Here is a 60,948-nt window from a genome sequence, read left to right as displayed (position 1 = left end):
TGGCACCTGCAGCCCCGGCGCGGCATGGAACGCGGCGACGGCGCCTGCAGCCCCGGCATCCATTTTTGCCGCAGATTGGGGCCGGCGGCGCCCAATCTGCAGGCGGCGGTGCTAGTTCGAGGAGGGGGTGATGGGAGAACAATGTTAATTTGTTTTGTTTCGCGAATCGGCACGTGTGTAATTAGCGGGCATGGTGGGTAATTACCCACAGCTCCATGAGAAGTTATCAAACTTGAGATTTTGAAGCACCCCTGGAGGTGCTTCACAAAAATCTTAGAGTTGCTTTCTAGATCTACCTTTTTATGAAGTTAGGAATGTTGGAGCTGGAGGTATTTGGTAAGGTCTTGTTTGGATCCTTAGAATTGAATTTTATTCTAATAATTATAATTTAGACACAAATTAATTAAGCTAATATAATTGTATTTGGAATATATTTGTATATTATTGTTGGCCATACGAGACAGATACTTACGTGCTCACTTCTACTACATGGAAGTGAGTTGAAGAGCGTGCTATAAGAATTGAATTCCATTCTAATAATCATAATCTATAGAATTAATTTTCATCTTCCACCCTATGAATTTAAGATAGGCTTATATGAAAGTTGTGGAATACCATATTTCAAAATAAATTAACCTATTAAGTAAATTCCAATTTCTTCAAAATGAAGGGATCCAAACGAGACCTAAGATGATTTCGGAGCCGAACTTAAAAAACTAGAGCGGAGCAATCCAAACACGCGCGACTTTTTTGGTTTTTAGCCCTTTTTGCGAAAGATTCTCACAAATACGCCCTGGCGGAACCAATTCCAAAAATGAACCCTTAGCTTGGCGCCATCCACGCTGGCGCCAAGCTTACACGTATCGGCGCCAGCCATCTGGCGCCAAGGGCCATGCGTAGCTGCTGGTGTGGATGGCGATGTGGTGGGGGTCAATTTACCCATGCCTCCTAGCGTTTCGAACGAAACAAGTATAATTATTCCAAGGAGTGTGCAACAAACTACGCTCTAGTTCAACTGGTTAGGACGTGGGCAAAAAAGATTCAACACAGGGGTTCAAACTCAGGTCTTTGGGATAAGAAGCCCACGTCCTAACCAGTTGAACTAGAGCGTAGTTTGTTGCACACTCCTCGGAATAATTATACTTATTTCGTTCGAAACGCCACGAGGATGGGATAAATTGCTCGGCGCCAAGGACTGCGGCGCCAAGCTTGGCGCCAAGATCCATGGCGCCAAGCCCGCCACGTCGTCATCCACACCAGCAGCTGCGTATGGATCTTGGCGCCAGCTATCCTGGCGCCGAGATGTGTAAGCTTAGCGCCAGTGTGAATGACGCCAAGCTACGGATCCATTTTTGGAATTGATTTCGCAGAGGCGTATTTGTTAGAATATTTCGAAAAAGGGTTAAAAAAAAAAAGTCGGCCAAACACGCCTGGAGTACGCGTCCACCTGCACGAATCGCGACGCAGATCCCCACCAAACCTTCCAGAAAAAACCCTCCTCCGCGAGCTGTCAAGTAGATAGTACCGGCGCCGCTCAACCCCCGCTCCAATTCCATATACACCATCTTGAGCGTCACACACACACGGACACACGGGCGCACACAAAGCTCGCACGAGGGAGAGAGGGAGAGAGAGGAATCGGAGCATACGGCCATGGCTCTCCGCACCCTGGCATCGAAGAAGACCCTGTCCCTCGCCCTCGGCGGCGCCCGGCCTCTGGCGGCGGCGGGGTCCGCGAGGGGGGTGACGACGGTCACCCTCCCCGACCTCTCCTACGACTTCGGTGCGCTGGAGCCGGCCATCTCCGGGGAGATCATGCGCCTGCACCACCAGAAGCACCACGCCACCTACGTCGCCAACTACAACAAGGCGCTCGAGCAGCTCGACGCCGCCGTCGTCAAGGGCGACGCATCCGCCGTCGTCCAGCTCCAGGGCGCCATCAAGTTCAACGGCGGCGGTGAGTGACGGCCCCCCCCTGCTTCTTCTCTAGGGTACGGGGCTTGTATTATTTCGGGGGGGGGGGGGATGATGATGCGGGGCGAAGTTTAGGGGGTTGGATGGGGGTTTAGTTCGCTGCTGTTGCCGATCTCGGGTGATCTGAGTGCGGGGGATGTGGGTGTTGATCTCCCGGATTGGGATTCGGATACGGCTGGCGGATTTTAGGATTATACTGTTCCTGAGGTTTTTAGTGGGTGGGTTTTTCTCATGGACCACGAATGCAGATTTAGGTGGACCATGGATGGCCTGATTGTGTCGAATTTGGATGCATTTTGGAGTGTGTTCTAGATTAGTGCTGTGGCAAAATTTATAAGATTAGTTCGTGGTACCAGTACCAGTACCAGTAGTGTTCTCATGGTTCTATTAGTTATGTTGACTTGGTGTCGTTTAGGTTGTTCTACTTCTAGTACCGATGATGCAAGTAGCATTTGCTATGTTGTGGTTGATTAGAAAACTGGTAAGGTTCTCTCTGATGTGCAGGAATCGGTGTGTTTTGGTTGGCTATTGAAACTTTTTGAGGCATATTTGTGGATGTTTAGACCTGTATCCTGGCACTTCTATATTATGAATTAACTTAGTTCGTTTTCTACACATACCCTTATTTTCCTGGGGCTACGAGCTATATTGTACTTATTTGTGAACATGTGAAACTTGTTCGTTTTGTTTGGTGAACTGCTGCCTATTTAACCTTGCTTATTGGTAAGATTAATTTAAGCACATCTTGTTCTGCTAGATTAAGGACTTGTTAAGCCCCTTGCTATTTGTTGCGATGAAGCTTATTGGCCTATTTAACTTGTTCATAAGCATGGCATGTTAATCTCTTGATTGAATTCACATGTAGCCTTCTGGTAAAGGTCAGCATTCAGATTGTTAACGAATTGTTCCTCTGGTCTAGAATTTTCATTAAGATGATTATCATGTTGCAGGTCATGTGAACCATTCAATCTTCTGGAAGAACCTCAAGCCTATTAGCGTTAGTATCTTGTTAATATAATTTGTTGTTCCCTCAAGGGGAAACCATGCATTTTTTTTCTCGTGTTGTTTCATGGGAAACTGTGGTTGATGTTTTACAGGAAGGTGGTGGTGAGCCACCGCATGGGAAACTTGGCTGGGCCATTGATGAGGATTTTGGTTCATTTGAGGCACTTGTAAAGAAGATGAATGCAGAAGGTGCTGCTTTACAAGGATCTGGATGGGTGGTATGTACAATTTGCTTTGTTCTATCCAGAATACTTGATGTCCTGATACTGTCAGAAGGTATGTTGTGTTGGTGACAAAATCATTACTTGTGCAGTGGCTAGCTTTGGATAAAGAGGCAAAAAAGCTTTCAGTTGAAACTACTGCTAATCAGGTGAAATATATAATCTACGTCTATTTATTGTTCATATGTGACGGCACAACTATGTCATGTTCTCAGTCTTAAATTAATTATACTGCAACCCTCTTTTCTGAAAAGCACTGACGTTAGTTGTGTTGTCGGCTGGTCCTAGGACCTATGTGTACCATAGGCAAGCCTACAACCCTACAGGCCCTACACATACCATCCTATGTGGCCATTGTTGTTGGGAGTGTGATCAGACCTTTCATATGTATTCATGACTAAGAGATGAAGATATCACCAATATGGTAAAATATGTTCACTAGAAAGAATTGAAAAATATAATAAAATAAGATATAACAAGTCTAATGAAAAATGACATTGGGTTCCTTGTGATATTATAATAAATCCGTGGTTGGGTGCAAATGGGTTCAAAGCCATACAGCCTTATACCTCCCACCTTTTGGTCATTGGAAATTAATCCTGTTAATTAGTGCATCTGTAGTTAAGCTGCACTGTTAAAATAATACCTGGTTTAATAGTGAACCAGAGCAGTCAAATGCGTAAAGTGCAAGTGAGTGCCTGAGCAACACTAGGTGCATGTATTAATAGGAATGTTTCCCCCAATATATATTGTTAGAACTCAATCCATAAGGTAAAAATCTTAAGGTTCCATAAATGATTCTTGCTTACATATTAATGTGTAAATTGCCTCCTACCTAACATGTTATGGATCAGTTGCATGCATTTCTATTTAGAAAATAGCTTTCTAGTTGGAGATAGATGGGGAAGGATAAAGCTTTCATAACCTGCATTAGGATTGGGATAAAGCTGTTTAATCTGTAGCTACTTATTATGTATAGACTCGTGCAGGCTGAAAAGTACTATGAACACAATACATGCATGCGTATGGGGCACCATGAGTCAACAAAGGCACAGGTTGTGCCTTAAAGTATGAAAAAAAAATTGTGACAGGAGTTAGAACTGGGAAAGGCGATACCTTGCACTTAAGCCCAAAAGGGGCACGCCTGAGCAAGTGCGCTGCTCCTGGAGTAGCTTGAGGTGGTTATGCTGTGCTGTGCCTTGCCTGAGCACCTTGGCTTGTGTTTTTAACTACCTTGTAGTGAACTACATATGTTTTTTTATGAGCTTAAAATATGGGTGGTTAGCTAAAATGGTTAATTTCCATACTCTCTCTACAATCTTTCATGAATGTTCTTCTGTGTTCCACAAATTTTGGACCTCTTTGCCACTAATTGGAACCACATTCTCTCAATTGCCATTTGAAAAGTCACATTTCGCTCCTTTGCCACTCTTCTATTAGAGCAGTTATCTTGTGTTGTCTGGTCTGTCAAAAGGCCTTATGCCCTGTAGGTCCATGTTTAAGAGGATGTGTGGACTGTTGAAAGACCTTATGCACTGCAGGTCCATGCAAGCTTTGCTGTAAGATATAGCTGTTACTCCATTAGAGAATATTGTTGCAGCAAGTAGTGAAAATATTTTTGTTATCAAGTTTCTAAGAATGAGCCAAGAGTGTTAATTCTCATAGTTTTGTGCTGAATTGGACTAAGTGAAATTGTGAACCCTGAAGAGTAATATTGTCCTATGTTTAGCAATGCATGCATTCTCTCTCATGAGCTGTTTTTTGTACCTTAAGTTTATGGTTTGGTATGCTTAACTGACCTTTAACATCTTTGCAGGACCCTCTGGTGACCAAAGGGGCAAGCTTGGTTCCTTTGTTGGGGATTGATGTTTGGGAGCATGCGTACTACCTCCAGGTAATCTCATGTTTCTTGAACCCATGGTTCAGTTTTCCAGTTGATTAATTCCAGCCCTGTTCAAAATGGTTTGCCTGAAACTGGTGGCAAACCAGCTGCCAAGAAATTGGGATGAGCATGAGCCATTTTGAGGACCCGTAATTAAATTTGTTGTTGATGGTCTGAATATTCATCACTAACAGTACAATTATTTTGCTCCATATACTGAGAGTATGAATTCACACCGTTGCTCGAGTCAAAAAAGATTGCACTTGGATTACTTGATAGCAACCTGCTCACTTTGGTGTTCTTATCGAAGATAGTTCTTGCATTTTGCTATCTTATGCATTTAATAACCCCTAATTTGAGCAGTGCGTCAACGTATTTCAGAAAGATCAGTTATCATCCTCATTGGTGTTTGCATAAAACATAGTTCTTGCATCTTGCCATCCTATTTGTCAATAACCGATAACCCTAATATAAGCAGCTTAGAATCATATGATTATATGATTCATGGGGTTATGTGTCAGTATATGGAAAAGATTAGTTGAATTCTTGGATAACAGGGCGTGTGTAGGTGGTGAACTTTATTAAAGTATTGAAGATTGCGTGTTATGTTATAGTCTTGGCTGAAAAACAACAAGGTACTCTTCATTTTCTCCTTTCCAATTTTTGGAAAGCCATGGACTCCTCTTTTAACAATGAATGGAGATTGACCTTTTGTTTGCATTCTGGATAGAGCTGTGATTCAAATTTATTTATCTCCCACTATCAATGTTAGTTTCCTTGCGAGTGAATCTTGAGGTCTTCCTGTCGTGCTAAGTGATCTCCACTTTTCTTGGTTGCAGTACAAGAATGTTAGGCCGGATTACCTGAGCAACATCTGGAAGGTGATGAACTGGAAATACGCTGGAGAGGTGTACGACAACACGCTTGCTTGATTTGTCTTGACTGGCTTTACCCATCTGCGCTGGCTATCAGCTGCTCGAGTCATGTGAAATAAAAATAAAAATGGACCTGTCTAGCTGCTGGACCTTGTGTACATTTCGGTGAGATAGACTGATGCAATAGCTGTTGATTTTGTTTGTCCTGCTTGCCTGCTCCGCTCCATTGCCGGCACCACAGCATACTGCCCAAGATAGCCCTTCTTCCTCACCCTTGTGTCTAGTAATAATGCCAAATAATTATTCTGAGCTGAGAATGTTGCTTTGAGTTATTGCCATGCCTTTCCATTGTTTGGGCTTTGCACTTTGTTGGAGCCAAAACTTAGTCACGGGCGTCATCGACCTGAAACTACTGTTCCAACTGACCCGAAACTATAATGACCTTTAAAGCGGGTTTATGAAGACATCTTTGGCTGCCAATCCTGATTTGAAGCAGCAGCAGTAATCTTTACACGAGCTCATTGCTAATGCTTTATGCTGCATCACATGCCCTTAGGGATGGATTGGATTCGGATCGAATACGTATGGAATTGAATTTGGACAGCACTAATTCGAATGCTCTTAGGGATGGATTGGATTCGGATCGACTAATTCGAATGCCCTTAGGGATGGATTGGATTCGGATTGAATACGTATGGAATCGAATTTGGATAGTACTAATTCGAACTAACTCGAATGGTACGAGTATGAATCATATTGGATACAAATACAAAACGAATACTTCGGATAGTGTCTATCAATTTGCTATCCATGGTTTTATAGTAGATTAAAAAAATCATGATACAGTGTGGAGTAAATTATGAGCTTATTGAAAACGATATATTTATTAATAAATATTTAAATAATTAAGTATACATCAAATGAATATCATTAAATAAATAATTCCATAAATATATAAATTATTTAATAAGAAAATAAGTACATTAATACATATAATATAATTTATTCATTCAATAAAATAGGATAATGTATTGGAAATTATTATGATTAGCCACATTAAAATTAATTAAACATTATCATTATTCACCATATATCACTAGTAATATTAGACTAACATAATTAGCCATTTGTCAAATAGATAACTTTTTATCATTAGTAATTAGTCATAGAAATAAGTTTTAGATGATTTCATAGGGTACTTTACCCTTCGCGGATATAGATAGTATCATATATTCCACATTTTTTTCAAATATTGATCTTTAATCAAATAGAGAAAAAATATTGAAATCAAATTCGGATACATCCATTTGACATTCATATTAAAATTAAATAGGAATACGGATGTCCATATTAATTTTACGCGAATATGAATACGGATAATTCGGATTTCCAGACATTCATATCTATCCCTTCATCAGATCCATCCGTTTGCTTCTTTTAAGCACATTCAAGTAATAGATGATGTGATTATTTTTTTCTAGAATATGGATAATAAATTGAAAAGTGAGAAGAACAGTAAGTTATGAATAACACATGCTATGTCAATTTTGAATAGTTAGAATTAGAAATGGCCAAGCCACATTTGATCAATGTTCTACGCACAAATTTCTCGCTCGTAATTTGCACAACGATGGATGATATTAGGCTAGTAGCTCGGGCAGGCTAATTTCCGGCTTCCGACCGATCAATCCACTCCCATGTGCATCCCGTATCCCCTCCTCCATTCTCAATTAAAAAATATTTACAAAAGTTTTCACACAAATTTATGCGATAAAAAATCATAGAAACATTTGCATGCAAAAGTTTGCGAACAAATTTTGGTGAAACAAAACTGGAGGAAAAAGTTTTGGAAAACAAACATTTAGGGAAAAAGTTTTGAAAAAATATTTAGAAAACTTTTAGGAAAGGCTAAAAAGAAAATAAAAAATTATGAACAAAGTCTTGGGAAAAATATTCGAGAAAAATCTAGAAGAAAAATTTTAGGCAAAAATCTTTGAAAAAAAAATCCAACCTAATGCCGGCAGCGGCATGCGAGCTTGCCTCGACGCTCCTAGTGGGGGAGCTCGCCACAGCGTCCTGCACGCTGCCGTCCCTGGTAGGAGAGCACGCCCGGACCTAGCGCCGCCGCTCCCCGCGGAGAGCTCGCCCCCCCCGGGAACCGCGTGCCGCCGCCGCTCCTGGCGCGGGTGGGTGTATGGTGGTGGTGGTGGTGTGTGTGTTGGGGGGGGGGGGGGGGCTGGCTCAGGAGCCGTCGTTCCTCGCGGGGGAGTTATCCCGCCAGCTTGCCTGCCGTGAGCTCGCCTGCCCCGCACACTCCCGCCCGCGTCGAGCAACCGCGACGCGCACCTCGCCCGCCGGAGTCGGAGCCTGGGTGCTCCGTCCCCTCCACCGTATTTGAGAAGAGGAAGATGTGAGAATAGGAGAGGAAAGAGAATGAAAGAGAAGAAAATGGAGGAGGCAGGCTGTCATGGGCCCACGCACATGGAGGGACGTGTGTCTCGGTATAAAAAATCGACGGTTGCGGGCGTGCTTACAACCATCCGCAAAATTAGCATTGGGCTAGTCGCCCTTTGTCTGCAGCCAACTCGAGCAACAACTAAACTATGACTAAAATGCACAGGATTGTGGAGACCCTCTAGGATGAGCTTGATAAGTAAACGGAATATCTTTTTATTGCTCACTAGCTACTCCCTCCGTTCCAAATTGCAAGTTATTTCAACTTTTTTGGAAAGTCAAAGCATCTCAAGTTTGACCAAATTTATATAAAGTAGTAACATTCATGATACCACTAAATATATTTTCATATTATATCTATTCGGTACTATAAATTTTTATGATCCTCTCTTAAATATAAAATGGTTTGATTTTAGAAAAATTGAAATGATTTACAATTTGGAAAAATCGTAAGGAGCCATGAAACCATGACATCAACAAAAAGCTACTATCCCCTTTCTTAAAGATATGGCGTTTAGGACAAGATTAGCACACGCCATGTGTTAAGAATGGAGCGAGTACATTTTACATACTCATCGGTAGTTTCCCCTAGCCTGCATCTTTCTAATTATTCTAACAAGGTTTTACATCATCTTTTTTTTGCGAGTAAAGAGAGAGCTTCATTGATTGCTGCCAAGAGTTTTACAGTCATGAGCAACTAAGTGCTCGATACAAGTGGGGGAACGATGACACCACACTGCAGTGTGATTTAATCGCTTTGCAACCTGCGCAAGCTCATGTGCGACTACATTCTGCTCTCTCCTTACATGACTCAAAACAAAACCGCGAAGACTTTCTGCTAGACGCTTGGCCTCAAGGATCGTGAATAAGCATGGTGGTCTCACCTTACTCGCTTCCTTGATGTACTGAATGACCGCAGCGCAGTCCGACTCTAGGATCACAGGCTCACTTGCCCATTCCACTGCTAGCGCCACCCCTTCTTTGCATGCCAATGCCTCCACCTCCTCTGCGCTCACTGCAGCAAAGATGACTCGCCATGCAGATAACAGAACTTTCCCGTTGCTATTTCGAATCACTACTCCAATACCCGCATGTTCGCTTTGTTCTGAATAGGCGCCGACGACATTGATCTTTATCCAACCCGGGTCAGGAGCCTTCCATTTGTGCTTCAGCTTCTCTATCCCCATGTCTGCTTTTGCTGTAGTATCCTGAAATATAGTCTTCTTGCCTTTGCCATATTGTCGAACCGAGCACAATTCTCCCCAGTACCCATCAAGAAACTTTACTGAACTGGCAATGAATACCTGTCTGTTCGCATGCACAACCTCGTTTCGATTGAACCACGCTCTCCATAGAACCAAGAGCAATCGGCCAGCTTGCTCTGCATCAGAAAGGCTCACCGTATTCAACAGCCATTCTGGGCCTGAATAAGCAAGAACTTCTTCACTCGGCAATGCCCATACTGCACGCATCACTTCTCTCAAACTAGTTGCCATGCCACACCGCATTACTGCATGATATTCATCTTCTTTTTCTATGCCACAGATTTCACATACACATGTCTTCTCAAGGCCACGAGCAAACTTATTTGCCTTAGTTGCTAGCCCCTTGTGCACCAGACGCCATGCAAAAACCTTCACCTTTTGTGGCACGGGCAGAGCCCAAAACTTCTTCCATACTGATCTTTCACCATCAGGGCAATAGCTTGAGCTCAAGCCGATATCTCGTATCTCCACCCCTAATTTATATGCACTCCGTATCGTGAAACAACCAGATTTCTCGTAGTGCCAAGCAATGGTGTCTTCTCGTGGTTCCCATGGTAATCTAATCTTCATGATTTCCTCCACATCGTGTGCATGGAAAAAATGTTCTAGAGTCTCCTTGTTCCATTCTTTTGCTTCATCATCTATCAATCGGGCCACCCATTTCAGCCTACACGGTCTGCGTCTACCAGTAGGCTTCATGTATAATCCTCTAGGAATCCAGGCATGTCGCCAAATCTTCACCTTTTTTCTATCTCCAACACGCCAGATTGCCCCCTTCTTCATGAGCTCTATGCCAAACATAATTGATCTCCAGACTGGAGACACTTGAGTTGGGAAAGCCGTGTCTAGTAGATCACCATTAGGGAAATACACTGCCTTCATTAGTTAGGCACAAAGGCTATTAGGGAATTCCAATAAGCGCCACGCTTGCCTAGCTAGTAGGGCTTGGTTAAACAGATGGAAATCCCTAAAACCAAGACCCCTCTCGCTTTACTCCTAGTAAACTTTTCCCATGCAATCCAGTGTCTTGCGCACTCCATCCAAAGCATCTCACCCATAGTTCCTCACCCCACGAGCAAGTTCTTCACAAAAACCTTTAGTTAATTGGAACACTATGTTGGAATGGCTTGAGCAACTGCCTTGATGAGTACCTCCTTCCCTGCTGAAGAAAGGAATCGTTCTGACCAGGTTGCCAAACGCTTGCCAAAACGTTCCCTCAAATGCTGAAATCGTTTCTTCTTCTGTCTTCTGTCCGGTGTAGGGAGGCCCAAGTACTTCGGCTCGGAATCCACCCTTTCCACTTGTAGTATATTTTTGATTTGCTCTTGACTTTCCGGATCAAGACAATCCCGCACCAGCAACGAGCACTTTTCTGTACTAAACTTCTGCCCTGTACCTTTCTCGAATCGACTCAGTACTCCTTTAATACGTTCAGCCTGCTCCATATTGGCCTTGAAAAAAAGCAGGGCATCATCCGCAAACAAAAGGTGTGATATGCCAGGAGCTCTGCTGGTAACATGCAGCTCCTGAATATCTCCTTCCTGCACTTCTTTCCTCAAGGAGATAGATAGCGCATCAGCAACAAAGAGGAATAAATACGGCGATAGTGGATCGCCTTGGCGAAGACCGCGAGAGGGCTGGAAGGGTTCCTATTGGATCCCATTGAAGCGGATAGAATAACGTACGGTGGTTAGGCAACTCATCACTCACTGTACCCAAGTACGATGGAAACCTAGCTTCAGTAGTGCTTTTTCTAAGAAGCTCCAGTCCACACGGGTCATATGCCTTCGACAAATTCAACTTGTACGCACAGAAATTGTTCCTCTCCGAGGTACTGTGTTGAATAGCATGGATGCACTCGAATAATATAATGGCATTGTCAGTAATCAGCCTGCCTGGTATGAAGGCACTTTGTTGTGGGGAGATCAAATCATGCAAGAGGGGTCTTAATCTGTTGACCAGGCATTTTGATACAACTTTATATACCACATTGCACAAGCTGATCGATCTAAAATCTGATAACTTTTCCAGGTATGCTACTTTTGGGATAAGAACTATTGAAGTGTCATTTACCCCCTCTGGCATGATTCCTGTTCTGAAAAACTCTCGTACTGCGCTAATTACATCTTCCTTCATGATTCCCCAATTGCGCTGAAAAAATCTTGCCCGAAAACCATCAGGTACAGGTGCCTTTAGGGGACCAATCTGGAATAGAGCATCACCAATTTCCTCCTCTGAAAATTCTTTACACAGCAGGTCATTCATATCATCAGAAATTTTTTGATCGAAAAGCTGTACTAATTCATCAGGAACGACCTCATTGTCTCGGGAGTAAAGTTGTGCAAACAAATCATTGGCCATACCTGCCATCTCCCTTTGATCCGAACACCAATCTCCTGATTCCAGCTTGAGCCTTTTAATTCTGTTCTTGCTCTCCACCGTGCTTTTTGATGGAAGAACTTTGTGTTGCAATCACCGTCCCGTAACCATGAGATCCTTGACCTATGAAGCCACATCATCTCTTCTCATTCATCCTATTAATCGTGTGCTTGACTTGGCATTACTCTCCTCATTATTAATTAGCTGCAACTCGCCGAGCTTTTTCCTTAGTTCCTCGAGTTCTTTTCTTATAGAGCCAAATGTTTCCTTGCTCCAGTTATGCAGGGCCTGCATGACCTCACGCAGGGATTTCGATATAGAACCCAGATCAGATTTTTGACCTGCTTTCTTCCATGCCGTCACTAGTTCCTCTCCTAAAGTTTCCTCCCTCTCGCACATAATTTCGTACCGCAATATCTTCTGCCCCTGCATTCTTTCATCTCGTTCCATTCGGAGAAGTATTGGGCAATGGTCTGAGCAGGGAGAGAGCAGGTGTTCCACAGTTGCGTCCTCAAATAAATCGTGCCAAAGGTCTGTAGCAACAGCGCGGTCCAAGCGAACCTTAACATTTCGTTGCCGAGATTGCTTGTTGTCATACGTCCATGGTAAGCCCTGGAATCCAATATCATGTAGGCCGCAAATTTCCAACACTTCCCTGAACGCTTACATCTGCCTTTCTCCTCTTGGTGTTTCGGAAAAATGCTCATACTGCCAAAGTGCCTAAGGTTCTACATCATCTGTGTCATCAAAGAATAAAGAAAAGAGAAAAGGAAAACAGTAATGTGAACTACGGATGCCTACCACAAACATTTGCAAACAATGAAACAACAGGACACCCAGAGCTGAGCATGCTTGTGTAGCTCGAGACGACGGACGGGTTATGGTGTTGCTTGTGAGCAAAAAAAACTGCCTTTCAACTACTGCCACAGTGAAAGGTTCCCCTCTGAATCTGGAAGAAGTGCTCATCTCACAGCTGCATTTGTGCAACCAACGAGCAAAGGAACTTTCTACTTGGTGAATCACAAAGAATACAGTTGGCATTCATCGCATGTTTCGGATCTCACGTGCCACATCCATGCAAGAAGCAATTGGACAGTTGGTCTTGATTACATTTGTACCAATATGAGATTGACAAGCTGAAAAACCTTCCTGTTTCACACATATTGAAATATAATTAGATTTACAAATGACATTTAAAAAACGAATAGCTAAAATAAGATGAATAGAACATTCTTGAGCTAGGATCATATTATTAACATCCATAACTTGACCTGATGTAATACGGACGGAAAACAAGTGCGGTTATGCAATTATGCCTTGATCATTAACTGTGGTGCTCGTTCCCTCAAATTAATAATTGTGATCTATTAACTTGAGCCAAACATTAATACATAAGCATGTGACAATGACATACCTTTCGCAATGAATTGATGAGGGTACCGAGTGGTGGAGAGTTAACTTTTGCCCGTCTCGAAATCTGAATATAATTGAAAAATTAGCTTTGGTCTAAATTTCACAAATCCACCAATATTTGAGCTAATAGTCACAGACCTACAACATGCCCATTTCACATATCCACCACTATTTGTTCTACGAAATTCTCACAAACTACAACCGTGCGATCATTCCCTTTTCATGGTCGGCCAGGCTCACATGTAAGTGACATGTTCATGACCACCTGGGCCTACATGTCAAATTTGATGAACTGTGATTGACATGCGTGTCCGATTAAAAAAGGAAAAGTCATGAGAAGACATTCCAAGATACTGGTAGCTCCATGAAATGGGCACAAAATGCGGTAGGTTCGTGACTATTAGCCCAACATATTGGTAGGTTTGTGATATTTACTCTTAGCTTTGCTGGAAGACTTCCATGAAGTCAACAATTGCACATAACACTGCAAGACATACCTCATCAAGTCTTATATATCCTGGAGGCAGCTGTGGGTCACTCTCCTCAATCATTGTGCTGAGAAGTTTTTCCAAAGTGACACCATTCTCACTTGTATATGCCCATCCCCATTCATTAGCCAAGCTTAGCATTTCAGCAAGGAAAGAGGCATCATGGAGGGGACCTGTCCATAGAGGGCCTACAACAGATATTGAATCTGCATCCTGTAAAAAAGGACAGTTATATACTAGCATAGTTCTTTGTCAAGTATTCAATTCACAAGCTAGCATGCAGAGGCTTTTGCATGGCATAGGCATACAATTCTCAACTTAGCCTCAATGATGACACATTCATTAGCAAAACAAAATCAGGATTAGCTAAAAATGATATAGTTACTTAGATTGTACGTAGCCAAAGTTTGTTAATCCTGACAAAAGGGGAAACAAAAATTCCTGACATCAACAATCAGTAATTAAACAATAATTTAGTACCCCCAAAATGATCTATTGTACCTACTGTTCTGTATGTACAGCCACATGAAATCTGCCCCAGCTCATCAAATCCAAAAGTCTGAGACTGGCCACAACTCTTGCAATGACAAATGAAGCCATAATTACTGCCAAAACAGAAAGGACATCAGAACTTAACATTCCATAATTTGTACTAATCAGTTCTATGATTGTTGGAAAGAAAAGCGCAACACGTTACCTGATGCCATCATCTTTTCCATTGCATAGTTTTACCATCACTCGATAAATAGGGCCGTGATATGCAAAATAGGAGAATACTGGTGTTATGTGAAATCCAAGAAGAGCTGCTTCCCTTGCAGCACCACCTATAACCATTCGCAAACCGACCTCATTCGGATATGGCATTGGACAAACATATGCTCCATATGAAGACAGAGAGCTAAACAAAATAAAACGTTACATTAATGACACAAAAGATTTGTTGTGACTTAAACAGAACAGTACAGAGAAAATTCGATCAAATGCTTAAACAGAAATGTTGACATCAAAGTATTTACAGGGTGATGCAGACCCAGTATCCTTGACAGAAGGAAGCAACTATTGCCACAATAAAGATGGCTCTGTGTACTCTAATACTAATTAGATACGTATTCAAGCTGAGAAGCAACCAATCAATCTCAGCAATTTAACCTCCATGTTAGCCTAAGTAAGCACGAATTCATCGTACTCATGCTGGAAAATAGGTAAACACACACCTACATTAATACATATCACCCGCATATGAGATTAGAACCATACAATGAGCTGCAATAAGCAATTCATTCCAAAACATCCCCTATTTCCTCTTTTACAAATATCGATGAACTTAATCACCTATTACAAAAGCAAGTAAAGCCACCAAGTAACTGACCCAACAAACATACAAGTTATCACTCCACGAATTGACATTTCTAGGAAGGAAATCCTGAGCCATAGAATTCTAAAGATTTTAGATGATACTAAAATAAGAAGGGGATAAGAACTCACCTTCTCGAACCATACCCTCTCGCAGACCGCCAATCCGTGGACGTCAGGTAGAGAAGGCCCCCAATCTTGAGCGCCAAGAGCGCCGCCCTTACGTACGCGGCGTCGCCGCCGAACGAGTCCACGTCGATGACGTCGAAGTACTCGCGCCGGAGGTACCGCTCCGCCAGCAGCCGGGTGGCGTCGTTGTGCGACACGACCCACCTCCTGCGCCCCGCCTCCGCCGGCGGCGAACCCCGCTCGAAGCGGGAGAGGTTGGCGACAATGACGGGGCGGAGCGCCTCGGAGGCGTCGTTGGCCCAGACGAAGTCGGCGCCGGCCTGCGCGAGGTAGCGGAGCGCGCGGACGCCACAGCCGCACATCGCGTCGAGGCAGAGGAATGGGGCGGAGGGGTCGAGGCGGCCGTGGCGGCGGTGGAGGGTGGCCGCGAGGACGGCGAGGTCGCGGCCCGCGGCGCTGTCGCTGCGGTAGAAGGCGGAGCCGGGGTCGAAGGAGACGCCGCGCTCGGTGTGCGTGCAGGCGGGCGGCGCTGGGCGGCGGCGGGTGGCTTGAAGGGGAGGGGAGAGAGAATGGGGCAAGGAGATGGCGGCGGCGGCGGCGGCCATGGTGGTGGCCTGGCGGGAAGAGTGAGAGTGCGGCTAGCGCTTAGGATGGATTGGGTTCGGGTTCAGTTCAGCCAGTGTTTACGCTGCCGGACTGGAATTTTTACCTCATGCCAGTCCACAAGTTGAGTCCAGTACTCCAGGTCTCCAGTCCTGCGGGTCAGGTTTGCTTCAACACATGTAATCACTTCGAAATTTTGGGCAAAATTTTTGTAGAAGTCACATATTTTACTTGACTTATCCATACATCATGCTCTTGGCTGGTATGTTAAAATGAGTTTATTGCATCCATCCAGCTTGAAATAATGGGTGGGTTGATCCGTGACATGGAGGCTACTTGAAAGGAATCGGGACTTTAAAGAAGAGGGTGAATTGAAAACTTAAAACTTAAATGAATTCCACTACAAAGCATTAAAATATAAAAATATAAATTAGGTCGTGCTATTTAGATGTGCAACTATGGTTGATTTAGTGAAATAGTTTTGAAACTTAGAGTCGATCCGAACAAGATACTACACTAGAAAGAAAGAAAGAAAGTAAATGCATTGTAAGTATGAAGCGTGGAAACGTAAAGTAGTGGGTTAAGAAGGATGCAAACTCGGCTCGACAATTTATCCTGTGGTATTGGTAGGCAAATGCCATCCTTAGTCCACGTTGAAACTCGACCAAGGATATGCTCCCAGTACAAGTCTTTCCCGATCAAGGTCTTGACTTGCCACAAAGGCTCTCACCAAGCTGGATGAGAAGCTTGCTACAAAGGTAAGGCTCACCGCTCCTTCTCTTCCAATCACCTGACGTTGTCTCCACTACAGCGCTTCTCCATGAAGGAAGGGATCTCCTCGTCCTTCGCACACGATCGTCGTCGCCGCTCCACACCAAGTCGGAGGGTCCCCAAGGTGCTGGCGCACCTAGCTTACAATGGTGGTTCAATCCTTGAACCAATCACAAGGTAGCATCACCTTGCACACGCTTGCTCTAAGCCTATCCTAGCACTAATCACTCTCTAAGCTTGTGCTAAGACTTGAATTATCACTTTTGCACTTTTCATGGCATGGATGCGTTCTTGATGGGTCTTGGTCTTCAATGGTTGTATGGACACATCAACAACTCTAAATGTGTGAGTAAAGGGGTATAAATAGCCCATGGACCTCAAAGAGCCGTTGCTCCAACGGCTAGAAAAACAGTGACCATCGAATGATGATAGTAACTTTGGGTAGGCATCGGATCATCCGGTGCCCCTGCTGACGCATATAGCCATTGGACCCCTCTGTCCAAAATTACTCTGATGCTTCATCCGATGCCTATCGGATCATCCTGTGCTAAAAAGGATTTCCTCGAAAACCTTCTGGATGATTTTAAAGTAAATATGCTTAGTCTGATGGCCACCTCTTCGTAGGAGTTATCATCCTATGCTTCATTCTTCCATGCCTTCCCTTCACTGATTCATCCGATGCTATCAAAAAGTAGGCCATCGGATCATCCGGTGATCTTGTTCATGTACAACCACTAATATAGTCATTAGATGATCCGATGTCTTTGGCCGACATTCATTGAATCATCCGGTGCTCTAGGTTTTGCTTGTGCGTGTTGTACCAATTGCTCCGACGCTTGCTTCGATGGACCATCGGATCATCCGGTCCTTCATGTTTTTCTGAGTTGAATACCGCCATTTGAACACCATGAATACCGTCACTTGGATGTTCTAGAATTATTTGGACTTTCTCTGTTATTTGGACAGTTGAATACTTTAAAATAATCCTAGATACCACGGTTTGAACACTTGCAGTGTGGATCTAGGACCCAGGCTGGGGGGGTTGCAGCCCGGGTCCGGTCCACGTGATGTCCTGCCTAAAAAATATGATCTTGATTGGAGAAAAAGAGGTTCAGGAGGGAAGATTAGACTGTTTTGGACACAAAGTAGCAATTCAGCCTGGGGCGCAACCCCATTCTAGATCCGTCCTAAACACTTGAATACCATGATTTGGATCTTGTGAATATCATGATTTGGATTTTGACATGGTTTGGTTTGCATTTCTTAGGACCTATAAAACCTACAAGGCACATGCATGGTTGATAAACCATTAGTCCTAATAACTATATTGTCACTCAATCAATAAAATCATAAACTATAGCATGGAGCCATGTTTCTTATACTGCTAAATAGCCTATATTGTCACTCAATCAATAAAATCATAAACTATAGCATGGAGCCATGTTTCTTACACTGCTAAATAGCCTGATGGAATAGCCTTCAAACCACCTGATTGTTGAGAACTTAATTCAAATAATCAAGATGAAGGTTGCCCCTTCTCCTGAAATGTGGAATGAAAACCACAGCCTCTTCTTCTTAGCCCAATTGCTACAGGCATTGAAGAGTCGAGCCGGACCTGAAAAAGATGCATACAAGTTATAAGAAAAAAAGAAACAAGATATATCTGGAGTCCATCTATATTGACTCTCGAGAGAGCTCAAATGTGATGGTATTGAGATTAAATTTGGTAAGCTGGTTATCCACTTACAGAAAATCAAATTTTGTTAGTTGCTTTGAAGATCGTTGACAAGAGCAAGATAACTGATACGATCCTGTTAGCTTAATTTATTGGAGTTTGAGCCATGAGCAAATTTGGTAGAAAATCAGTTTGGATGGCAAAAAATAAGTAAGGGACTCTTGGAAATGACTACGATTGAAGATATTATCACAAAACCTCAAGTCAAATAATCATTTTCATAGAACTATGCTTCAATTTACATTCTCATGACTATCTTTCAAAAGAACATTGCAAAAGCTACACTTCTATTATGATGCAAAACCACAAATTTCTTGTTGTCAACACTCAGGAACCTAGTGAAAATACAGTTTGGTTTTAATTATTGGTTCTTCTACATTACTTACTACCTCACTGTTACTAATTGGACATTAATCTTTACGAGACATGCTGAAAAAGGAGCTAAGAGAAATCCTTGGAATTAAAAAAAACATCTGACCATTGATTTTATAAACCCAATCATTGTTAGTCCAGACCTGAATTTTACCGCTGGCCAGACCATAAGATAAGTCTAGTTTTGCCTGTCTAAGTTAATAAATATTATATCACACATATGACAAAATTATCGATAAACATGCCCTTGGTAGGTTAAATATCACACATATGACTAAAGTGGTGAATAAAAGCATGTCCTTGGTTTCAAGTTGAAAGAATTAGAGGATCACAACAAATAAAAAGAGTTATGGCAAACGACAAGGAAAGAAGATATTATCCATTCACTTAGGTTATTATCGGGAATAGAATCCCAGTACCCATAGGAAGGAAGAAGACGGACTCCTACTAGGATTCCTTTGTAATCCTACTAGAGCTCATACCATGTGGACTCCTACCTTGTAACCGACTAGTAATCCCGCCCCCTGGAGTATATAAAGGAGGGCAGGGGTTCTTAGATCGGTAGGCGAAGACCTCATAGAACCACAATAGAGGACCAAATCCTCAACACGAAACAACACCCAAGCGCAGGGTGCAATATACAACACCCCAAACAGGATGTAGGGTATTACGCTACTTTGACGGTCCGAACCTGTATAAATCTATATCTTGTGTTCCCGCTTTTACCTTCGAGTTACACGTCCGACGATTCCCCACCAACCAATCTACTATCTCGGGATACCCCTCGGTAGGTTGTCGGGTATAAAACACCGACAATTATATAATCTCATATCTCAAAAACCACATGATTCAATCTGCATGAAGTTTGGCAGGCATAGTTCTGAAAATTTCTCAAACAACTCTGTTACAACTTCTTCCTTGAAAAAAGAAGCCAAACTGCTGTAAAATGACAGAGTACCAGCTCACCGGAAGCTGGAAACGAAGCAACATTATTGAACTGAGACGCACAAGTGGCTTCCCTCCAACTAGCTTCTTCTTTATGCTGGCTTTTGCCCAAGCAAGCTATGCCATATGGACCATAATACATCCTTTTACGTTAACACCAGCATATAAGCAGTGCTAAAGGGCCCACAATCCCACATTACCTTTTGAGTTAGCACATACACAAGTCGTACAAATCGAATTAAGCTTTAACATACAGCTTGTAGCTAGTTTACTAACAATAAGTAAAATCATATACACTCTGACAGCACATGCATTTATTTACAAATTCACAGGCATATACAGCCCAGATGCACATAATTTACAGCTTAATTTCCGAGACTACCGGTCCTGAGACATCACATAACCTTAATCCTCAACAATGTCTTCAGCAATCTCTAGCCAAATTCCCCTGAACACCTCCATGATAACTCCATGGTACTCCCTGGAATTCAGGGACAAATAGCACTCGAGAAGTTCCTCCATGTCCTCCGGCGTCTGCACCTTGTTCTCAGCGATCATCTCCACCATGCTCTCTCTGAAATCCCTGGGCGGGTCCGTCGATGCCTTCACGACGGCGAAGCTCCTCCTCGCAACACTTCTCCGATGACCACTAGCACTCGTAGTGCTGACCCTACCACCACTGATAGCATGTACCCTTCTGCTCCTCAGCCTCGGTGAGCTCGGGCACGTACTGCTTATTGATCCGGTAGGCGCTGGCCTGGTGCGAATTGGACGTAGCTGCAAGTCTTGAAACTCGTTGGCTTCGACAACGATGGCGCTTGCAGTCGATGTTGGTGAGCGATGGTGGTGATGATGATGGCCTCTGGGGAATTGGATATCCGATGCCTTTGGATTAAGATGAAGAGTGGAGGGGCGAAGCTTCTCAAGTGACATTTGCTTTGTGTTCATGTAGTGGTAGGATCTGTGTGGCGATAATGGAAGAGGCTTTGGAGTGGTGGTTCCATGGTAGTAGTGGCTTGATCTCTTGGAGTTTCTTGTTGTTTCGATGTTTCTTTGGCTTGGTGGCCTCGGCCTCTTCATGTCCCTCAGCTTGTAGAACCATGAATTTGGCATGAGATGGGATAGTTTGAACCTATGGTGGTTGCTCATCTCTCTCTCTAGTAAGGTGTGGTGTGCAGCATGGGGCAATGCCTGAGAGGGGAAGGCTGTCTATATATCTTGTAATGGTGGCAATATAATAGGAGGTACGTGGTTGTGAGCTGAAGAATCTGAGATGATAAAAATGTGCACAATTGCAAACACGCTTGCAAGTTGGCACAATAGGAAAGGAACCACAGTTCATATGTATAACATAGTACCATTTGGGTAGCAAGTCTTTTCAAAAATTAATTCGAAGCTGTCAGTACCTTTGCAAACGGTTTCGGGCGTCGTACTGGTTTCATCATTATGATTTTGTAGTTGCAATGATGTGCAAACTTCTACCGCGATTATGAAGCTGAAATAGTACACTTTGGAGAAACAGCAGAAGACTTTAGCAGCTTGAAAGTTGCTGAGGGAAATCAAGTGTGGGCCAAATGGTCCTAGTTGATTGCATGCTACACATGAAAGGAAAGCGAGATATACTTGTTTATGGGGTGGGCAACTTATGAAATGGTATAAACTAGGTCGAAAACTGCACTTTGTGTTATTAAATGTAGCTCTAATACTCATTACCCTGACTTTTTAGAGCACGGTCACATTAGCCTTTGCCGCAGGAGCAACTTTACAGCAAAGCACATGAATATTCTCTCACTTTTTCTAAAATGAACCACTGTTGCGTTGTGAGAACTTCCTTTGCTGTAGGATGTATCCTTGTTTCTCTTTACGATTTAAATAAGGGAAACATTAGATTGTGCCATTGTGTCAAATATGGTATCCATATTTATTGTTGCTTCTGTAATATTTAGAGTTTTAGACTCATGTCATCATGTGTAAAATTTATTTCATTTATACCACTGATGCACCTTTTCATCTGGCATTAATCAAAAGAAGTTTTGACTCAATAATTGTTACGGCAGCAGCAAATGGAATAAGTTTATACAATGATAGTATGAGTATATATGAATATTACAAAGACAATGTCAAATACCAAAACCGTAATTGGCACAGTAGCACAAACCTAATTTTTCATTTTTGCATTGCAACATATTAGTACCAGATGTGTGGGCACCAACGAAGTATGGTAGAATCAGCCATATAAGGATACTATTAAGATAAAAGGGTACATGTTAGATTACGATATATGTTCTACACTCGAATATCTTTCTATAGAAAGGGGTAAACTCCTGAGACTGAGGACGACTCCAGGTTGGAAAAGCCTCGAACCCAGCAACAAATCAAGTTAGAGACCAATTCCCCTTGACTATATAATCAATAGATTGGGGTTAGCCCAAGAGAACGAACAAAGACATAAGAGAGGCAATGCAACCAGCAACTAGAAGCCCAGGGTTCATAGTGCTACCATGCCACAAGACCCCGCTAAGTAGTCCTAGCCTAGACATACCACATTATAATCATATTTGTAAAACAATATAGCTCCAGCAGGACATTGAGCTATTACCCAATCGGAACCTGAACCTGTATAGATTGTTTGTCCACTCTTATTGATGATTTTCAATTGTCATTTATTCATCACAATTGATGAAAGAGAAATCGGGATCCATAACATGGAAAATCCATCTTCCAGCTTGGAACAGTTTTTCCTATAGCTGCAAACATTTTCCTTCTTTTGTATGAAACATTTTCCTAGAATATTTCTATGTTTATTTGTAATAATTTTTCTAGTTCTAGAACATTTTCCCCTTTTACTTGAAATAATTTATGTATATAGGGAAGTCTCCTAATCTATATACTTAGCCTGTAATCAATATTTGGAGAGAATTTAAACTAACATTGCATGCACCACACCTGAAAACCATTTTTATAGTAGTGGCGAGAACAATGCTTGATTCGTGGGTTTTGAGAAATACAAGGTCTTGACAAGACTATATTTTATAAGGCTCAGGATGGCACTTTTTTTAAAAAAGAAAATAAGAGATGGCGCCATAAGTAGTACCAGGCTACTTACCAACTACACATGTCCAAATGGGCTGGACCGAACGGGTGGTACGAGACCCAGCACGATTTGGCTTGGCACGGTTAAGAACGGATCCGGGCTAGCATGGCCCTAGGCTTGGGTAGCTACCGGGGCATGCAAGCCAGCACGAGCACGACCCGTTTAATTGGATGGTCCGATTGGCCCACTACATCTTCCCTCACCCATTAAAAATAGCCTTGTGCATGATTGTGTGAACATGTTATACTTTTATATATATATATATATATATATATATATATATATATATATATATATGCGAAAACCATCAAATTCTAAATATGTAGACATGTTATATGTATTTGTACATCACTCGTCATCTGTTGAAGGGTCTTTTGTTTGGCGGGCTGACAAGCAACCAGGCCTACCTGGCTTGTCGGGTTGTTGGGCTGACACGGCCCGTATAAGTCCTAGTATAAGTCCTATGGGGGCTAGGGCTGGTCCTATGAGATGGCATAGCGCAGGACGGACCTGTGCCAGGCCGGGCCGGGCTTGGCTGCCCGTTTGGCCATGTATATTACTAACCTTAACAAAGTACCTAGCCAAAAAAAAACTTATTGTAAAGGTAAGGTGGTGTGCTAGTAGATCCCTAAACTATTCATGCATTCTTTTTATGTGGGTCCATGAACATTCAAAGTGATCATCAAGACTCTTCAACTTGTCAAGTGGTTCATTTCAAATATGAATCCAGGTTCATGGTGGATCTAGACTTTAAAAGTTAATGGATTCATATAAGAATGCGGGAATAGTTTAATGACTTATGATGTATTTCACTCTAACAAAAAAAATTCTCAAATTAAATGTTCAAATCATTACCATTTTTTATTCTAAATAAAGTTTAGCTAGTATTTATGTAGTTCTCCAAACATATAAGTTCACCGATAACTTTGGAGCACATTTTCACTCTCCTCTAATTTCCTATCTTGACTCTACTTAAATGCATCCTAAACGATAAAGTGGTCGTACCACTAAAATGAGTTCAGAACTGAATGGGCCAAATGGGCCACCTGGTAGTATCTTCAGTTCCCTGTTAGATCAATCAAGCTGGCCTACGGCCCACCCACTCCAATGCTGGTTGTTCGTGTTCCGGGATTGATGGGTCAACTCAGCGCAAGAATGAGGTTGTTCTTCTTGTTCGGTTCATCACTTCTGTCCAGAAACTTGCCTGCATCAATCTGCACGCGTGCCTGGCAGCCTTGGTCCCCGACTCCCTGTCGGTCTGTCTCCGCGTGACGCATGCCTGCGCAGCAGCCTCCTCTGCTCTCCTAGAATACTGTTACCGCGTCCGTGGTTTCAAAGTTTGAACAGAATCCGCCGCCCGCTCCCTCTCCTCTCACACAGTAACTGCAGAGAGACTGTGTCCCCGACAGGTGGGCTTGGCGGGCAACAGGCTCACATGTCAGCCACCGGACTCCCTCTGCTGTTACTGCGGAGGAGTCTCGTCCCTCAAACACACTCACACCTGCCCGGCGCCCTCACCTGCCAGTCTCGTTCACACTCAGTCAGCAGTCAGCACCCCACCTGCCCGGCGCCCTCACCTCTCTATTCTTTCACTTGCAAGTTGCCACCTTGATCCACACACACTCAGAACGCTCGCTCCCTCCACCGCACTCCTCTCCAATCCCTATATATTCAGACATTCTCCTCCGGCCGCCGTCCACCGTCACTACCGAGCTAGTAGCCAGACAGCAATGGCAGCCTCCTCTTCCTCCTTCCAAAGAGGCGGCGGCGAGCTACGAGGAAGGTGGGGGAGTCCCGAGCGCACGGTGGTGTGGACCGAGCCCAAGCATCACACGCCCAAGCCAACGACCAGGAAGGTGGCCGTGGTGTACTACCTCTGCCACCTCGACGGCCACCTCGACCACCCACACTTCCTGGAGATAGAGCTCCCGCTCTCCTCCTCCCACCGCGCCGCCGCCGCCGGCGGCCTCTACCTCCGGGACTTCACGGCCCGCCTCGACGCGCTCCGCGGCAGCGGCATGCCCGCCATGTACGCCTGGTCCGCCAAGCGGAGCTACAGGAACGGGTACGTGTGGCAGGACCTCGCCGAGGACGACCTCGTCCACCCCGCCCACGGCGCCGACGAGTACGTCCTCAAGGGCTCCCCGCTCCTCCTCTTCCCCCAGCCGCCGCCCGCGCTCCGCGACGCCTCCTCCTCCTCCTCCAACCGCCGCCGCAAGAACTGGAGCTCCTTCGACCTCGGCGAGTACAGTAACAACAAGCTGGCGGCCCTGAGCACCGGCGCCGCCCAGCAACAATCCGCGGCCACGCAAACCGACCACCGCCATGGGCCGGACCTGCAGGAGTCCACCGAGCTGGCCATCGACGAGGTCTCGCCGCCGCCGTCCTCCGGCAGCCCGGACGACAGCTGCGGCAGGGAGGTCGGCGTGATCGCCGGCGGGCGGATGCGCGCGTCGGCGGTGCTGATGCAGCTCTTCTCCTGCGGGTCCGTGGGCGCCGCGAAGCGGGGGCACGCGCGTGGGCGCTCCGACCTGCCGACGACGAGCGCCGGCGGCAGTAGCAGGCAGGCGGCGGAGAAGGAGGCGGACGCATGCACGACGCCGGCGAGAGCGGAATGCTCTTCGGGCGGCGTCGGAACTGGCGCCGGCTTGGGTGATATTATGGAGCGGGACTACTTCAGCGGCAGCCTCGTCGAGAGCAGCAGCAGCAAGACCCGCAGCGGCGGCGATGCCGCTCTTCTCCTCAAGAGGTCATCCTCCTGCAACGCTGACAGGGGCGCCGCGAAGCTGAAGCTGCCAGTGGCGGCGAGGGAGCAGGTGGTCCGCGCCGGGTGCCTCGCCTCCCGAGGAAGAGGAAGCCGCGCGCCCACCAAGAAAAATCAAACTAAATCCACGGCGGCCGAGAGCAGGGACGACGGAGGCGAATGCACCAAGGGCGCGACGACGGACCCGCCGGCGGCGGCGGCGGACGGGGCGGGGAGCAGCTAGCTGGCGAGCTCTAGTGCCCATGAAGCCAAGTTGATTTGCGGGCGTCGGCACGGGCACGGCACGGCGTCGCGCGCTCCGATCGAGACGTGGATGGACCTCGTGGACGACGAGTCAACTCGTCGGAGTCAGCTGAGATCTGCCACTACTATTTGGCATTTGCATTGGCGATGCTTGCAACGGCACGCACTTGTACTAATATACTGTAAACAAGTCTTAGCGTGCCTGATTCCCTTGCTTATTTCTAGTTAATTAATTATTAGTTCGTCTTTTGCAGTAGAGCCTTTCTGGCACTCTGTTTTCTTCTACTCTTCTACCCATCTCCTCTGCTACGTTGAGGAGCGCGTACATGCTGATCATTCCATGTGCTCATTCTCCTCGGGCGCGTGACCTGCGTGCGCATCCGTTGCGTAGCGTAGGTTAGGCGTGTGTGAAACGAAGAGAGAAGCCAATGTCGGTTTGACTTTGGCTGCTCCACGTCCACCCGTTGTCTTGCAGGCAGTGGCACCATGCGACAGCAGACACACGTGGATGGGGCCCAATCGAGTTGACGGTTTGACCCCTTCCCCCGCCCTCATGCTGGACGACTGTCATGGATTTTTTTTTTCCTAACAGACTGCTTTCACACTGTCACACCGCTCGGTCTCTCAAACCATCCGAAATATTTTTTAAAAAAAGATCTTGGTGGCTGAGGATTAATTTTAAACTTGGAGATAGAATCTCCGAAAAAAAATTAAATACTACTCTCTCCATTCCAAAATACTATTCAGGTTAGTTTTCTGAATACAAATTTTTACTATGTATTTAGACATAGTATATATCTAGATCCATATCAAAAGTCATATACCTAAAAAGTTAAAATAAATAGTAATTTGGGATACCGGGAATATCAATCATGATAGATGGAAACCAACCGGTCTTTGCAACATGATATCAATAGTTATTTATCAAATTCGAAATCAAAGAGTATGGTTGTTCCAAGCCAATCTTATCCGGAGCTTTTTTTCGTTTGCAAAGGACAAGAAAATAACTCCTCATAAAACCAGAGGAATAGAATCCCTATATTGATTCTTCCATCCCCACTGTTAGCAAAAGCATTCGGGCAACTTTAGACACTACGAAAGATGCAGGAAGTTATCTTGTTGCAATAGTCAGATTGATGGCATTACACTTGGGAATCTCACCTTACACATCAGCCAAGGCCGACTAATCTCTTTAGAGTAGGCCCAACGCACCACGGTGCCCCAGCCTCCACGTCCACTTGGAAGTTCCATGTCACGTAGAGTGGTGCTCAGAGAGACTTGCAGAAGTACCGGTGGTTTTGTCTGACACAAGACTGAAGCTATTGCTAGAGCGCGAGTTGTGGGAATAAAGTGTACGCTTGAGAGCAGAGAGAGGAGGAAAGAGCTCCTGCATGCACCTCCTTTTTGCTCCGCAGGTCAGAGGAAAAAGCTAGACATGTATTGATAGATGGTGGTCTCAATTTAGCTCTTGCATACGTGGAACACAACTTTAATCTGAGGCTACCGACTGTGTAAGCTAGACATGTATTGATAGATGGTGGCCTCAATTTATTGGACGTGCTCTTGTGCACCTCCTTTTAAATAGATTTGGAAGTCAAAATGCCAGCATAACACATAAGGCTTTCTTCTGGCATCTGTTCAAAGACATATTATATTGAGTACAAGAGGAAAAATACGAAGGTCCTCAAGTACGAATGTGTATTAAATGTAGTTTTAGCCCTTTTTGATGGACTGGAAAGCTTTGTATTATAATCAGGAGTTCCTTCGTGGAAATGAGTATTCTCATGAGTTGGGCTATTAGGCCATCGAGAAATATAATTACCTCATTTTTTGTGGAATTCAGCTCAGTCTTGCAAGTTGAAAAGTAGTTTTCAAGAAGGATTATTTTTACCCAGGTTATACATCAAGCAAAGAAGAAATAATTCCCCCAAACTGAATAATGTCTAGAGAAACCTTGTATAATTCTTTATTTCCTTTGTTTCCTTTTTTTGTCTCCTGATGTTTTTAGAGTGGACAATTTTTTTTTGCTTTTTAAATATATTATCAACCCCTCCTGTTGCATAAAAAACGGTATGATTGTCTGGTCTGAATAAAACTCCGATCGAGCTATTTATTAAGTTACTCAAAGATTAAATCCAAGGGTATCTTAAGTGACAATCCTACATTGCCTTCTTAAATTTACAAGACCTATTTTATAATTATATTATAAATTCCATACATGGTAAACTCTATGTAATATAATTTGCTTAGCAAAAACATTCTGTATTGTAGAATGAAACGTTGTGTGAGTCCTTCATGACTACATAAAAATTATATAGAAAAATATCAAGAAAAAAAATCTAGCTTCCTTATACCTTTCCAAACCTGATATATCTTTCGAAGCAAAAGGTCATTTTTACTTTGTCTGCCTCACCACACTGGCCAGCATTTCAGATTAATTTGAGGTCGAATCTATGTCATTTTATCTTTTTTGTATCTCTTGGTTTAATTTTCATTCACGTTTTCACTGAGTAAATTGGCAATGCTTCCAGCCGTGAAATCAACCCCATCTGTTTGTGTAACTCAAACTTGTGCATAGTGCTAACTCTGTTTCAAATACTTCAAAAATAAAAAGACTCTGCTTCAAATATTTCAAAAATAAGGAGGACAAACAAAAGAATAGAGTTACAAAAAAACTTTAGGCCTATACTATATATATATATACGCCAGTACAGATGTGCTAGCAATCTGTTGTATTTTGTACATGAAAGTCACAGTATAAACTACGCGAAGCATAACAGCTCACCAACTATATCAATAATAAATGATTAAAAAAACTGTACCGATAAATTGCTTATCCGATCCTCTATCCTACCGGTAAATTCTCCATGTGGCTGGCCCTTGTGAATCCACCGGCCGCCGGTGCTTGAATTATACTCTGTTAATTCCGGGGCGCTTCATTCGTGCCGCCGCTGGGGCCGGACGGCGGCACCGGCCCCCTCGGCAGCATGGCGAGGAGGAGCGGCGCGTACTTGTCGACGACGGCCTCCTTCACCTCCCTAGCCACATCGACGGCGCCGCCGTCTTCCCCCGTCGGCTGGAGCAGCCGCGCGCTGGACGGTCGCAAGCTGACGAGCAGCAGCAGAGCAAGGCAAACGGGCACGCAGGTACTGCCCCTCTGGGTGCTGCGAGAAGACATTGTTCCCTCGGCTGTCGTCGATGGGAATCGGGAAGCTGGTGCGAGCTGAACAATAGCTGGTGTGGTCGTGAGAAGCTTGGTGTGTTTTGGAGTGCGTGAGTGATTTCGAAATGCCGGGGGTTTGGGCGGATATATATGGAGGAGCGACGGGAGGTAGGAGACGGTGAAGTGTGTGTAAGTGGTCAAGGTGGGAAGCGGGCAGGCGGCTGGAGTGGAAGGGGATCGGAATGTTCTCCAGCTTTGACTTGTTAAAAGAACAAAAAGAGCAGGTGGTGGCTGTGTTCCCAGGCTGTGGACTCTGGAGACTCTAGTGGTGTAGTCCAGCAAATGGCTTATTGGCAACCTGGAGTCTTCGAGACAGAGGCCTTTATTTTTTTCCTGCAAACACGGATGCGGCCATGTTTAGTTACCCCTAAATTCCTAACTTTGGCACTATGCAAAAAGAAGATTCCCCATCACATCAAACTTGCGGTACATGCATGGAATACTAAATGTAGATGAAATCAAAAACTAATTGTACAGTTTTGTTGTACTTTGCGAGACGAATCTTTTGAGCCTAATTAGTCAATGTTTGGACAATAATTCACAAATACAAACGAAATGCTACAGTTGCGCATTTATGATAAAATGCCAATTTTGCCACTCCCAAATTGGGAACTAAACAAGGCCGTACATGGACTCATTGCCTCACCCATAAAATTTACCAACCAAAATCACTCGTTAAAAATTATTTTTTAAATTTTTTCACCGCTTAAGCTCTCAAAAATCCCCTCTTCCCGGCAAATTCACCGTCCCGGCACCGAAGCTGACCGCTGTCCGTTCCTTTCTCCTTTTCCCCTCCGCAAGTCACGCCGCATGCCGGACGGAAGACTGCCGCACGTGCCCGCGACTAATTCCCGCAATTGCCGCCGTCTCTCTCTTTTCTCTTCTCTTTTTCTGTCTCTCTTTTTCCTCTTCTTCTTTTCCTTCTCCCTTCTTTTTTCTTTTTTCCTTCCTTCCTCTTCCTGCTGCGCGTCGCGCCTGGCTTCCTGGCCGCCCCAGCGCGCCTACCTCCTACTGCCGCCAGTGCTCCTCCCTGGCCCGCGCCTGGCTCCCACGCGCCAGCGCGCATCCCAGCGTCGCGCCCCCGTGCCTAGCTCCCACGCGCCAGCGCATGCCCATGCGCACCGCGCCCCAGCGCCCTAGCCTCATGATGCCGCTGCCTCGCCCAAGCGCCCACGTGTGCTCCTGCCGGAGCCCTGCCGACGTCGTGTCCAGCGCAACGCGCCCTCCCATTGCGCACCCCTGCACTTGCTCGCGCCGGCGCGCCGTGACACCACTTGCTCGCGCCGGCGCGCCGTGACACAGCCACGCCACCTAGCCCCGCGCGACGCCGTGCCTGGCCACGCCCTCGCCTCCCCAGCGCACGCACCATACCGCTGCCTGCCACTGCCCTGCGTCGGCGCTCCTGCCCCAACTAGCGTCGCGTGCCCGCGCTGCCGCACCGCGCCAACGCCTCACCGACAGCGCCCGGCCACGTCATCCACGCGCACCACCGGTCGCGCACGCCGCCGCGCCCCTGTTTGCCTCACCGCGTGAGCCTGGTCCCGCCACGCCGCGCATGTGCAACTCCACCTCGCCACGCCACCACCCTATGCTCCGCCCTGTGCTTCACCCTATGCCCCAGCATCCCGGCCACCATTAACTCCACCCGTTCCTGTGCGCCGCCCGTTGGTAGCCCCCTCCCCGTCGCCTCCAGCCTATAAAAGGGCCTCCCCTCCACTCTTCACCCTACCACCAAGCCTTCCTGACCAACTCCCCCTCGCTCCCGTGCTTCCAGTGCTGCTCCCACCACCTCCCGCCCGCCGTCGCGGAGCCGCCTCCACGAGCCGCCTCACCCCGAGGTAAGGAGAGGAATCGAACCCCCTCAGCCTCCTCTCCATTTTCCCCCACTTCCTGGCCACCACCGTGCCTCGGTGCCGCCTCTCCCCAACCTGACCGCCCTCTCCTATTCTTCCTCGGTTGGTTTTTGTCTCGAGGAAGAAGAAAAGGTGGTTTAGCCTTTTTACCCCTCCGCTTATTTCTTTTTGCATCCAGGCCCTCCCACCTCTCTCTTTGCCTTTTTCATTAGAAGCTCTTTCACTTCTGAAAATAATTACAAAGAGGTCCTTGACTCCTTTCAAAACAGCCCCTAAACACTGTCTCGCCAACATTTTATGCACCAATTCCCCTCCAATGAACTCCAAATTCGATCACATCATTCTCAAATATATTTCCGCTGAGTCATCTACAAAATCCCTGAAAATACTTATCCTTTTCTATTTTTAGTTCACTCCCTCTCTTCAAGCTCAACGGGTAAAACTTCATTTTCTTTTATTTATTGTGTGCTTGCTTGTGTGTGCCGTAGATCCCGGAGTGACCGAGGAGGAGCCCGAAGAGGAGCTTCAAGTCCAGTACCGCGAGCCGGAGCCCGAAGACCCATACCGCAAGCAGGAACTCCCAGCCAACTTTGAGGACGGTAAGTCCAATCTCGCCCTTTGATGCATATTTATCCTAGTTTTGCAAACACAACCTATTGGCATATTTTTAAAATTGCATATTATTTTACTGCTAAAACACGGTTGGATAGCCACCCATTGATTGTTATGATTATTCCTTGATGTCCTAATTATCTCTAAATATGATATGCTCTGTTTGGATGATAATTACTACTAGAATGCTTAGGACCTTGTTACTCAATTCAATCACGACTACAATGTATTTTTATCAAAGAATAAAGGTGTGAGTGTTTTAAATGAGAAAAATGGGTTTTCGGGAAATAAAGGAAAGAAAATGCTTAGATGAGATGGATGGGTGTTTCTTGTATGAAATGCCAAGTTGGGCTCGTACCTTCGTGGTTGAGCAGGTTGGAAGATATCCATCTTATCATGGTGAAGGACCGAGTTGATGTGTCATCTTGCCTAACCCAATTTATCATGCAACCACTCGACCGTTGTATGCGGCAATAGCTTAGCATAAATCCCACTAGCTAGTCTGTTAGTCATCAGGAGAGCTGGTGAGCAACGGGAGACCATGGAGGAGTAAAATCTTTGTGACTTAGGTCCCGGTTAAAATCTCGTTGGTAGGTCATCAACCCCTTGGTTGCTTCCGTGTTGGCTAGTCAGTCTTAGCTAAGGTGAGTAATGGCTTTGATAGGATCCGCACTGACACTAAGGTGATCGTGCTGTGGTACCCTACTTGTGGGTAAAGTGTACACCTCTGCAGAGTTAAAATCTATTCGAGTAGCCATGTCCACGGCATTGGACGAGTTACAGTTTGGTCACATAACTAGCTTTTGGGAGATGGATGGTTTTCATGGTGTGTGTTGGATTTTGGTAGTGTCCGACAGTTGTACTGTGAGCTACTGCAGACGGGGAGTCCCATAGCATTAAAACTTGGATCCTTTGTGTAGGATCAACCCCACTTGATGATTCGGTTACTAAAGAAATGCTTTGCGAAAACTCTTTTAAAAATGAACCCTTGCATGCGTTTGAAAATCTAGCTTTATTGCAAATAAACCTTAGCCTTATTCTTGTTATATCATGTGCATATTCTTGATTGTATCCGCCACCGTGGATGGGGTTGGACTTGTTGAGTACTTTTGTACTCACCCTTGTTTTGTTGCTTCAGAGGAAGATCCGGACTTCATCGCCGAGGATTTCGAGTAGGAGGTCGCTTCTGCACCCAACGTTGCCTGTGGTGTTGGCCCTTTGCAGGTTGCTTTCGCTGGCGCATAGTCTCGAGTGCTGTCTGGGGTTCATTTGGACGATAGCTTTGATCGTACCATTGTTGTTTTACTTATCATTTCGACATGGCTTTCGTGATCGCTCCCTCGGGAGTTGTACGGTTTATGAACCATCTGTTGAATAAATGTGTTATTAGCCTTCTGGGACTGATATTTATATCACATTTAGTCTCTGCTTATGTGGGGGCACTTTACCTCATCAGTGAGGCACTGACATGTAATAAAATGTAATGAGCTCAGAGTGAATAATCCCTCCCAACGAGATAAAAAATCATGGTGTAAGAACACTAGGGAGACCATCCTTTTGACAAGCAGAGTATTGGAAGATCTGGACATTTTCACCAAGGTATTTTTTTGAATGTTCACCGGAGGGGAAAGTATCTCCACCTAAATTGTATTCAAATGTGTGGCCGATGACGTATCAACGGCCTCATTTTTTTTAGGAAAAATGAGACCAAAACCATACATCGCTCGGTTAATTTGGGAAAACCAGGCTAAAACCACGACAAGCTACGTAGCACCACGTCCTAGCACAAGGACCGACTTTGTGGCATAACCACGGATAACAACAACACCTTATCGTAGCAAGGACGGACTTTGTGGTATAACCACGGATAACAACAGCACCTTATCCTAGCACGAGGACAGAATTTGTGGCATAACCATGGATGACAACATACACCCTAGCACGAGGGCAAAACGTGGCTAAACCACATATAACAACACATCAAGACTCAACATCAAGCACCTCCATGGCATCACCTTGAGCTTGGTAGCTGCAATTACCTTTGAGACCTCAATAAGCGATGCCTACAGGTAGGACGCGACATCGAAGATGCTGCTGTCACCTGTCCGGTTGAACCGGAGCATGATTTTCATCCAAAGGTCTCTCATAGTTGCAGTAGGAGTACGACGACACCTCCAAGAAGGCGAGAGGCATTGAGAACGTCACCGTCGGCAGCACCGACAAGAAGTCGTGCACTGCTTTCACTGAAATCTCCTACCAATGCTGCTTGGTGAACCCGGTGAGTAGGAGCCACATGACGGTATCCGACACCGCTAAAGCCAGGCCAAGACGCTCTCAGCAGCAAGGCCCGTCACCCCCAGCGCACAGGTCTAGCCACTCGTGGAAAGGCCAACCCTTGCGTCGTGCAGTCGGCTCCGCCAGGGAGCCACCAGATCCGGCCGTGGGTGAGCGCCAATGTCCACCGCCGGCACAGGGTGCAACAGCCGCCGGTGTAGCCTCCCACTGGCGACCAGTACATGGTTGCTCCGTCCGTGCCATCAACGGCCAGATCCGGAGCCTTTGAGGTCGGATCCGGCCATGGAGAGGGTACCTTTGCTAATGCTCGGTCGTGGATTTGTGTCGTGGAGGAGACCACCGAGGACGACGGCCAGCAGCAGCATCGTCCCGCTACCGGCTCCGGCCCTGAGCGCAGAGCCTCAGGCCAAAGTGGATGGATGCTACCGTACAACCTCCGTTCGGCAGCAGCGCTGCTCGCTGTCGACTCTTGCTCCGAGCACACCACGCCACACATTGGCGGGGAGCCTTGGACCAATATGGACGGCTGCCGCCATACAACCTCCATCCGACAGCAATTGCTAGCCATCAGCGCCGGACAGATCCACCCCCAGCACCACGCCGGACACCGAGGACGACGTCCGGCACAACACTGCTAGCCGTCGGCTCCAACCCTGAGAAAACGAGCAACCACTTGCCGTTGCCGTTGCACACACCTGCCCTGCAATGGCGACAATGACAGCCAGGGACTCCCTCCCCCCCCTCAACATCAACCACCATGGCGGAAGGTTGATGTGAGGGTGGGGAGCACGGATCTGAACAGAGGTTGCTCGGGGGTGAGCACCTCACGAGCAGATCTGAGATTCAAACAAAAAGGAAAGGAGAACAGGAGGAGAGGAGGGGGAAGCTGCGAGCTGCGAGCGAAGGCCGACTTCGGCCTCGCCGAGGGCTGCCACCGCCGCGGTGGTGGCCACCATCGGCGGTGGCCGAAGGAGGAGGCTTTTGTGGGGTGGTTTTTGGGGCTGCGGAGGGCCCCCTCCCATCGCCCTGTGAGGCAACTCGGAGGGAACAACACAGAGAGCATCCTTTTCACCGAGTATGGATGGACAAGCAATAATAGATATTGATTGTAATTACTTCCTTTTATTTGTGTACTTATCTTTTTATTTTTTTATCAGCTATTGAGCTGATGACTCTGTAAACACTTTGGCTGCGTGCGTTTATCGCGGAGGCTGGATTTAGTTTCATTTTCTAAAAAACGAGATAAAAAATCATTTTTGACTAAAATAGTTTCCAGTTTTGTAACCTTTCAAATCGTGAGCGTTCACTCCAGTCACAAACCGGAGGTGTAAAGTGCAAGGCATTGGCAGCAGTTCGACCGAGTTGGTGACACGACGACGGTGACCCAAGTCAAAGTAGGCCGCGTGCGGCGCTCACCGGCCGGCAGTGGCAAGCAACAGCAGTTATGGGAAGGCGCATCCGCGGACGCCGCCGCGCACGCGGTATGCGCCGTGTCCCGGCCGCCGGTGGTTCCCCCCACGTTGCCAAGCCGGCGCGAAGGCAATTATGAATCTGCCGAGCGGCTTCGGCCTGCGCGAGGCCGGCCGGAAGGCCAGGTGGTGGAGGATCACATCACCTGACCGGCTGAGACGCACCTGCATTTGCCACGTACGTGCACGTTGATTGGATTTGTTGACTCGGTGCCCTTTCCACTGGAGAACTGCTCTAGTTCCCAACCGGAACTAAATAATTTTGCTTAAAAAACATAATAATTTTCAGGAAAGTTCACACACACGCATATGTCCCCTACTCAGTCACAAGTCAAAATGCACATGCGTGGTGCGTGGTGCGTGGGATAGAAACCCGCGACCTCTTGCCTCGTGCGTAGCTTTCTTACCATCTTAATGCACAACACATGTGATTGAGTAGGGGATGTTTTTCTTTTGAAGTTCTTCAAATTTATCTATTCGGCAGTTTCAATCTTATACCATTTTCAATGGAATTTCGTCCTTATTAAATAATATATCACATTAGCAAATATGATGATAAAGATATTTATTTTTGAAAATTAATAAAGATATTTATGAGTAGGGAGAAGAGATGAGTTTCGTAAGGGTGAAATTGGACATACATTATTGTTATAGGGTTTCTTTTCATATTATTTCATCAAAGCATAGTCCAAGTAGATTGTGGTGGCAGGCGACTTCAGTGGCCGTGGGGCACCTTGGCGGTAGCGAGCATCAAGGTGCGAGATGATTCGTGGCAGCTACGGAGGAAAATCACGTGCTGGCACAACTAAGCAGTTGAGCAAGAGGATGCCGCACAAGCACGGCTGTCCTGCCTAATCATGCACCACTCATCCATCTTTTTCAAGTTCGACATGTGCGATATCTTTTTTCCTCTATACTCCCACCACCAATTGTTTTCTACCCTAAGAGCACCTTTGGTGAATTTTTGTATAGATGGTACATCTGGTTGAATACCACTCCGATTTGCTGAACTTTATTTTCATCATCGCCTTACTGTCACAGACGGAGCCCAGTTGTGGCTAGAGGTGGCAACGACGCTGCCGCTGCAAATTTTTTAGCAAACATTAAATTTCATAGTGTATTAAGTTAGATTTGGGCTCTTTTTCTTAATTTGTCAGCTCTAGATATCTAGATTTCTATGGTCATGATAGATTCTATTGCTCATCTAAGACAATTGTAGCAACTTGATATTGACAAAATCATATTCCTGCAAGGTCCAGACTCATTCATTATTTCCTTTCTTTAAATCTTTTTTCAAGATTGAAATATAACTTTTGCTCCTTCTAATAGGTTGAAATATTGAAATCAATCCTTATGGTTGCAGGACCAAATTTTGATCCTTAAGTTTTACAATCAAGTCCGTTTCTCGAATGTGTGGCCATGCAGTCAGCCTCACCGACAAAATTTCTTTTGAGACCTATAGTCAGAACTTGAGTTCGAGAAAGAAATAAGAAGTTACACAATTACGATCAACATGCTGTTGATCTGGAGCAGGTCTTGAGCGACTTGAAGATGAAGCTACAAGCTTCAGATTCAGCAATAATAAAGTAGTGAGAGATTGAGAGTTTGAAAAAAAATAGTAAGAGATACTTAAAGCCTCCTTTGTCAACTGATAAACTTCCGAAAGTAAGCTCAATGCCTTTTTAGCTTTGTTCTTAGCGAGAGAGATATCATGTATCGGGATTTGTGATCTTCGATGGATAGTATGCTTGTGGTTGATATGTGGAGATGAATTATAATGTGTGTAGTTTTATGAGATTTTTTTATGTGTGTTATGTAACAATCATTTGGGTTGTTAATTGAAATTTTTTAGTTATATGATTGATTTCTATGTAATATGAAATTAGATTATAATTTAATTAAGTGTTACCTGGGCTTTACCCGGATATAACTGGGGCAAAATTGGGTTATGGCCAATAATTATTGGGCCTATTACAACTTATGATGATAGCAAATGCTCGGTCCAATAAGAATCAGGTATTTTACCAGTTATGACAACAGCTATCAAACAAGAATTGGGCTTTAACCATATTTTGACGATAGCAAATATTGGGTTGGGTCAAAAAGAATCGGATCTGAATAAAGCTACGATTGATACAATTGTCATGCCACGTTGGATGTCACGTCAGGCTGTTGTGACAAAAACGCCAAATTAAAACTCTAATTAAGTGTAATGATCATCATTTGAACACATTCGGCTCGTTAACTTAATGGTTTAATTTGACAGCCTGCATTCACCAATATACGGATCGAAACAAACACTAGTAATCTCACGTAAAGGTTTACGTGAGCGCAGATAGTACAAACAGGCAACTTTTACTTCAAAATAAATGATACAACACAAGGATGCTATAAAAGTTTACAAAAAAAATTAAATAAATGAATAATACTAGATTTCAAAGGTACATCGGAAATCCAGTTTAAAACACAAATACCGATCACTAACTCTAAAGTGATAACGATGATGAGAGGAAGAGTTCACATCAAGCCCACCAATATGACATCATAGAGAAGCGGGCCTCCTGAAATAATTTAAGCAACAGACCTTAAGTATACTAATATTGAGCAAGACTTACCCGACTATGGTATATACTTAGCCGACTTCTAGTATGCAAAGCTTTTGGCTCTAGGATTTGCTTTGCCAAAAAGATACTAATAGTGGATCCTTACTTTCAATATTTTAGCCACATTTTAATGTGAGAGCAGATATTCTCTAAGTCCGTGGAACTACAACACTTTAGTATGGAAAAACAATTGATTAGCATAACAACAGAAATTATCATCACCATATTCCACTTCTTTGCTACGACGAGACAGAGATCAAGGGTCTCTTATTCGAGAGGTACGGCGAATCGATTTGATTTAATCCTTGCAAGGAAAACCTAATCACACGACACGTGCACACCCGGAGGTCACACGTGGCAACTTTTCATGAGTACACCACCGAACATCTAAACTATGTTTGCAACTCCCGGCTTTGTCCGTGTCAACAATTTGAAATACATCAACTTTTTCAGAACAGGTTCGAGTCAAATAGCAATGATTCGAAGCACTTCTTTTTCCATTACAAGGTCAACCCCCATCACGACACCGCAAGCAACTCGGTCATCGGTGGGTTATAGGTCCTTTCCTCTGCCCTCATCCCACGCCAAGAGTAGCTCGCATAGTTCAAATTCTAGAGTGACACAAGCTACATCAGTTTACTGGTTTCGACTACCTCCTACTCCCAGCATGTGATTAGTATTGTTCAAACTTGATCAACTGTGCCACAACGAACGAGCCTTAATTGACACAGGCGGAGGTACTCTTTCAATCCATGTCATATCCTTAACCAAATCCTCTCCGCCCAGTCTCTCACTTTACCATGTGAACCATTTATCCATAGAACAAGTATAACCATCCAGAGACCTTATCTCTCACGAGTGACAAACAATCACCTAATTTCTACCGAACTTAATTAGCATGGTGGAGGTAGCGACCTACACATACTAGTATAACCATGGGAAACTATGGATCATGCATCTATGATTTCATTCAACTTGAAAACGTAAATGCACAATACTTGAATAAAACATTGCATGGTTTTGAAAATAAAGGTTACTCCAGGGCTTGCTTTTCTACTGCTCGGTGTTAGCACTATCAAGGCCTTGGCCCCTCCGGACCTTGGGCTGGGTCTTCTGGCTGCTTGTGCTAGGACTCCTCCTGCACCTGCTCCTCTGCAGTTCCTACATGAATGTGGAGATGCAATGCAATGACAAATGAGTGCAACATTTCAATATATAACATGGCAATCGTTTACCGAGTACAAAAACATTCGAACTGCACAAAGCAGCATCGTGACGTGATGGTGAGTTAACTGAAATTATTTGTCCAAAGTATTTTCTTTATTAACCCCACGAACAAGTCGATTGAGCAAGTGATTGTTTCACACAAGCACGTTTTCACAAGCAAAAATCATTTCCATCACGATACAGTTGTAAGGCAACAAGTAAAAGAACATATACTAGCATTTTAGGAATTAGGAGTAATACTTATACAGGTAAAAATAAGTTTAAAAAGTGGACTTGTTCTTGACAGATTCACATCTATATCCTGATTTCATATATTTTTATTATCTAGAGTGTGATAGTACACGGCTAGCAAAACAAGTCCCGGTCATTTGGAGGTGTGCTTATCTAGGGACTTCACCATGATAAAAGAGTTGAGGTTTGAACATCAAGTCATTCTTCAATTTCTAATCAACTTCTAGAAATCGTGACAGCTACCATGATTGCACATATTTTCCCCAAGAAGCACATCAAGCATGTGGACTGACAAAAAGATTTCATCCTTTTCAGTTGGACAGTTATTTTAGTATGAAATCAAATAAACATAAGCACAACATCCAGTTCAAGGCATGAAAAGGACTCTTAACAGGCTGCTTCATATTTTCCAAGTTAAAGAGCAGTACGTCAAAGCTACACACCAAGTCTCAGAATTTTTGAAGCTATCAAACTTTCTCCATAAATTTCACAAGGTTTAGAACGCACAAGTACTACCACGCTTGTGTTTTAACTAGCTTGTACTGTCCTCTTCTTGCAGGTGCAGGAACAGAGAGGAAAAAAGGAAGGAACAGGGACCTGCTTGTTGCGTGTGGCTGTGCTGCAGCGCCGGGGAGGAGCACCAGCACACCAAGAGAACTCCACAACCACAACGCTGCTCCTTAGGCGGCGGGGTTGATGCAGCTTGGTGAAGAGGTAGAAGACAGCAGCTCAGCACGGTCGTGGTTGCAGCTCCTGGTTGGGGCATATCGTCGAACAAGTTGCAGGCGTGCTAGTGGGGGTGGACGAGAGCCATGTGTTGAGGTTGCCGATGGCGGCTGGGTGTCGAGGATGAGTCGGCGCAGGTCTGATGGTGCCGCTGCAGGAATGGCTCCCGTGCCGGGGTCCGCGAACTCCGGTCAGCAGCACTCGCCGCGGAGACGCGTGCAACCAAAGCACGGCACGGTTTTGAAAGAGGTGCCCTTGTGTTTCACGATTTGGAGGGAGGCAGTGCTAATTTGCTTGCTCCGCTCGGTGGAGAGGAACTGAGCAGAGAAGGGAAAAGAAGAGCCCAGGCTTCTGGTGCTTGCGATGGAAGGAGAAGAGCACATAACTGCTTTCTTGGATTTGCTCAGTGGGGAGGAGAGCGTGGGTGTGCGCCGGGTGTGCGCTGGGCGCGTGGAGATGGGCCGGCCGAGGAGGATGGGGATGGCGAGTACGATGCAAGGACGCGCGAGCAGTGCTGGGAGGACGGCCGAGGACGAGCGAGCAGGGACGACGCGACGCCGCGGCATGGGCACGGTATGGGCGGTCGTCCCGTCGGGTTGACTGCGAGGAGACCTTGCGGCGCGGTCGTCGGGAGCGTGGGCGCAAGGACGCCCACCGGCGGCGGATGGGCGACGCGCGGCGTGCATCCCGGGCGGCCGGCCGATTTCGTCTGGACAAGCAGAGCAAGCAGCAAGGCCGGCTAAAGCAGCGACTATAGCATCAATTTTTCTCGTGATTTTTCATCAACACGAGCAAATCTGGCAATGTAAAAGTTGTAGAAGATCTATAGGGTTACAACTTTCGTAAAGGTTGATCCTTGGTTTGTGAGATCAAAAGCTCCAAAATCAGTGAAAACCCAGTTTTCAGGCACTTAGAAAATTTTCAGCTTAAGCATACAAAAACACTTTGACCATAGTTTGACCAACACTATAACTTTTATATTTAATCTAATATTTATTTTCAAAAGCTATTTCCAAAAGCTTCGAGAACCACATTTTATGATCACATGAAATAAATGCTTTGCAATCTACCGTGATCAAGGATTAATGTATGGAATTAACACTTGGGGTGTTCAGCTGGGGTCCAACGTGACTTGCTGCATAGGAGCAACTTACTGACGTTTCCTTTCCAGTGATGTTCCATAAGGAACGCCCGCTGATTGTGATTTATGATGCTCGATTAGTGATAAATGATGTTTGTCGCATGAGCATCGTAAATGATGGTTTGTGATGAAAAAATATGTTTATGACGGATTTCTAATCGACAAATCCCTTTTAATGTTTTTTGTCCAATATACACTACAACGAATTTGCTGATCTATGATGAATTCAAATGTGTTATGAACATGTTTTTTGCATCATAAAAAGTGATTTACGACGCTTGAGCGATGAACACCGTTCGTCATTAATCGAGCACCACAAATCACGACTAGTGATGTTCATTATTTCGGTGCATCACTAAGATTATGAGAATTACAGAATCTCACTAGAAACGTCATAAACTGTATGTGGCGTCCAATGTTGCGTGAAAATTGTGACAAACTGTTTTGTTATAAAACTGATTAAGGCCCAATTCTTATTGGACCGAGCCCAATATTTACTGTCGTCATAACTTAGTTTAGGCTCAATTCTCGTTGGATCAAGCTCAATATATGTTGACATCATAACTTAGTTTATGCCCAATTCTTAGTAGGTTGAGCCGAACATTTGTTGTTATCATAACTTTGTTTAGGCCCACGAAATAATGGACCGAGCGGCCGATCCAATGTGTTTGCTAATGGATTGAGCAGAACCCATTTTGAGCCTAGTTATTTTTAGGTATAGCTCAGATAGAGCTTAATTAAAATGTAATCTAATTTAATATTACATACAAATCATGTAATTGACAACCCAAACAATTGGTACATACCACACATACAAATAAATGTTTCTCATCACACTTCATACAATATTATTCATGTGCAAAGAATATGCACAAGCATATTGTCCATAAGATATGACAAACCACTACACATGATATTTCTCTGACCAAGAACAAGGCTGGCCTAAGCAGCTGGGAGGACATGAGCAGATGCCTAAGAAACACATTAACCCTACCCTCTAAAGTTTAGCCGTTGATAAAGGAGATACTCAGTTTGTCTTACTGCTTTCTTCAAACTCCCAATCTCCTCAAACTGCATTTTCATTGCTGCATCTGAAGCTTGTGCCTTCATCTTCAAGTCGCTCAACATTTGCTCCTATTCAACAATTTGTTGTTTTAGTTTTTTAGCTTCTTGTAGCCCTCCCAAAAAAACTTCACATCCTGATCTTGTAGCTGAGGCTGGCTGCATGCTCACATAATCAAGGAAGGGACTTGACTACAAATCTTGAGGATCAGAATTTGGTACTGCAAACCCAAGGATTGTTTTCATTATTTTAGTCTACAAATGGAAGGAGCAGAAGTCAAACTTCAATCATAATGAACAAACTAAATGAATAAAGTAAAGAATATAGGAGCAGGATAATCACTTATTTAGTTACATACCATGACATGTGATTGAATTTCAGCAATGTTAGGCCCTACACAAAAAGTATTTGGTCAGTTGTCTTAGACATGAGGAACAAAATGTACCATGACCACATAAATGCAGATGCGGGCCTTGCAAAGAGATCTAGAGAGACCAGGCTAAGAGAAGAAACTTAAATCTAACATAATACACCGTGTAATTTACTATTTGCTAAAGAAATATTCTAGCGGCATGGGGTTCATGGCCACCTCTAGGCATAACTAGGCTCCGCTCCAGATACAAATAAACCTGAGCAAAGTGCTCTCCGGTGATGAAAAAAAGATTCAGAAAATTGGAGAAGGACTACATAGACAAGAAATGAGATTCTCACTGGTGGAACTCGAAGATGCAGTGGCGCATGGTTGGACGAGGCAGCCTGTGCTTGCATGGCATCATCGTTTAACTGCTCAACTGCGCCAGTATAGGCGCAGCCGCTGCTAGGATGCTAAGATTTTCCTCTGGGATTGCCACGGACCATCTCGCACCTTGATGCCCGCCGCCCATGGGGCTTGCTGCCACCGTTGAGGTAGCCCACAGCCGCTGAGGTCGGCCGTGAATGCAGATCTAGTTGGACTTTATAGCCAGTAGAGAGGAGAATGCTGATTCATGTTTTTATGATTTCGGCGGAGGCGAGGCAATACATAATTTAAAGATCCCGCTTCCAAGTTCCTGGGCGTGCAAATGAAAATTTTGTGAGCTGCACTTGCTTCAAGGTTACTAACAAGATTGTGCGCTCTTATCAGATCCATTTGTTAGCGAAGCTAGGTGCGTTTCAACTTGCATACAACATAGGTGGGAGATGAATATCTAGAAAAGGCCCAAACTTCAGCGAACCTGGGTGCACTTCATGTTGTTGACCACAAAGGGGAATTGCTGCTTTCTCCAACTATAATACCTATGAGTCTATTTTTTTTAACTCATGCGTATGTAAGGATTTTCCTGCTTTTTATCCTGACCAAAGTGCACCCGTGTAGCAGCCAAATATTCTGCATATCCATCCTATACTTGTTGCAGTATTCCTGATCAGTGTAGGTATGCATATTCCGAGCATCCCACATATTTTCATGGCTACTGTAATCATGTGAGCTTCGAGAAGGTGCACTGCGTTGTTGATTGAGCATGGTGCTTCAATATATAGGCATGCCCCCATAAGGCCTTTGCTTATCAACTCTTCATCTCTCACATTGTGACTGGTTGTTGTAGGCGTCCTTGATTCTCTGCCCTATGAGAGGTGAGCTCATAGCTTCCACACCCTATTTACAGGTTATCATCATTGCTTGTGGTTTTTTTTATAGTTCTATTGGTAAGTGTATGCAAGATGATGGCTGGTCATGCGAACATAGCAGGCAACTTGGATGCTATGTGTTGACGGTCCTTATGACAGAAATTCGACCGTCACACTACTCAAAGAATAAAGGAAAACTAACATTTCTTACTCGCATATTTGTTATCAATAACCTAGTTCCACATATATTTGCAAATAAGTAATTTTAGGGCTTCAAGTCTGTACAAGAGAGGAAACGTGCGCAAACACGAATGAAACACACTAAAGAACACTTGACGCGTACACGACGGTTAAGAGGTCCCACATGCCAGAGCAAACAAGTCCAATCTAGCATGGGTCCACAAGGAAAAGAACCGAGGCCCACCAAGCAGCTCACCACGCAAAGGCAGTGGAGAACCGGCCTAGCCCAGGGTCGGTCGAACCCTAGGTTTGACTCATATAGTCGTTGGGGGGCTAACTGCCAAATGGGAGGACTAGTGGGCCCACCTAGGGGTCGGCCGACCCAACAATTTGGACGAACCTAGAGAGCCGTTGCCCGGGCCCACCTTCCTCCAATGGCTAGTAGCTGTTGCTCCCGGGCCAAAACCGACCTTTTGAGAGCTGCTGGCTATAAATAAAGGGCCGGGGTGTGAAGCTCTTCACTCACACTCCACTCCCTCATTTCTCCCTCTCTCAAAACTCTTGCTCCAAGCTTCATTCTCCAAAGTTTTCACAAAGCCTTTCAAGTGCAAGAAACCTCTCTCCCTCAATTTCTTTCCTGCAAGAATCAACAATCTTGGAGGAGCAACTCACGGGTAAGAGTTCATTTTGATTTTTCACTAACATAACCCGTGTGCAAGTTGTGTGTGTTTGTGCTCCATCCACCATGAAAGGAATGGGATAGAAGCTCTCCGTAGCATTCAGGAAGGTGACGGGATTGAGCTCAAGGCGCTCCCGTGGAAGCGCAAGCATGCACAATCCCGCCGACTACTCGCCAAGCTCGTGTTGACACCAGTTTTTGACCAGAGTCAACTAGTGTGGGCAAAGGTTCTGATAGCCGATAGAGGAGAGAGAAAGAGCCTAATGATGACACCTGTTTGTTGACCAAGACCAGCCACGGGAGACCAGGGTTCCAGAAGCCGATAGAAGACCGAAGGAAGCCCGATCCGAAGCGAAATCGACTCCACCAAATAAGGGAAAGTGTGAAGATTTATCTTAGGTAGTTTTTAGATATAACTGTAATAGTTCAAGTCATAATTGACTAGGATTTTAGCCTGCTCCAGGGTATAAATATAATCACATGAGCCTTGTAAGAAATAATCATCAATCAATCAATACAACCTTTGGGCGCCACGCCGCCCAAACCCTCGGAGTAGGAGTAGAGTAGATTCGATGAGTTCCTTCTTGCGCGCACGGCTGCATCGGCTTCAATTTCAAACGAGCTTGTAAGTATCGTCACTTAGTCATTATGACCTCTATCAAAACTTTCTAATTTAAGTCTTATATTTTGATATTGTTGTGTGGTTAGTTATCGAGTTATCTTAGATTGCAAGTAGAACTTTCTAGGATTTGTCCAATATTTTGCTTGTCTTTGATGTTGCTCACAGTTATCAAGTTTGCTTAGATCTATCTAGGTTGTCTTTATCGGCTCCTTGGTTGTTCCTAAGCGCTCAGAGTTATCGAACGACTTAGATCTAGCTAGGTTGTTTTTATCGGTTCCCTTGCCTTGTTTAAATGTTCACAGTTATCTGATCGTATCGGTTGGTAGATCTCGTATGCTTTTACTGCTTTTTATATGCTAGGTCCGATAGATCTTTACTCCTGCCCCTCGTATTGCTAACCGTCAGGCTTCTAAAATCAGCACACTATTGTTGAGAGCCGATGCTTTGGTCGGGTCTTATCCGTTCCTCACAGAAGCATGATGACATCATTGAGCTGATAGGGGCACGTATGATGCCTTGCTACCGCAAGCTTGTCTAGTTAAGTTAATGGGCCGAAGTTAATGCCCTCTCATCGTGTTACCTTGTCTAAGTTCAATTACACGGTCCTGACATTGATTAGGTTTTATTAGCTTAGTTAGCTTGTAAGTGGTAGGCAAGAGGTCCTTGTTCGCTGTGTTCTAATCTTTTAAGTTAATAGATTGATGTTAATGCCCTCTCATTCATGTTACCTTGTCTAAGTTCAATTACACTTATCAAGACATTGACTAAATATGTTAATTTATTTGATGTGTGTACGGCTAGCAAGGGCTCCTTTTATGGCTATTGTTTCATATTGCTTTATCTTAGCACGTCAGCTCATATAGCTGATAGCACATGCCACTAATATATTATTTATTTATACCGTATGATTACATTAAATATCTATTTATTGTGGTGTTTATTCCAAGAATGCCTACCCATGAGTTCAAAAGTCTTTGCCGCCGATCGGCTTAAGAATTTAACGTTTACCTTATCAATTTTCAGGTCAAATTGACTGGCACACCTTGCACCACTCGCAAGCTGATTCGAGGCCTGCACTGGAGTTAAGCAGATCTCCTAGGTTCTCCGTGTTGTTCAACGCAGAAGCCTGAGATTCTGATTTTTCATCAACACGCTCTTGGCACGCCCGGTGGGACAAACAGTTAGTGAACGTCATTAGTGCTTGTCGTTGCCTCAACTTCAACCAGATGGCCGGTGAACTTGGTGATAATTAAGATGATCTGAAGGCTCCCAAGGAGTTCACTCCTATTGAGATTACCCTGGATAGTCTTGATGAGAAACAAGGGAAAGAACTTGAAGACGGCAGGGACCAATTTGTGGCAGCATGTCTGCAATTATTCAGTCTGAACCACAAAAAAGCTCACAGGAAGTATCCTCTACGAGTTCCAATGATGCCAGATAAAATACCATCATCCAGAGATAAAGATCAAGTGAATACGGAAGATGACCTTGCTATCCAGGCTAGGGTTATTGCAGTAATTAATAGCGCTTTGATCAGTCCAACTGGAGTATTGGTTCATGAGATTCAGAGGATGATCATACAAGTTGTGGATCATTATGTCAGCAAGCAGTCCTGGAAAAGGTTTGCAGTTAACATGTCTGGTTATAGTATTGGTTCATGAGATTCAGAGGATGATCATACAAGTTGTGGATCATTATGTCAGCAAGCAGTCCTGGAAAAGGTTTGCAGTTAACATGTCTGGTTACAGAGGTGACTCATCGTTCGAACAACCGATAGGACAGCCGATGGTCAGCCTAGTTGATGGCCAGCCCAAGCAAGCATCAGGGTCAATCCCTATAAGGACTGCTAACCCACAGCCATGAGGGCAACCAGATTTCACGTCTGGAGGAAATGGGGTGTCTGATACTCGACCACCTCAAGTTGCGGATGGATTTGTGCCAGTTTCTCCACACTCTCAGCAAGGGAATGGGGAAAGCAATGAAGATTGGGCTGCAAAGATTGCTGAGGTGATAAAGAATCAGTTTGGCTTGAAACCAAGCGAGCAGGCCTATATGTACCAGCGCCCATATCCTGGATGGTTTGATCAAGTGATGATGCCGCATCGGTACCGTATCCCTGACTTTGCTAAATTCTCTAGAGAAGATAGCATGTCCACAAGGGAGCACGTCAGCTGATTCTTGGTTCAGTGTGGAGAAGCAACTTCAATAGATGCACTCAAGGTGCGCATGTTTCCGTTGTAACTGATAGGACCTGCCTTCACATGGCTTTCTACATTGGCACCCAATTCCATCAATAATTGAGAATATTTGGAAAGATTATTTCACAAGGATTACTATGTAGAAGGCCAGGAGATGAAGTTGACAGATCTCATAATGATGAAGCAGAGAAATGGAGAGCTAGTAGATGCATTTGTCCAGAGGTTTAGAGAAGTGTGCAACAAGTGCTATAACATATACTTGACTGAGTCTAGCACATCTGGTGCATAAGGTTTTGATTTATGAGAGCCGATTCCAGAGTTCACACATGAATAAGTATGGAGTCTCCAATTTCAATGCACATGATTCATCTGATGAAGACTCCGATGCAGATGAAGAGGTCAGTCTTGCAGAGTGGGTTAAGAGTAAGAAGCCGATCTCATGCCCATTTATACAGAAACATACAATTTTGACATCACCAAAGCCGATAAGATCTTTCACCTACTATTACAAGAAGAAAGTGAGGAATTCGAGAAGAAAGTGAGCTGGGCTCAACAAGTTGAGGAAGCTAAAGCCAGCCGATCTGTCAGAAAACCAAAGGTGACTTCCAAGATGCTGATCAACAAATAACAACTTAGATGGGAGGGTCATGAAGATAGGAGGAGGACAACAGAAGCAAGTTTGAGTCACATTAGAACTGTCCTTTCTTCCAGTATTGTTGGAATGAGAAACTGAGGTTGCCATCGGCTTTTGATTGCCCAGAGTGCAGTTCCCAGTATCAAGGCTATTGTGAGTCTAAGAGATAGTGCCGATCAGTGCATGAGCGATTGGAATATCAATCAGCAGGACACCATTAGGCATTCGAGGATTCCGATGAGCATGAAGAAGTCCAATCTATCCATGAAAGATTGAGCTATCCTCCAAGGCACAAGTTTATTATCATTGATGAATCCAAGGAGGAACACGTTGGTGTCCAGAAGGATTGCCATAGACTTAGAGAAGAAGGGTTCAACGTTTGCGCTATAAGGAACAACACCAGGAGTGGTGCGTCAAGCAATCAGACAAAGGCAAAGAGGTATCGGCTGAAATCAATATGATTTTTATTTTGCCTGTTGAGTTTGGGGTTTGTCATAGCGATGAAAAGGAAGGTTCCCAATTGGTCCTACCGGCTCAGCAAGCTGTATTTAAGAAGCTAGAGGTGGAGAAGCATCGACACTTGAAGCCTTTATACATGAAGGGTCATGTTGATGGTCAGCCGATGGCCAAGATACTGGTTGACGGTGGTGCTGCTGTCAACATTATGCTACTTACCACAAGCTTGGGAAGATTCCAGAGGATTTAATTAAGACTAACATGGTCCTGAAAGACTTTGAAGGGAAGAGATCATAAGCTAAAGGGGTCCTGAACATCGAATTGACGATTGGTAGCAAAAACCTTGCTCACTAACTTTTTTTGTCATCGATGGTAAAGGTTCATACAATCTTCTCCTAGGTTGAGAATGGATTCATGCAAATTGCTGTGTTCTGTCCACAATGCATCAACTGCTAATTCAATGGGATGGAGATATGGTGGAAATCGTGCTGGCTGATAAAACTGCTATCATCGCTGTGGTCGATGTTCCTTTCTGGGAGTCTGACAAGGTGTCCTGCTTGTCAGGAAAAGTCTGGGAAGAAGATGAATTTATGGATGCTGCAAGCTTCTTATTCCAGACGGGTCAAGTAGATGATGAGGAAGCGTAGATAAAAACGTGTCTGTCGGCTGACTTGTTAAATTGTAATATTCATAGGCAATGAGTCAGAGCTGAGAGTTTGTAAAAGCCGATGAGTAATTCATTGTCTTAGATAGCCGATATATGTTGATATTGCCTTTAGCACAAAAAATTTATAAATAAATGTGTCTTCGTTAGGAGAAAGAGTATTGTCGATAAAAGTTGAGTACATCAGAGTAAGCTTTGTCGTGCGAACTTTTTTATACTGATGGATTACAAAAGTCGATAATTGTATTCATTGTCTTTAGATAGCTGATATCTTGGGATATCGCCTTTAGAACAGAAGATAAAAATAAAATACAAGAGGAAGCGCAAGTTTGACGAGGGGTGGGGTCCTTCTATTCCGGCATCTTGGAGAAGCTCGTTGGAGATGGTAATGGAGGTACATCATGAGGATTCTTCTTGCGTCATGACCTGGCTTCACAAAAGAGACTGCGGAGGGAAGGATCATCCTAGTCTATCTCACGAGAATTCTTCTAGGATCTGGTGGTCATGGATCTTCTATGAGCTTCAAGTATTATGAGTTTCTAGCCTACAAGTCCTATTCTTTGAGCCATGGCTCTTGGCGATTGAAAGTGCTAACGCTGGTGGCCTATTTATAGCAAGATTGCTGATATGCGGCCAAGGCAGCACAGGGGCCTTGCGAGTAGTAATGGCAGGAATCTTTCAGCTTTCACGGATCGCTAGGGTAATTGTGTTCTCGTGGGGTTTGGCCTAGCCTAGAGTGGTAAAGATGATTCGTTGCGTCAGATCAATAAAGGTAAAGACGACATTGAAGGGTCACTTTCAAAGGGCGAAATAATTGTGCGCAAATTAAGGATAGAGATTAAAGCAGATTAATTGTTCTTTACAAGACCTTTTTAATGGCCTCTACCGCGTGCAGACGGATCTGGTCAACATCGGCCAACAATTGCATGTCTTCTTTGTTAGAGCCAGGGATATCATTAACTTGATGATGCTGATGACGCACTTGGTTGATGGAGTCGGCTAGTTCTTTCTTCTTCTCTTGTATGATAAGGGAATATTTATTGAGACTATCTTGAGCTTCTACTAGTGCTTTGTTCATCCGATCCAGTTCGAGCATCAGATCTCTTTCGATTTCTTGTGCATCTAAAGAGAGGGAGGCATCAAAGATGTCAATTTCTTGTTTCAGCACTCTAGCCTTCAACTTAACAATGTCCGATTGGGCGTTGGCCTGATGGTTGGCTTGTCTATCAGCTATACGCTTTTTGGCTCCCTGGACTTCAGAATAGCGTGACTCAATGAAGGCTGCAGGAGTCAATAATGTCATTAGCTCATCAGTTAAATGAGTCCTGATCTGCCTGAATAACCTTTGGATCGGCTTAGCATTTTCTAGCAGCACAGATGTGTCTTGACGCAGTAGCTGCAGGATGGCTGATAGCTGATCTTTGATATCTAGATTGTTCTGCACTGAATGGCTTGAGTCAGTATCTTCTTCGTCAGCAAATTCTTCTATACTAAATGAGAAGAGATCTGACATTGATGGATTGGTGGCCTATGGAGAAAGTTGGTGAGATCAAGAATCCAATATTTCAACAGGTCCAGATAATTCACATACCTGGACAGGGATTTCTTTTTGCTGAATGCCACGTTTAGGGTCTTCCTTGTCGGCTATGATTCTTGGGGATTGTGGAGCCAATGGACATGTTTCTGGCTGAGTAGTCCTTTTCTTCAGCCGATGGTTCATCCTACAAAGTAAGTATGGATTATAATATGTGTTAGACACAGAAGCATTGGATTGCATGGATGGAGATATTACGAAGATGATTTCTTGAATCGGCGATTGTTGTCGGCACAGTGTTATCTTCTGGGTTTCCGTGTTCAATGGAGGAGCCGATGCTGATGCTGATGCCGACGTTGAAACCGATTTTCCCATTAATAGCTGCTCAAAGAATGCGTCAGTACAAAACCGGGAGAAAGTTATAAAATGGAATTAATATTACCGTACCGATGAGACCATTCTCTTCAACTGGAGGTGTGTCTTCCTGAGCTACCGCTGATTCTTCTGTAGCTCTGTCAGCTGCTGATTCTTGGATATCAGGAAGTGGTGAATTTGTTCGTTGTGATCGGCCAGGTTCAGGTGTTAGTAGAAAAAGGAAACAAATAGACAAGAATGAAATAACTATTATAGTTCTGAACCGACGGAGATCAAACTAGCGATACAGTGGCCTTCTTCTTCCTCTTCCTCAACAGCTTGGATGGTGGCTTGCGCTTGCCTACTGCAGGAGCCTTGGGCAGATCAGATACTCCGGGAGGGGGGGGGGCATCGGCTCCTAAGATTGTTTCAGAAGTGGGAGGACCATAGGCAATCTGTTTGCCGCCTTGGCTCACAAGGGGAGTATCAATGTCATTTTCCTGCAAAAAAATATAAAATGTTATGAACATAGTTAGGGAAAAGGTGGAAGATGAAACAATAAGTGAAGAAATTACCTCTCCATCAGATGGTGCATAATTAGGATAAAGTCTCTTGTAGTAATGTGCTACCGCCCGGTTCATCAGGTGGCTCTTCCATCGTTCCACCATTGATTAAAAGACTCAGATGATACTTCAGTACCAATCCAACTTGGCAAATCGAATGAGGGAACTGATGAAGTTAAGGTGGTCAAACTTTCATATGCATAGCTGGTGATAACTATGTCCCTCACCTTAACTTTATCAATAAAAAATAAGCCGATTGGGACTTGACCAAATTGCATCTGACGAGCAAACACTGAAGGATGGTAGAACTCATAAGAGGGCTTATGAGATTGGCTGTTGGCAAAACCGGTTGAGGAGCTACAACCGCTTTAAAGGCCGATGTGAGCAGTTCTAATGGGCCAACCTTTGGGAAGGTGGAGTTCAGCTAGTTGGTGAATTCATATGCATGCCATACTATGTCTTTTTCTTTGAATCCGCAATAAAAGGTTCTAAAGAACTAAGATGTTTTTAGTGCCTATAGAGAACATCCTGTGATACTTGATGATGTGTAACATTCGCAGAAATCACCAACTAAAATCACCCGTTAAAATTGCCTTTAAAATCTTTTTATCGCTGAGCTCCCGGAAATCGGAAATCTCCCCGGCGATTTCGCCATCCCGGCACCCATGCTGACCTCTACCTTTTTATCTGTGCCCGTAAATCTCGCCGCGTGCCGTCGTCAGACCGCCGCGTGCGTGCTCTGACCGCGTGCCGCAAGTGCCGCCGGTCCCTCTCTTTTCTTTCTCTTTTCCCCTCCCCTTTTTCTTTTGCCTTCCTTTCTTCCTTCCTTCTTCTTCTTTCTTCTTCCTCCTTCCTTCTTCTCTCTCCTTTTCTTTCTTCTTCCTGGTGCCACACGTCCGGCCCCAGCTCCTTAACTCCCCGGCGCCACCCCCTACTGGCGCCATGCTGCCCGGCCTCCGCACGCTAGGGGCCCGCCGCCCGACCGGCGCCGACCACGCCGCCGCCTTCCTCGGGCCGCGCGCCGGGCCCGGTCCCCGGCCGCCTGCGCCAGCCACTCCGGCGCTCGGCCGCCCCTGCCCCGCGCGCACGCCCTGCACTGCCGGTGCCGTGCCGCCCACCGCACCCTGCCGGCCGTCCCCTACCGCCCACTCCGGCCCCGCCCGACGCCACCGCCGCACGCTGGCCACCCGGACCCCCACCACCGGAGCTCTCCCCGCCGCCTATAAAAGGGCCGGCCCTCGCCGGCTCCTCTCCCCACTCACCAACACCACCACCCACCACGCCCTTACTCCGGTCGCCGATGCCGCCGCAAGCCGCTGCCGCCACCGCAAGCCGCCGCCGCCGCCGCCGCAACCCGCCGCCGTCTCCTCTCCGCCCGAAGGCCGACGCCACCCGGCCGCTCCTCTCCATTTCCCCCCAAGGTGAGGGGCAAAACGGAGCCCCCTCCTCTTCCTCCACCACCCGCTTCCCCTGGCTCGCCGCCGGCGAGGCCCGGCCGGCCGGCCACTGCCGGCCACTCTCCATCTCTCTCTCTCTCTCTCTCTCTCTCTCTCTCCAAGTTCCTGGAGAAGAGGATAAGAATACCTCAGATTTTGGATCTGACCCCCAACTTTCCCAAAATTACACATAGACCCTCCCACCACTCTCATAGCATTTTCGGAGATAAGCCCCTCCACCTCCGAAAGTAATTGCAAATAGGTCCCTGGTTTATTACAAATCAGTCCTAAACCTTCGTTTAAGCCCTTAATTCATGTTTAACCCGTCATTTCATGCGCCAAACTTCCTCCAATTAATCCCAAATTTCACCACATCATCCTCCAGAATACTTTCGCCGATCCATATCCAAATTTCCCAAAAATAATCCCTCCACCTATTTTCGGTCAACGTTTCCTGTTCGGAGCTCACGGTTAAAAACCATTTCCTCTTTTATTTACTTGCGTGTCTGTTTGTGTGTGCCGTAGATCGCGGATTGCCCGAGGAGGAGTTTGACCGCGAGCCAGAGCCCGAGGACCAGTACCGCGAGCCGGAACTCCCGGAAGGCTTTGAAGACGGCAAGTCCAATCTCACCCTTTGATGCATACTTAATACCTAGTTTTTCAAACACAACCTATTGGCTTGTTTTACAAAATGCATATTATTTCATCACAATACATGGTTGGATAGCCACCCCTTGATTGTTACGAACATTCCTTGCTATCCTATGCTTATCTCTAAATACGACTTGCTCTGTTTAGATGATAACCACTGCTAGAACGCTTAGGAATTTGTTACTCAACTGCAATCACTATTACCATGGTGTTTTCGGAAAATAAACGTGTGTGTGTGTGTGCAAGTGAGAAAAATGGCTTTTCGGGTTCAAGGGAAAAGGATGTGTAGACATGATGGATGGGTATTCCTTGTGTGGGATGCCATGTTGGTGTGCTCGTACCTCGGTGGTTGAGCAATATCGGGAGATATCCATCTTGTCATATTTAAGGACCGAGTTGATGTGTCATCTTGCCTAAGTCCACCATCGTGCAACCACTCGACCGTTGTATGGGCAACGGCTTAGCATAAATCCCACTAGCTGAACTGTTAGTCCTCAGGGGTGCTGGTGAGCAACGGGAGCCCATGGAAAAGGAGTAAGATCTTGGTGACTTAGGTCCCGGTTACGGTCTCGTGGACGAGCCGTGAACCCCTTGGGTGTTTCCGCGAGGGCTAGCCAGTCTTAGCTAAGGTGGGTAATGGCTTTGTTAGGATCCGTACCGTCACTAAGGTGATGGCGATACGGTACCCTACTTGTGGGAAAAGTGTACACCCTCTGCAGAGTTAAAACCTATCCGGGTAGCCGTGTCCACGGCATTGGACGAGTTACGGCTTGGTCACATAACTAGTTCTTGGGCAAGGATGTCACGTGTGTGTGTGTGGGTGTATGGGAGTTGGATTTTGGAAGAGTCCGGCAAATGTGTCGTGCGCTATGGCGGACGGGGAGTCCGATAGTGATAAAAACTTGGATCCTTTGTGTAGGTTTGACCCCACTCAATATTTCGGGTACTAAAGAAAAACTTTACAAAAACCCTTTCGAAAACGATCCCCTGCATGTGTTGAAAATTTAGCTTTACCGCAAATGAACTCTAGCCTATCCTTGTTGTGACCTGTGCATATACTTGTATCCCCCTCCGTGGATGGGGTTGGACTTGTTGAGTACGTTTGTACTCACCCTTGCTTCATTGCTACAGAGGAAGACCCGGACTTCGTCGCCGAAGACCTTGAGTAGAGGTTGTGTCCGCACCCAACGCCGCCTGTGGTGTTGGCCTACCCAAGATGCTGCTGCTGCCGTGTAGTCCCGAGTGCTGTCTCTTGGCAGTCGCTTGGTTAGCCGCCGTTATTTATTTACTGTTTATCGCTGCGTGGCTTTCACGCCCACTCCCTCGGGAGTTGTACGGTAACTGAATTATCTGTCGAATAAATGTGCTATCAGCCTCCTGGGACTGATATTTGTATCACATTTAGTCTCTACTTATGTGGGGACGCTTCAGGTAGTATCAGAGCCGTCGTTGGCTGTAGAACGCGATCTTAGGACCGGATTAGCCCTTTTTGACCAAAACAAAAGAATTACAAAATTTCTGCCTACCTCTGCTCTATTGTAAAACTAATTTGTGCCCCGGATCTTTTCCAGATGGCCGAGGAAGGATGGGTCAACAGCCACTGCCTGGAGGAGCCTGGTTTTCCCAGATTGTTGTTCGCCTGCATGGACCGCCTCAGGATTTATGAACGTCCGGAGTACACCAGCAGGGAGTACGAGGACCGCGGGACCCCTCGGTGTGAGATGATTATCTACATCGGGCGGAGTAGCCGCTACCCGGACATCCAGCCATGGAATGTGACTGCCACCGGCTTCCGGCACAAGGATACTTATCAAGTGGTAGCCCGGAAGGCCCTCCGTTTCCTGTGCCAGATCTATGAGAGGCACATTGGCCGCACTCCGATGAGGTTCTACCCGCCTGTTGAGAAAAACCGCCCGGTGTGGCTGGCCCGGGTACGGACCTTGGAAGGACGTGGACAGCGCGAGGATGACCCCACTATGCTGCACATGGCTGCCTACCTTCTCACCTTGGACGAGCTCTACGACAAGCAGGCTGCTAAGTTGAAGCAGTAGACTCGTAGGGCCGAGGACACAAGAGTTATGGTGAGGAGGCTTCAGGTGAAGTTAGCCGCCGCCGAAGCTCGAGCCGCAGCCGCCCAAAGCAACGAGGCCATTGCCATTGAGGCTCTCAAGGAAGCTGAGGATCGGCATTCCAAGGAATTGAAGGATGCCCACCTTACCATCCGTGCCAGAAGGAGGATGGTGGCCATTGAGGACGATGAGGCCCCGATCCTTGAAGGAATCCCCATTGCCCCGGGACCCAGTAAGCGGAAGAGCCCGGATGCCACCCCGGCACCACCACCTTCAGAAAGGAACTCCGAGGTGTCGGATGGAGTGGTTCCCGAGACCCCTCCCACGGGTGGGACCCTGAAGGATGAGGTGCTGGCCCTTCTCCTTCCGATAGAAGACCACTCAGTCCAGGGAGAAGACTCGCCCCACGAGTAATATGCCCAGCCAGAGTTGCCCAGGGAATGAAGCCGTCATGGTCCGCAGTTTAGAGTTGTAGCCTCCAGTTGTGTTACTATAACCGGTCGTGTAGTACGTGTTTTGGCTTTACCCCCAGCAGTGTTGTACCCCCCCAAAATAAATAAAATCGCTTGTGTTTGTTGCTTGTTAGTCTGTGTGTTTGTCGACAGGAGGTGGATTCTGTCTCTTCGAAAATACGAATTAACCACTTTAAAGATCACTAAAATCCAAATCACACTCTCATAAAGTCTCACTCAATCTGCAGATGCCGCCCAAGTGTGCCACCAGGACTTCCCCAAGTCAGGCCCATGCCACCCCCAGTGCAGAGAGGCAGCCAGAGAGGCAAGAACCGCCTCCGGCAGCGCTTCCTGAGGAGCAGGAAGTGAGCCAGCCAGAAGGAAGGGGAGAAAGTCAAGTGGGAACACAACAGCCACCGCCCCCACCAGTTATTGATCTGGTTCAAGTGATGAACAACCAGACCCTTCTGCTGGAAGCTCTAGCCAACGCCGTTACTCGCCAGAGGCCCCGCGGGCAGAACATGAATGAGAAGTTGACGGACTTCCTCCGGACCAAGCCACCCACTTTTGGTGGGTCTTTCAACCCTCTAGACGCGGATGACTGGCTGCGCGTCATCCAGAGGAAGCTGGAGCCGTTTGGTTGTGAGGGCAGGGACAAAGTTCTCTTGGCTGCCCACCAGCTCACTGGGACTGCCTTAGCCTGGTGGGAGAACTACTGCTCTGCCACCCAGGATGCCTCCACTATCACCTGGGATGAGTTCGTGACGGAATTCCGTCGCTACCATATCCCCGCAGCCACCATGAAACGCAAGGCGGATGAGTTCCGTGAGCTCCGCCAGGACAACAGATCTGTGGAGGAGTATACCTTTCAGTTCATGGAGCTAGCCCGTTATGCTCCAGAGGAGGTGGACAAGGATGAGAAGAAGCAGGACATGTTCAAGAAAGGCTTGAACGCGGAGTTGAGGACCCTGCTCACTCCCCAGATCTACCCCGACTTCAACACCTTGATGAACATGGCCATCTTGACTGAGAGGGCCAAGGCAGAAGAGTGGAGGGACAACAAGCGTCGGTTCCTGGAGAGCAAGGCACACCAGCAGGACCGATTCCAGAAGCCAAGGAGCTTCGGTCACCCCTTGCCCAGATCCCAAGCTCCCATGCATTATCGGACCCAGTCCCAAGCATCTGGCTCGCATCAGACTGCTGCCCCATTCAGGAGCCAGAACCCTATCAAGGCCCCACAGAGCAGCGCCAGCCAAGTCACTGGCAATGGTAGGGCATGCTTCAACTGCAGGGAGCCAGGACATTTGATCGCCAACTGCCCCTATGCCAACAAGCCAGCAGCGTCAGCCTTGTCCAACTCAGTAGCTGGGCCCAGGGCCGCATTGTCAGGAGCCAACTGTGTGCTAGTCCGCAGCAGTGGCAACCCCAGCACCAACAACAGCCAGCAGATGAGGCCGCCCCAGCAATCATTCGAACGAGCCCGCGTCAACCACATCGGCGCGCAGGAGGCTCGCGAAGCTCAGGGCGTGGTACTCGGTGAGTTTCTAGTCAGCTCAGTCTTGGCAACAGTACTTTTTGATTCTGGAGCATCACATTCCTTCATATCCTCAAGTTTTGTGGAAGAACACCATATACCTACAGTACTACTAAAGTTACCCCTATTAACCCGGACTCCTGGGGTCGACATTCAGTGTCGACTAGGTTGTTCTCGGGTAAGGATCATTTTAAGTGGGGTAGAATTTCTAGCGGATCTAGTAGTACTTAAGTCTAAGGGGATAGATGTGATTCTTGGAATGGACTGGTTGAGCCTGCATGACGGTCATATAGGGTGTGGTGACAAGGTAGTGCATCTGACCAATCGGGAAGGTGTGCAAGTGACCTGCCACACCCAAGGAAGTGGTCCAGATCCCATGGTGTTTAGCATGGAAACCAAGACCTTAGAAGAAGTTCCGGTAGTGAGTGAATACCCGGACGTCTTTCCTGAGGAACTACCTGGAATGCCCCCTGACAGGGACATAGAGTTCGTAATTGACCTCGTCCCCGGAACCTCCCCCATAGCCAAGAGACCCTATAGAATGGCGGCCTCAGAGTTAGCCGAACTGAAGAAACAGTTGGGAGAATTGTAGTAGAGTGGCTTTATCAGGCCTAGCTCATCCCCGTGGGGAGCCCCCGTACTCTTTGTCAAGAAGAAAGATGGGAGTATGAGGATGTGCGTAGATTATCGCGCACTAAATGAAGTCACCATCAAGAACAAATACCCCCTCCCCAGGATAGATGACCTATTCGACCACCTGAAAGGAGCCAAGTATTTCTCCAAGATAGATCTGAGATCAGGGTACCATCAGCTCAAGATCAAGGAGAGCGACATCCCGAAGACAGCCTTTGTCACCCGTTATGGTCAATTTGAGTTTACAGTGATGTCCTTTGGATTGACCAATGCACCTGCTTATTTCATGAACCTCATGAACAAGGTGTTTATGAACGAGTTAGATAAGTTTGTCGTAGTCTTCATTGACGACATACTTATTTACTCCAAGAGTATTCAGGAGCATGAACAACACATACGGGTGGTATTGGAAAAATTGAGAGCCCACCGACTCTATGCTAAATTCAGCAAGTGCGAATTTTGGCTTGAGAAAGTGGCATTCCTTGGTCATATCTTGACCGCGGAAGGAGTAGCAGTTGATCCTGAGAAGGTTGAAGGCGTCTCCAACTGGCAGTGACCCACCAATGTTAGTGAGATCAGGAGTTTTCTGGGTTTAGCTGGGTATTACCGGAGGTTTATTGAGGGATTTTCCAAGATAGCCCGACCCATGATAGAGTTGCTCAGAAAGGACAAGAAGTTCACCTGGACCGAGTAATGTGAACGGAGTTTCCAAGAGCTGAAGAAGAGATTGACGACAGCCCCAGTATTAACCTTACCAGATATCTAGCGAGACTTCGTCATCTACTGTGATGCATCCCGACAAGGATTAGGATGTGTCCTCATGCAGGACGGGAAGGTTGTGGCATATGCTTCCCGACAACTTAAGCCCCATGAGCAGAACTACCCAACCCATGACTTAGAGTTTGCAGCCGTAGTGCATGCCCTCAAGATCTGGAGACATTATCTGATTGGGAATAAGTGTGAAATCTACACCGACCATAAAAGCCTAAAGTACATTTTCACCCAGCCCGATCTGAATCTAAGGCAAAGGAGGTGGCTAGAACTGGTAAAGGACTACAACCTAGAAATCCATTACCACCCCGGCAAAGCTAATGTTGTAGCTGATGCCTTGAGTAGAAAGTCCTATGGACAGCCCGGACCCGAGAATGCCCGTCTACAAAAGGAAATGGCCCGGCTAAATGTGCATATCATTCCCCAGAATGCTAGCCGCAGGCTAAGTGTCCAGCCCATCCTAGAGGATAAAATCCGTGAAGCCCAGGGTTCAGACCAGGACTTAGTAAAAATCCGCAAGGAAACCGGAGAAAATAAAGCCCCGGATTTCAGAGTAGATGACAAGGGAACCTTGTGGTATAAGAACAGAATTTGTGTCCCCAAGGACGGAGAATTCCGGCAGACCATCATGGATGAAGCCCCTAACTCAGCATACTCCATTCACCCCGGATCCACAAAGATGTATATGGACCTAAAGCAGAAATACTGGTGGAATGGGATGAAGGCAGACATAGCTCAGTTTGTCGCCCGTTGTGATACTTGCCAAAGGGTCAAGGCCGAGCACCAGAAGCCAGCCGGCTTGCTACAACCTTTGCCTATCCCGGTTTGGAAGTGGGATGAGATCGGCATGGATTTTGTTGTAGGCTTGCCCAAAACTCAAAAGGGAAATGACTCCATATGGGTAATAGTGGACCGACTCACTAAAGTTGCTCACTATCTACCCGTAAGGACCACATACGGTGGAGAAAAACTAGCTCGACTCTATGTCGACAACATAGTGAAGCTGCATGGTGTGCCCAGCCGGATCGTCTCGGATAGAGGAACTCAGTTCACCTCTAGGTTTTGGAGGAGCTTGCATAAAACCATGGGCACCAAACTGGATTTTAGTTCAGCCTATCACCCCCAGACCGATGGCCAAACAGAGCGGGTAAATCAAATCATGGAAGATATGTTGAGGGCATGTGTCCTCACCTATGGAAAGGATTGGGAACAAAGTTTACCCTATGCAGAGTTCTCATACAACAATAGTTACCAAGCCAGTCTAAGCATGTCACCATTTGAGGCCCTTTATGGTAGAAAGTGTCGAACCCCTTTGATGTGGTCAGAAGTCGGAGAACGCTCCTTAGTCGGACCAGCTTTCATCAAGGAAGCAGAAGACCGTGTGGCAGAAATCCGAGAGAAGCTGAAGGCTGCACAGTTCAGACAGAAGAGCTACTCGGACAAAAGAAGACGGGAATTGTGCTTCAAGGAGGGAGATTTTGTCTACCTCAAGGTATCCCCGATTC

General features: G+C 45.7%; 5 protein-coding genes and 1 long non-coding RNA gene across 6 annotated transcripts; 2 read left to right on the top strand and 4 right to left on the bottom strand.

The window, feature by feature from the left end:
- Positions 1-1,543: 1,543 nt before the first annotated feature.
- LOC117850226 (superoxide dismutase [Mn] 3.1, mitochondrial) lies at positions 1,544-6,289 on the top strand. Its single transcript, XM_034732036.2, has 6 exons — positions 1,544-1,957; positions 2,925-2,971; positions 3,072-3,197; positions 3,293-3,349; positions 5,017-5,094; positions 5,922-6,289. Exons 1-6 carry the CDS (start codon positions 1,654-1,656, stop codon positions 6,012-6,014), a joined length of 705 nt encoding a protein of 234 aa, XP_034587927.1. The 5' UTR covers positions 1,544-1,653; the 3' UTR covers positions 6,015-6,289.
- A 2,781-nt stretch (positions 6,290-9,070) lies between these two features.
- Positions 9,071-9,598, bottom strand: LOC140222213 (uncharacterized). Its single transcript, XM_072292401.1, has one exon. It carries the CDS (start codon positions 9,596-9,598, stop codon positions 9,071-9,073), a length of 528 nt encoding a protein of 175 aa, XP_072148502.1.
- A 3,087-nt stretch (positions 9,599-12,685) lies between these two features.
- Positions 12,686-16,111, bottom strand: LOC117850736 (uncharacterized). Its single transcript, XM_034732596.2, has 6 exons — positions 15,442-16,111; positions 14,654-14,854; positions 14,462-14,561; positions 13,966-14,169; positions 13,470-13,532; positions 12,686-13,204 (listed from the first exon to the last, which is right to left on the bottom strand). Exons 1-6 carry the CDS (start codon positions 16,041-16,043, stop codon positions 13,097-13,099), a joined length of 1,278 nt encoding a protein of 425 aa, XP_034588487.1. The 5' UTR covers positions 16,044-16,111; the 3' UTR covers positions 12,686-13,096.
- A 3,969-nt stretch (positions 16,112-20,080) lies between these two features.
- On the bottom strand, positions 20,081-21,300 carry LOC117850424 (transcription repressor OFP1). The gene has a single exon (XM_034732252.2). It carries the CDS (start codon positions 21,011-21,013, stop codon positions 20,270-20,272), a length of 744 nt encoding a protein of 247 aa, XP_034588143.1. The 5' UTR covers positions 21,014-21,300; the 3' UTR covers positions 20,081-20,269.
- A 3,148-nt stretch (positions 21,301-24,448) lies between these two features.
- LOC117847601 (protein SOSEKI 4) lies at positions 24,449-26,198 on the top strand. Its single transcript, XM_034728828.2, has one exon. It carries the CDS (start codon positions 24,689-24,691, stop codon positions 25,943-25,945), a length of 1,257 nt encoding a protein of 418 aa, XP_034584719.1. The 5' UTR covers positions 24,449-24,688; the 3' UTR covers positions 25,946-26,198.
- An 11,472-nt stretch (positions 26,199-37,670) lies between these two features.
- Positions 37,671-40,938, bottom strand: LOC117847133 (uncharacterized). Its single transcript, XR_004638544.2, has 2 exons — positions 40,076-40,938; positions 37,671-39,181 (listed from the first exon to the last, which is right to left on the bottom strand). It is a non-coding gene; the product is annotated as an uncharacterized lncRNA (long non-coding RNA).
- Between the last annotated feature and the right edge of the window lie 20,010 nt (positions 40,939-60,948).

This window comes from Setaria viridis, chromosome 3 (assembly GCF_005286985.2).
Source record: "Setaria viridis chromosome 3, Setaria_viridis_v4.0, whole genome shotgun sequence".
Taxonomy (NCBI): Eukaryota; Viridiplantae; Streptophyta; class Magnoliopsida; order Poales; family Poaceae; genus Setaria; species Setaria viridis.
The sequence above is the reverse complement of the archived record's forward strand: the minus strand, read 5'-3'. Positions and strand labels throughout refer to the sequence as shown.

What these genes read in the sequence shown, in the direction of transcription:
- LOC117850226 (XM_034732036.2), top strand. Translation starts at nt 1,654, where the DNA reads ATGGCTCTCCGCACCCTGGCATCGAAGAAGACCCTGTCCCTCGCCCTC. An exon ending in AGAACCTCAAGCCTATTAGC is followed by an intron (nt 2,972 to 3,071) that starts GTTAGTATCTTG and finishes GATGTTTTACAG; the next exon opens with GAAGGTGGTGGTGAGCCACC. An exon ending in TACAAGGATCTGGATGGGTG is followed by an intron (nt 3,198 to 3,292) that starts GTATGTACAATT and finishes TTACTTGTGCAG; the next exon opens with TGGCTAGCTTTGGATAAAGA.
- LOC140222213 (XM_072292401.1), bottom strand. Translation starts at nt 9,598, where the DNA reads ATGGGGATAGAGAAGCTGAAGCACAAATGGAAGGCTCCTGACCCGGGT.
- LOC117850736 (XM_034732596.2), bottom strand. Translation starts at nt 16,043, where the DNA reads ATGGCCGCCGCCGCCGCCGCCATCTCCTTGCCCCATTCTCTCTCCCCT. An exon ending in GGAAAAGATGATGGCATCAG is followed by an intron (nt 14,562 to 14,653) that starts GTAACGTGTTGC and finishes CTGTTTTGGCAG; the next exon opens with TAATTATGGCTTCATTTGTC. An exon ending in GATATATAAGACTTGATGAG is followed by an intron (nt 13,533 to 13,965) that starts GTATGTCTTGCA and finishes AATTATATTCAG; the next exon opens with ATTTCGAGACGGGCAAAAGT.
- LOC117850424 (XM_034732252.2), bottom strand. Translation starts at nt 21,013, where the DNA reads ATGAGCAACCACCATAGGTTCAAACTATCCCATCTCATGCCAAATTCA.
- LOC117847601 (XM_034728828.2), top strand. Translation starts at nt 24,689, where the DNA reads ATGGCAGCCTCCTCTTCCTCCTTCCAAAGAGGCGGCGGCGAGCTACGA.